At 34.4% G+C, this 72,089-nt stretch overlaps 5 protein-coding genes across 10 annotated transcripts in view; 3 read left to right on the top strand and 2 right to left on the bottom strand.

The window, feature by feature from the left end:
* The first annotated feature begins 5,109 nt into the window (after window positions 1-5,109).
* On the top strand, window positions 5,110-6,557 carry LOC147079942 (uncharacterized). The gene is made up of 2 exons (XM_085945954.1): window positions 5,110-5,300; window positions 5,387-6,557. Exons 1-2 carry the CDS (start codon window positions 5,110-5,112, stop codon window positions 6,555-6,557), a joined length of 1,362 nt encoding a protein of 453 aa, XP_085802080.1.
* A 1,823-nt stretch (window positions 6,558-8,380) lies between these two features.
* On the top strand, window positions 8,381-11,022 carry LOC147079941 (uncharacterized). Its single transcript, XM_085950076.1, has 5 exons — window positions 8,381-8,493; window positions 8,772-8,918; window positions 9,150-9,317; window positions 10,052-10,138; window positions 10,527-11,022. Exons 1-5 carry the CDS (start codon window positions 8,458-8,460, stop codon window positions 10,596-10,598), a joined length of 510 nt encoding a protein of 169 aa, XP_085806202.1. The 5' UTR covers window positions 8,381-8,457; the 3' UTR covers window positions 10,599-11,022.
* Window positions 11,023-11,039: 17 nt separating this feature from the next.
* LOC147079940 (uncharacterized) lies at window positions 11,040-16,210 on the bottom strand. The gene is made up of 3 exons (XM_085945944.1): window positions 16,185-16,210; window positions 12,003-13,318; window positions 11,040-11,786 (listed from the first exon to the last, which is right to left on the bottom strand). The coding sequence occupies exons 1-2, from the start codon at window positions 16,208-16,210 to the stop codon at window positions 12,850-12,852; spliced, it is 495 nt and encodes a 164-aa protein (XP_085802070.1). The 3' UTR covers window positions 11,040-11,786; window positions 12,003-12,849.
* A 3,541-nt stretch (window positions 16,211-19,751) lies between these two features.
* On the top strand, window positions 19,752-60,313 carry LOC147079939 (uncharacterized). Of its 4 annotated transcripts, none has more exons than XM_085946958.1 (18): window positions 19,752-19,830; window positions 20,072-20,111; window positions 28,332-28,501; window positions 31,013-31,144; window positions 31,255-31,396; window positions 32,561-32,730; window positions 33,915-34,083; window positions 35,319-35,628; window positions 40,277-40,457; window positions 41,995-42,153; window positions 44,885-45,051; window positions 46,384-46,505; window positions 50,972-51,024; window positions 52,077-52,174; window positions 53,973-54,122; window positions 55,927-56,051; window positions 57,392-57,533; window positions 58,639-60,313. In XM_085946958.1, the coding sequence occupies exons 3-17, from the start codon at window positions 28,334-28,336 to the stop codon at window positions 57,475-57,477; spliced, it is 2,232 nt and encodes a 743-aa protein (XP_085803084.1). In that variant the 5' UTR covers window positions 19,752-19,830; window positions 20,072-20,111; window positions 28,332-28,333; the 3' UTR covers window positions 57,478-57,533; window positions 58,639-60,313. The 4 variants fall into 4 exon arrangements, with proteins under 4 accessions (XP_085803084.1, XP_085803076.1, XP_085803068.1 ...); XM_085946950.1 differs by having other exon boundaries at window positions 58,636-60,313; XM_085946942.1 differs by lacking the exon at window positions 19,752-19,830 and having other exon boundaries at window positions 20,014-20,111.
* A 9,356-nt stretch (window positions 60,314-69,669) lies between these two features.
* cu (NADP/NADPH phosphatase nocturnin) overlaps window positions 69,670-72,089 on the bottom strand; it is a 16,150-nt gene continuing 13,730 nt past the window's right edge. For 2 of the 3 annotated variants that reach the window (XM_085947047.1, XM_085947059.1), the window contains exons 6-7: window positions 71,599-71,836; window positions 69,670-70,704 (exon numbers count right to left, since the gene is read on the bottom strand). In XM_085947047.1, coding sequence (XP_085803173.1) covers window positions 70,415-70,704; window positions 71,599-71,836 — 528 coding nt within the window. In that variant the 3' untranslated portion in view covers window positions 69,670-70,414. The remainder of the gene's footprint in view (window positions 70,705-71,598; window positions 71,837-72,089) is intronic. The other variant, XR_015070627.1, reaches the window with a different exon arrangement.

Genomic DNA, 72,089 nt, shown 5'->3' with positions numbered 1-72,089 from the left:
TTTTTTTGGCTTGTTCACCTAAACAAAAATAATTATTTTACAGATTTCTTGCGACCGGTGATACTTTCTACCCAATTGGCCATAGTTTTCGAGTTGGATTTTCAACAGTGAGTGCAATCGTGACACAAGTTTGTGAAGCTATATGCAGAAAATTAGAAAGTGAATATTTACCCCAACCTACAACAGAAACTTGGAAACAATCTGCTGAAGGGTTTAAGAATTTATGGCAATTTCCTAACTGTATCGGCAGTGTAGACGGTAAGCACGTCACCATCAAGTGTCCAGGCAAAACTGGCTCCAACTACTGGTGCTATTAAAATAAATTTTCAATCGTGCTTATGGCTATCGTTGGACCAGATTATAAATTCATATGCGTCGACATTGGTGGTTTTGGCAAGAACAGCGATGGAGGAATTTTCGAGACTTCCATCATCGGAAGACGATTTGAAGCAAATAAAATGAATGTTCCGGGACCTAAAAATCTCCCTGGACAGAATCAACCTTGCGAGCACGTCTTAATCGGAGATGAAACTTTCGGTCTGAAAACATATATAATGAGACCCTTCCCATATAGGCAATCGAGGACAGATCCTTTGAAAGAAAATTACAATTTAAAACTCTGCGGTGCAAGAAGAGTAGTTGAAAATGCCTTTGACCAATAGAAACAAAAGTATCCACCACAATTCTTATTTGAAAACGACATGTGTTTTACATAATTTTGTGCGAACAAAAAATTGCAATGATCGGTTTTTTGAATTTTTAGAGCCACCGGAGCCTGAGCTTAGAGCTTTTACTAATTTAAACAACGATCCAAGACGTGCAGCGAGATTAGCATTTTCTACTCGAGAAAAGTTTGTAAACTATTTTAATGAATGAATACTAAAATAATTACAGGTATAGCCAAAAAGCTCCTTAAATCTTAAGTTAAATTGAGATTAATCCTGTGCTGTTATGCTGCATTGCAGTGCCTTTAATAAAACTTACTGTCACTACATATTGAATATCATTCTCATATGGCATACCTATATCTAATAAATTCAACATAATATATCATATTTCAATAGGTACTCAATATGATTAATAGTTTGTGCACATAACGTCTATTTAAAACTGACAATAATTTGGAATCAATATTAAAATAGATTCATACTAGGTACCTAGCAGTAAAACAATTAATTTAACAATAATTAATAGTGTCTAAAATTGTGTCTGATATAATTGATGTAATATAATTCATGTATATTTTGTTATGGCTTACACGAAAACAAAATATGTCACATAACTATTACTTCAATATTTTTGCAGGATCATTCAATAAAAAATACTTGTGTAGGTTAAGAAAGTTTTATTAATTATTTTTGCACAGAATACAAGAAAATATTTATATAATAAGATTTATATTATAAGATATTGTAATAAAATGGACAAATATGAAAAAAAATTACAGCAGAATAAATTTTATATACCTAGGTAGAATTATTAGTCTTTGTCTGCCAGAAGAATTTTCAAAAGCATCCCCATCTCATTGTGATTTGACAATTATTCCTACCTTATAATTATATCATATTTTATAATTTGTCTATGTATATTTATTTTTATATACTTACATTTCTATTTTTGGCAAATATATTTCAATATTATGTAAATAGATATTTTGTTTTTTTTACCTACCTGTTGTGTTATTTATGGTCATAACCAATTATTTATTCCGAAATAAACTAATAACCGTAGTATTTTGGATACTCCTGTTAATTACTAGAATTACTGTTATAAAAATTAAAAACAAAATGAATTCACTAATGTACACTATTTGAAAATACCTCAGAAATATATCGACCTACTAGAAAATATCTTTACTATAATTAATACTAAAATATGACACTGAGCAGGATTTGAAACGTTTGTGCCGAAGGTACTGACATCCGAGAAAGGTTTGGTGCAGTAATCTGTATGGGCGATGTTGAAATATGGTGGCTAAATCGCATCGTTTAACACAACTTCACTAATTATTATCCAACATACAATACACAATTATTCCTAATATGATAAAGTTTATTTTGTGGGTACCTAACTTTTTATATATATACCTAATTTTGTTTTTGTTATGTTTTTGCCACCGCACTTGTAAAATGTATAGATTGATTTATTAAATTCCATACTAAAATGTACGTAAATTTATAATTATAATTTTACAGTAATTACATTTTTACCACTAAGAAAGTTGTTTTGATTCTATTCATTCCCCATGTCTATATTCACCCCAACGCTTAGGAAGAGAAATCACACAAAATTGGCTATTTCTTAATACCTTAAGGCGAAGTCTTCACTGAGCCTTTTTTAAAGAGGCACCTAGCGGAAAAATACGAAGCTTGCAATTTGAGACATTTTTTTGATAATTTACAATTTCAACTGTATTAATGAATAAATATGTATCTGAAAACATTAAAAATAAAAATATTTTTTATTTTAAGTTAAAGACAAACTTACAATTGTAAAAAATGTAATAAAATGTGAATTTGTTCTATCGGTCCGCACCCTATTATTACATATATTTTATGGTCATATTTATTATTAAAATTTAGTTTATTAAGTTTTCAAAGCATCACCTAATCGATTTTTGACAAATTCATAGTATTAATATTTTTTATATCTATTTTAAAAAACATCGATTTTTATAAAAAATATAAATGTGTATAACTTGAAATCCTTTTTATTTATATTAATATAAATATTTTATTTATATTGATAAAAATAATTGATTTGATATAAATAAAATGGATTTCAAGTTATACACATTTATATTTTTTATAAAAATCGATGTTTTTTAAAATAGATATAAAAAATATTAAAACTATGAATTTGTCAAAAATCGCTTAGGTGATGCTTTGAAAACTTAATAAACTAAATTTTAATAATAAATATGACCATAAAATATATGTAATAATAGGGTGCGGACCGATAGAACAAATTCACATTTTATTACATTTTTTACAATTGTAAGTTTGTCTTTGACTTAAAATAAAAAATATTTTTATTTTTAATGTTTTCAGATACATATTTATTCATTAATACAGTTGAAATTGTAAATTATCAAAAAAATGTCTCAAATTGCAAGCTTCGTATTTTTCCGCTAGGTGCCTCTTTAAAAAAGGCTCAGTGAAGACTTCGCCTTAAGGGTAGTTGAAAAATGTTTATTTAATTATTTAAAACTCTACTACTACTTAAAACTACTTTAGCTGAGTCATTTACCTTGACAGCTGTTTCGGCACATAAACTCATTTTCGGAACATTCAACAATAATTTGTGATTATAAAAGAGCTACAGGTCATGTAGCAAATTAAATACGCTTAGTTAAATAATAAATATGTACGAAATATTTTACAAAATATCTACACCACATACATCCATTGAATATGGTATATAAAATACAAATTCAAGTATCAAATAATTCTTGGATAAATAGATGTTTATGTAAGTATATGTTTTTTTAAATACTTACATGATACTATGTTGTATAACATTTATATTTTTGATTTTGATTACATACTTAAATGTACCTACATATATAATTATATATAATTTTCCAAAACTATATTAGTCTATGGTTTTCTGAAAGTTTACATTATTCGCTATTGACTCTGAAGTCACTTGAGATGTTGATCGTATTTTTTCCTTGTGTTCTTCTGTGCTGGCCCCTTTTTACCCCTTTTCTTCTCGATTATTCACCTCTCTGGTTGCTCATCTTGTTTTACCGGCTGGCATGACTGACGCTTGTATCGTGGCGTGCTTTGTCTTTGGTTATTCAATTGTTTGATTGTATTGCTTTGTTCGAAGCGAAAAAATTTTGTCAAACGTTTTAAGTGCAGTTAAATTGTGAAATTTGTGCAATAATGGAGCGTAATGAAGCCAACAACGTCGCAGAGGGACTAGCGATGGAGACCGACTCGAATGAGTCGGAATTGCTGTTGGACGATCCAGTGGGTGAATTGAGGGCAACAGTAATGTCTCTTGACAACAAGGTATCGCAGATTTTTTCAAGTTTGACCCAACAGGGTCTGCCTGCAGTGGTGCCTACTCCGCAGAGGCCGACGGTAAACATCGACTCTCTGGTAAGTTTTTTACGGCCACCCGCAAGGCCTGAAACAGCGGAAAAACCCAACAGGATTCTGTTGCCTGTATTTAGCGTCATAGTTCAGGAGCCTGCTTTTCCGACGCCAGACAAAGCTCGGGTAGCGGAACTTACCAGGCTCCAACTGTTCGACACAGATAATAGGGCGGGGGTTCGCTACGCTGAAGCCCAAAAACAATATTTGGCGGCCCCGTCTTTCGTTGAGTTGGGACTCAATGATGAATTACGCCCCTACGATCGTTCATCGCAAACGATACATCTAATGGAGCGTACGATCGCCGGCCTCCAAAATGGGATGCTCGCTCAAAAGGAGTGTATTGCGGACGCGTTACAGCGAGTGGTCGACTCTGTCAGTGACCACACCATCGGTACGGCTCTTTTTGAGACGGTCGTAAAGGAATTCGGGCCCTCTTCAGCACTAAACAAAGTGTCTGAGGACGTCACCCGAATCCTTTGTGGAAAACGGGCAGAGTCGGTTCAGACGCGGCGGAATAAAATCCTCTCCGGTATAAAAGACACCTTCACCCGAGAGGCTCTTAACAAGATCCCACCTAGCGCCGAACATATCTTCAATAAAGATAAACTGGCAGGGTTCCTAGAAAGAGGTGGGGGTCGGGAGAAGGTCTTCGATCAGACCACCAAAGTGGTTGACCAGGGCAGGGAGAGTCAACCTAGCACTTCGTCAGGTGGACGCAAGGACACCTTTCGGAGGCAGGGATACACGAGTAGGATACCAGACCAGGTTAGGGGTGGCTTGCCAAGAGGCCCACGCCCATCCAACCGAGGTTTTCCCAGAGATAACCGAGGTGGTGCGAGGGGCACTTACCTTAGACGCAGGTGACCGGGTCTCCCTCACCACGTTCAAAGGGGGACGCCTCCAGCATTTCCAGGAAATCTGGCAGGTCAAGGGTGCACCACCACCATTATTAAAAATAATAACGGGAACCCGTATTCCGTTTATAAAGAAACCCCCTCTAATAATGCCTTCCGTACAATTCCAGAAGGATTTCCAAACGCGACAATCGCCGGAGATCACTTCACAAATCACGGAACTGAAGAAATCGGGAGTATTGGAATTGGCAGAACCATCTCCGAGCTTCCTCTCAACCCTGTTCCTAGTAAGGAAGCAAGACCATTTCAAGGTCCCAACATTCCTGCAAAGGGAAGACTGGTTAGTAAAAATAGACCTAAGCCAAGCGTACCTACATGTACCAATAGCTATACAACATCGCCGATTTCTTCGGCTAGTTTACCAAGGAGAACTCCTTCAATTCCGTGCCTTCCGTTCGGACTATCGGCAGCACCAAGACTGTTTGCCTCATTAACAAACTGGATGGCCGAACACCTCCGGGGAAAGGGTATGAGAATCATCACTTACTTGGACGACTTTCTGATGGCAAATCAGTCCAGAGAAATTCTTCTGTCGCAACTGACTTATATGATAGATTTCATGCAGGCACTAGGCTGGATAATCAACAAGAAAAAATCTTGTCTGATTCCAAGCCAACAGCGGGAGTTCTTGGGTATCACGTGGGATACTCACAACAATCGGAAATATCTATCAACAGAGAAGTGCACATCACTTCGTCACCACCTGCAATTGCAGATCCAAAAAGGCAGTTGGTCGCTCAGGCAGGCCCAACGCCTCCTCGGGCGACTCAACTTTGCAACCTTCGTCACTCCACAGGGAAGGTTGCATTGCCGACGTCTACAACGTACGAGCGCTCAATTATCAAGGAGCCACCCTCACAAATCAACATCGATTCCACCACAAGCTCGAGAGGAGATCATGTGGTGGATTCGAGCGGTGGGCTCCTCAGGGAAGATTCACAGGGCAACCTACAATCATTTCCTCACCACAGACGCAGCCGATTCAGGCTGGGGAGCGCAGTTAGACGAGTGCCACCTATCAGGAACATGGACAAAACGCCAATCCACGTGGCACTCCAACCGAAAAGAGCTGTATGCAGTACTCTCAACCATACAACTCCGGGAGCAAACGCTCAGGGGATCAGAATTACTCCTACAAACCGACAACAAAACAGTGGTGGCCTACATCAACAACGAAGGGGGCACAAAGTCTGCAACCCTACTAAGTCTTTGCCGACAGATCCTGGAAATCGCCAACCAGGCCAGTATATCATTGACTGCACAATACCTTCCAGGAAAATACAACTGCGTGGCAGACCATCTCTCACGCAACAAAATTATCCCAGAATGGCACCTACTTATGGCGGCTACAGTTCCCCTATTTCAAAGATGGGGACTCCCAGACGTAGACCTGTTCGCGTCCAACACAGCCCATGTTGTCGCAACGTATGTCTCACGAAATCCGAACGATACCCTCGCACTGTTCCACGATGCCTTCAGTCGACAGTGGGACTTCAAACTAGCCTGGATATTCCCGCCACCGAATCTAATTCCATAAGTATTGGCACACCTGAACATGGCAAGGGGAAAATATTTACTAGTGGCCCCATGGTGGAAGAAGTGTTTTTGGAGCGCAGACCTACAGCAGAGATCACTGGAACCCCCCTACCCGATCCCGCACTTGGAGTCATTTCTAGTGGATACGGTGACAAACCATCCACCTCCACAAGTCTGGGACCTGTCGCTCCAGTTATGGATAATTTTGGGTGGGCAGAGTTAGTTTCTAGCTGGTCGGTAGAGGACAGATCACTTCTCACTTCCGGCTGGCGACCATCCACTTTGAAGACTTATAGACCTGCATGGGACAAATGGAAGACATGGTGCATGGACAACACGATAAGCTATAATACCCCTGAGCCTATTGAAGTGGCTAGATACCTGGGTCACTTATATAATAAGGAAGGTCTTTCATATAACACTATTCTTGTACATAAGTCAGCCATAGCTACTTTTTGCAAACCTATGATCAGTAAAGACATCAGCAGTAACATAGTAGTGCGTCATAATTATGTTAAAAGCCATATCCACCCGCAAGACTAGACCTACAAAACCACCAATTTGGGATCCAAGAATAATCGTGGCCTACCTCAAGAAAACAACACCACTAGTATACAACCTATATGAAGTTTCACGCAGAACAGCTATATTATTATTACTCGCATCGGGACGACGGGTTCATGACCTTACCCTACTCAGTGTAGCAGATAATGGCCTAGTCGATAATGGTGACCATATAATTCTATGGCCAGTGTTTGGTTCCAAGACAGACACATCAAGGCACCGCCAATCTGGATGGAAATTAAGCGCTTCCAGCTGCCAAAACATCGATCCAGTATTTTGGCTACGAAAACTTATCTGCGTTTCCAATGAGAGAAGAGAAGAGGGTGGTAATATTCCGGCATTATTTATCTCGTCACAAGGCCCCCCAAAACCGGCGACTCGAGCAGTCATTGGAAATTGGGTGAAGTCAGTACTCGCTGATGCAGGGGTACAGGAATCACCAGGCAGTACTTGATCAGCGGTCGCCTCTCTAAATTGGTTAGAGAACTACCCCATAGATGACATCCTGCAGAGAGGTAATTGGCGCCAAGAAGCTACTCTTAAAACATTTTACCAGAGACCGATAGACACACATACTTCTACAGCGGGGGAACAAAATATATTGACCTCTCTGTTCAGCCCGGTGCACTGAGCCTAAAAGCAAGGAGATGCTATACCTAATTCTCATGTTGGGTTCATCCACCTTATCTTGCAGGATCTATCTTGCTTTACCAGGTGATAACAAACAGATATCTCAAGGGACTTCAGAGTCAATAGCGAATAATGAAAGGAGTTTTACCTACCATTAAAACTCTTATTATTCTCGTTGACTCTGAAGTCCAGAGAACACCTACCTGGTTTCCTTGAGACATATCAAATTGAATAACCAAAGACAAAGCACGCCACGATACAAGCGTCAGTCATGCCAGCCGGTAAAACAAGATGAGCAACCAGAGAGGTGAATAATCGAGAAGAAAAGGGGCCAGCACAGAAGAACACAAGGCAAAAATACGATCAACATCTCAAGGGACTTCAGAGTCAACAAGAATAATAAGAGTTTTAATGGTAGGTAAAACTCCTTTCAATATTTTTAGGTAGGAGATAAAAAAAAATCTATCGGAAGAAGAAAACATATTTTAAATATAGAGTTTTATTATAATTTACTAATAATTATTCATAAATCATAGATATTCATAGTCTCGCAAATATTTTTGTTTATTACCACAATACTCTATCTTTTATCTATTGTTTGAAAATTGCAAATAAAGAACGTCAGACGTCAGTCTGACAATTGTTATCGTTGAAGTCGGTCGGTATTTGTCATTGTGCGGTGCGCTTTAAGATCTGAGTTATTAAATATGCCAAGAAGTAGAAATACCCCTGAATCGGAACGGGTAAGCGAAAAAACTTTTCTAATAATTCATTGCATACGTTCATTTTGATTCTTACATTAATACACAAGTATTTTTTTGACGTTTTTGTATTTTTCTAAGATTGTAAAAGACATTTCGAAGTAAATTAGTAAGATTATTTAGAATGTCATCTTCTGTAGCAGTGTTCCGTAACTTAGTTAGCGTAAATACTTGAAATATGAAATTCATATTTGAAATTGGTCTCCCGTTAAGTAAAAAATACCACGCATAACTAAATTTGTATTTTTCCTTATTTTCAGAGCATTGCCGATGAAGTGCAAGGACGGGGAAGAGCGCCGTCCAGAGACGTGGTGGTGCCGGCTGTGTTGGTGAATGACCAGCCCCACGCAGACGAGCCCCTCGCAGACGAGCCCCTCGCAGACCAGCACCTCCCAGAGTCGCCATCGGTACACAGCTATTTTGTATATGTTTTCTAATATATTTAAGTAGGTTTTTTAACAACATTAGGATTGTTGTTTATTAAACATTTTCTGCTCCATTTTTGGCACGATTTAATATCTATATTTTGTGACGGTGCTTGTGATTTTGTTTCTGTATAATATCATTCAAACTTAAACCGTATTATTGTAGTACTATAATTTTTTCACAGCTAAAAATGTATTTTTCTTTATTTTCAGAGCCCTGTGGCAGATATAATCCGTTTCTGGGAAGGATTAGGGGCCAGAGAGGTGGTGAGGCGACACCAACCGGCATCGCCAGAGATGGCTCAAGGGGAAGTACTGCCCCCCCCGCGGTATAATAATGTCCAAATACAACCCGAAGAGCCGCAGCCATTGGTGGCGAGGGTAAGCAATTTTTTAAAATTAAATATATTTAAGTAGTTTTTTTGAAGTTATACTTCTTTAGGCGTGTTTGGGAAAACAGATCAGAGTGTATTTTTGGCGTGTGACACGCCGACGTAACACATAATTTATTTTGTTTGTATGATAATTTATATTGCATTCGGGTTGCGTAATACTTTGAAATATTTATCGTTGTATTAGGCGGATTCAAATTTGTTTTTGTTGACTTTCCTAACGTTATTTTTATTCAAAATAAAATATTGAGCTGCCGTCTTGAAAGTTAAATCTGAATGAAAATGGTATCGATAAAAATTATCTATCACACGATAGCCGGGTATTTAATATCTATATTTTGATTAGATTTTGTCTCTGAATAACATTATTTAATTATTAAAGCCCCATCGCCATATTATTATCGTATGTGTAGTTTGCAATACTTTTCTATTATATATTGCCACATTTTTTAATAACTCTAGCACAGGCCGATGTACACATTCGTGTAAATAAATTGTACAATTGTCTGTATACTTTTACCTCTATACGAGTGCACTCACAGAAACACTGTAAGCATTGCTATCGACTTAAATATAATCTGGACAGTATTTTGCTCAATTTAATTAAAACAGCATTTAAACAGTGTGCATTTGTTTACAGGCAGGTGTGTGTCGGTCAATACTAAAAAACTGACTCTTAATTATTTGATAATATCACTTACAACATGCTTTTCTTTGTTACAGAGAAGGGGACGGCCGCGGCTAGTGCCAAATGGCGAGCCGAGGAGGCCTAGGAGAAGACGGGTTCGGCTAGCGCCGGAGTTCACGGGAGTAAGTTATTATTTTAATTGTTTTTGATAATCATTGAGTGCATGGTTGTAATGACTAACAAAAATATTTGATACCTAGCCAATTTACGAGTATAAATCTTCGATCAGCATTGTCTTGCGGAGATGTTTCTGCCGACATTTCTGATTATCTTGTCAAATATAGTGGCACACGAGTAATAATTGAACCCTTCTCTGGAAAAATAGCATTATCCTTATTCTTAATTTTGAGATATTAATGATTTAAACTATCATACTCCTAATGTCATCTGTTGTCGAGATTAGTCATCAATAATTAGGAATCAATAATTAATTGTGCGTTGTGCTGTTGTATACATTCTTTAGAGTTTTAAAGCAAAAAGTCTAATGTTTCTATTTCTTTTTTTTTTCAGGTATATGAAACCCGTGGGTGGGTAAAGTATAATCGGGCGGAGGTAATAATTATCTCCGACGACTCAGACTAAATTGTCCTGAACCTGCCAATACCATACCGTACTACGCTAATATGTAAGACGAGAATGAAGACTTTAAAGAATTTACAAGACTACTTAGTTATTATTATATTATTGTTAATGTTTAAAAAGTTATCAAACACTTGAATTTGTAATTTTAGGAGTTTTTTGATTAGCAATACTATTCTTGTCATAATTTAAGATATAATATTTAAAAACTTACAATTTACTACTGGGTACTTACTATTCACGTGATATTAATATAGTTTTATAGTCAATTTTGAATTACCTTGCCATTTAATATGTGATAAAATCTTGACTGTGGATAGTAGATAAATATATAGTATGAAACTTATTTGCTGTGATCGAATGTCTCGTTTTAGTAGACATTGATATTGTTGTTATATTAAAAAATTTAATAAACTTTTGCAATTATTTTCTGCCTTTTTATTTCACATTCCATTTCCCTTTTGATATACATATTCTTTAAATATCGACTGTCAATTGTGGCGTCTGATTATAAAAACCGATAATTTAATAACAGATATTCACGGTTCTTTGTTATCGTAATGAATTTTTGGGTCTCAGCTGTGTGTTCTTCCTTCTCTCTTGGGAATGGGCTCTGCAACGAGCCCAAAACGTCGGCAAAAGAAGGAGGATGAACACGCGGTGGAAACTCAAAAATCTATTATGATCAATAATAGTGGTAAATGATGTTTCTCTGCGTCAAGTGTAACTTATTGGTTTTAACATTTTTTCTTTCATTTTCAAACTAGGACAGTATGCCCATTTCTATTAACTGATGAAGGCCTTGTTGCAATAAATACATGATAAATTTATTTATATCATTTTAAATACTTGGTTTCTATAAATCGTTATTAAATGTTTTTCTCATAATGTGAATTTGCACTGTTTTGTTAGGTTTTAATCGTTATGACGTGTAACTTATCAGTTTTTGTTATTAGACGCCTGATTTCTTGATGAAAAAACATTGCAGTAATTGAAATAAAACACAATATTCGAACCATGCAATTTAACACAAACGAAACCGGTCATCATGATTATTAAATTATGGGAAATCAGTACCACATAATATTATTGTGATTTATTTTAATTACTAAGTATACAATATTCACCAAAATCTACACAAACACATCATTACATGACAAGAGTCCACAGAGCACTGAAGGCCGGTTCAAACTGGTCAAGTAATTTAGTAACTAAACTAAATTTAGTAAAATCATTAAATCGAGATGATCCATTTTTTCCGTTCGGTGACACGTTACACACTAATGTACTGTGTTCGGACACTTTTCATTAGTAAATAATTTAGTGGTAACTGAATCACTCGCTACTCGACTTAATTACTCGACCAGTCTGAACCAGCCTTGAGAGCCTATTTAAAAAGATTCAAACTGAGATGATGACTGCTCTCCATGTGTGAACACTTCTTAATTAGGGTGGCATGTCATTAACGATTGCCGATATTAAAAAGGGGTCTTAGAGCCTTTCATAAACCTCACGAAATACTAAATAACAAAATATCGAATACTGGCAGGCATGCACACACAGTTTCCTAGAGTCTGGAACAAAAGACTACAAACATGTTGTAAGTATCATCACTCAACCTTTGGCGGGTTTTGGCCTCCTTCAAAAACTTCCTCCATCCTGGACGATCACGCGCCGACACCTCTCCATTTGTGGTGGCCGTATTTTGCTTTTATTGATAAACATTATATTCGTCTTATAAATTGAAATAACATTTATTAACACTTTCAGCCCCGGCAGGTTTTTATAAAGTTTACCCCTATTCCCGGACAAATTTGAGTGAAATTGGTTTTTTCTAGTAAATGATATAATCTTGGTTTATTGGCTTATTTGTGGGAATATTTAAATAAAACTTTCAGGAACAATCAAAAACAGTTTAATAATTACGAATAGTGTGATATTTCTGCCAGCAGATGCCTTTGTGAAGAGGAACATCACACTCTTTACACAAGTACCGAGTCTCGCCTCTTTTTTTTAATCTTTGGCACATACCTTGCATAGCCTTGTTGGATATGCTTTTTCCGCGTCACTAGAATCGCCTGTAAGGTATGTCTGGACATGTCTCCAGATAATCTTACAGGCGAATCTAGCGTCACATGACGCCTCAGAGCCGGAGAAGACGAGACATCGGTACCAATAGACATTAAAGAAATTGAATACTCTACTAAAAAATCTTTAAATTCTAACTTACGACTAGGGTTACATTTTTTAATAATCAATGAACTGATTGAACGTCAACATTCACTTTTACACTTGGGTCAGCAGTAAACGGTCCAGGTGCTGGAGTGTAGTCTTCTGTTGACCACGGTTCAGTAACACTGGCACTAAACCTCGCATGTCCTCCTCGGCTGCCTCTGGGACGACCGCTTCTACTTCCTCTTCCACGCCGTCGACCCGCTCGACCTCTGGTTTCTGTCCGAAATGGGCCAGGGAGTAGGTCCTCGGACGTGTCGACTCCTGACACCATACTGGTTTCATCTAGCACCTCTGCAATGCGGTCAATGAAACCGTTGAAGTCGTCCTCAAAGTTGCTCGAGTGGCCGGCAGTGAAATGGGTGATGTCTGCGACATCGGTGGTGGCATCCAGTAGAACATCTGAATCAGAGTCATATAATAACTCGAATGCATAATCCTGCTCAGAGTCGTCTGTTCCAAAGGCCTCTATTTCAATGAGTGACAATAGGCTGGAATCAAAACAAAATTCCACATTAGTAAACAGAATTTAATTCTTGGGAAACATGTGGCTTTATCAAAATGTTCGATTATCTTATATAAATTATATTTTGCGTATAAATTATTACCTTGTGACGTATATAATGTGGCAAATCGGTTGGTTTGCATTAGTTGTAAACAACAAAAAAATCGCCATTAGTAAACGAATTTTGAATGTTGGGAAAACACGTGGAATTAACTAAATACTCGTTCAAACACATATAATTATATAGAATATTTATAATAATTCAATATTCTAGGCTTATAAAGTAATATATCGGCACATTATCAAGTACCTATTTGGCAAATAATGCGAACATTCAAACTTTGCATTCGGAAATTTTGACAGTAAAGTATCGTGTACGAATAAACACGTAAAATTAATTTAAATTGCTAGAAACCATCAATAAACATATAAAATATCATAGATACATTATTTATCTTACCTTATTCAATCTTTTTTTTGCTTATTTTTGTCTTCTGGAGGCAAATCGGTTGGTTTGGAACACCTATGAACAACAACGAAATCGCCATTAGTCAACAAATTTTGAATGTTGGAAAAATACGTGAAATCAACTAAATACTCGTTTAAACACATATAATTATATAGATTATTCATAATAATTCAATATTCTAAGCTTATAAAGTAATATATCGGCACATTATCAAGGGATTGGTAAATAATGAGAACATTCAAACTTTGCATTCGGAAATTTTGACAGTAAAGTTACGAGAATGAAGAAACATGTAAAATTAATTTATATTGCCAGAAACCATAAATATTTATATAAAATATCATAGATAAATTATTTCTCTTACCTTATTGAATCCCTTTATTGCTTATTACTGTAATTTTCGTCTTCAAAATCAGTACATAATTCGGTAAAGTCACACGAAAGAATGATCAAAAATGGCGTCTCATAATAATAAAATTGTGATTTTTATTTTAATAATATCACTGAAGGTAAAACAGATATCGATATTTTATCTATACCAGTCGGTACTGAATTTTATAATCTAACAGGATATGTCAAATGTTTTCGTTGAAAATACATAGATGTCACAGTAAACATATTTATTTAAAAACGCGCAACAAAACGAGGATCCTCGCGCGCGGTACTCAGCGTAATTATTGATATAACGAGGATTCTCGTTTGCGGTACCGAGCGTGTTAAGTTATTTCAATTTATCTCAAAATTGCATAAACCATTTTAGCCGCTTTTGAAAGTAAGCGCTTCATATCTGAGAAAGTTAGTTTTGCATCTTCTCCCTACTAATTTACTTTTTGGAGCACACTGTTGGTTTTTGATTCCAGTTCCTCGGTGTCTTTTTCTGTATCGTCAGCAAAGGCTTGTATGTGTGTGTTGTGTGGTAAGATTATTGTTAGTAGACTGTCAAAAGCAGTTTTTCTCAAAGTGGGAGATAACGCCCCCTTGTGGGCGCTGGAGGCTTTGAGGGGAGCAGTAGAAGGTTCAATGAAAATTAGAGGGCGTTAAGGAAATCTAGAGGGGCGACGGCAGAAAAATTTTATGGAATCTAAACGACACCACTTGAGATGCGATTTACTACTCGAATACTTGGAGTCCCGTATAGACGGTTAAATAGTGTCGCTTACGCATGTAATAATGTGGATGCAGCTTTATATCTCATGTAGGTACGTAGTCCATGGTTTTTCATACAAAAATTTTCGGTCGATCGCGGCGATCCCAACCCTATCCAAAGATTCATCCTTCACGTTAGATACGAGTAAGTTTTATATTCAAAGCCTTATTTTTAAAAATACTTCTAAATATGATTAAGTATGAGTTTTATTTCCTCTCATTGAAACATTTTTTGATCTCAGAAATAGGATATGAGTCACACCCTCTCTATCCTATCCATATAATAATGCATGCTTAAAAATTATATTTGCAATAACTGTTTTTAAGATACGCAACAGATGGTAATGTAAAAAGGTAAGTTGATTAATATGGGGGGCACTCTTAGACTATAGATACATCTAGGGGGCACTAGATTTTTTTACATCTCAATGTGGGCGGTGGTCAAAATAAGTTTGATAACCTGTGGTTTAAAGCAGTGCTCCGCAACCTTTTCTCACCCACGGCGCACCAAAGGTCTTCCCAGAATTCCGCGGCGCACCACACGTAAAACAATTTATACACCAAAACATGAACCCCACACCCTGAAGGGTGACCCCAGACCAGGATCTTTGGTGCCCCCCCCTACCTATCGCTAAGCTCAAAGAAAGTGTGATACTCTGAAAAAGCGTTTTTTCAAATGGTATTTATTGTATGTTTTGCGATTTTTTGTATTTATTAATACACCCACTTGAATTTTATGGTTTGTTGTCGGTTTAAGAATAATTTTATTATTTGTCAAGCATTGATATAATAATAATAAATTGTAACCTACAATCACATGTTTTAAAATATTAATACCAACATAGTAAACTACCTAGTAAGTATACTTTTTTTTTTACTGTTAGAGCAAATTTGTATTTATCTCACTTACCTGGTTGAACTGCCACGTCGGCCCCCCTGAGCCTGGGCCCATAGGCAAGAGTCCTGTCAACTCACTCTTTGTGTGGGCCATGCACCAAAATTAGATTAATTTATGTTTTTTTATTTGATCAATAATTTTATATACTTACAAACACTATACCGACAAGAACCGTATTTTATTTTGACATGAATTTTATCTCAGTAATATACGACCCAAATAGGTTGGGCGGTCTTTAATATACGACCATAATTATTATTATATTTCTGATACAACGTTTCACAGGAAGTGCATACGTACAAAATTCCGAACACGGCCAAAACCAACTAACATTCAAACAGGCCGTGCACAATCTTAGGACACATCGCGTTTCATGACAACGATAAGTTTTCAAATCTGTGATTGTTAATCGTTTTTGCTGTTACAATTTATTTTGCTGTAGCCCCCCACCAGTTTATAGGAATAATCAGGGCTTTTTTTTTTAAAAAAAAAGGTGCCGGAACTCACTTCATGTCAAGCTTTTTACTAAATAAAATTATATTCAAATGTCACTTAAATGAAATTTAAAGAAGCTATGCCACGAAGCGAACAAAAAAAGGTTGATTTTTACGATAATTTTTTATTTTAGTCAAAACAAAGCTACAGAAACAATAAAATACATACATTATATTTGAAATATATTGTACAAATAAGACTAAATAAGACTAACTTTAAAATATAATTGTAAATACATATGTAATGTATTTATTTATGAACTTGAATAAAAGTTTAGAGTGATTTCCAAAGTTTTTTCCAATTCTCGTCTGATACATCATCTCGATTCCTTTTCTTAGTGTTAGAGTCTAAGGCCGAATGTCTTCCTTTAAGTAACCACCTATCAACATATTTTGAAGGATCGACAAGTGTCAAGGGTGGTCCCACGAGTTTGATGAACAAGAGTGCCGAAACTGTTTTAGTGTTTAACGAAGCTCTTGTTGGGGTAATAATAAGATTCATTTGCGAAAACCCCCGTTCACATTCACTTGAAGAAATGGGAATAGAATTCAGAGCATATACCAAACGCAAGAGTTTTTCAGAATATGTCTTTTCGAGAATGTATTCGCGAAATCCACGAATCATTTCTCGTTCATCTAGTTGTAGCCTGATCGAAATGTTTCTAATTTCCATCTCTCCAAATGTCAACCGATTATCAATGTCTTCAGGCCAATATTTTTGGTCAAGTACGCGAGCCCAAAGTGCAAACTCAACATCTTTATTATCTAGCAGCCTTTTCATCAGAAGTAAAACTCCACGAAAATGCAGATTGCTTATAGCAGCTGCAGCACATTTATAATAGGGTCCAAAATTCTGTTTTCTTTCTTCAAAAACTTGAACGAGTTCATTTATTTTTCGATTTGCAATGTAAAGGTTCACATTGCGATTTTGTAGGTCCAAACTAAGTTCCGACAATTCTTGGAGAGCGTCGCACATCAATGCTAGATCCAATAAAAATGCTGTTGATGTTATTTTGTTCTTTAAGCCACTGTAAGTACACTTGTCATTTTTATCTCTTGTAGGGTCATTCATCGCTTCTTCAAAATGACGCACAAGGGATTCATAATTATTCCACACAGCCGAAACTGAACGAAAACTAGATGCCACCCATCGGGTACTTAAAACTCTTCCGATTTTCAGTACCTCAACGCCTAGTGATTCTGCACATAAATGCAACTCTCTATTATTTTTCGGCGACGCGTGGTATAAAACATAAAGTTTATCAATAAATGATTTGAATCTATTGATCCCTGAAATTTTTTTTACAACATCACTTACTGGTAATTCTAATCTGTGATTAGTACAATGCCAAACTATAATTGAAGGAAATTTTTCTGTCAGCAATTTTTTCACTCCATTTTTAGAACCTAACATCACAGCAGCGCCGTCGCATGCAACCGAAACTAAATATTTTTTTAAATATTCTTCTGTCATCCCATATAAATCAAGAGATTGGAGTAATGATTCAAATATTCCTTTTGCCGTTACGTCTTTAAGTTCAATCAAATCCAAAAACAAATTAATTGGTGAATTCATTCCAACACTTTCGACACAGCATCGAACATACACAATGAGGGTGGTTTTTTGGCTTATGGTGGTAGACTCATCAATTATTATCAAAGAAATTATATTTTTCGATTGAACAATTTCTTTGAAAACATTTTTTCTCATTTCATCACATATATGATTTACAATGTTAACACATGCGTTAGTGGAATGGAGAATATGACCCATTTCGATCCCATTTAGTTCTTGGAGATTAATTTCACTTTCAAACATATTGAATGATTGATTTTCCTTAGCTACTTTATATGCAGTTCGAAAAATGTTTGCTGTTATTACTTTTTCGCGAGATAACGATTTTAAAAAAGTATTTTCAATCTGCTTTTTTTTGGCTTCAGAAATGATTTTTAACGCTGCTTTGTGTGCAATAGATCCTCTGTGATCGAAATTTTTTTTTCGAAGTGACCCCAATTGTAGCTTCCTCTCTTTCCCAGAATACGTGATTTCATTATTGGCCCATTCTTTGGATATTTTCATTCCCATTGTCGTTTCAGTTCCAAGAGTTCCAACGTTTCTGCAAATTGTGCAGCCAAGTTTCATTTTGTGTACGTTCAACCATTCGTTTTTTGAGCAAAAATCGTTTTTTTGATCTAATGACCAGCAGTCTGGCCAATCGTTTTGAGTTCGACCTTGATCCCCGAGATCAGCTTGAGATGATTCAGGAACATCTACATGTACCGATATTTCCATATCTTCTGTCATCGTTTCTGTTTTGAGCTTTTTATTTGCGGAATCGGCGCCGCTGCCGGTGGTTGAGAAGTAACAGGAAATTTTTTTCATATTTAAACTTGGGGTTGCACTAAATAATATATAAAATAGTTGCACAACACGTAATCGTAACACAAACTGACTAAACAAACGTAAATAACAATATACGCAGATGGTGCCATGCGATAAACGTCAAACTGTCAAAATCATAATACGCAGCATACGTATGAAGCTAGTTACATACGCATGTTTGCTATTTAAACTATACGGTTACTTCACTAACACTAACACGCCAACATTCAAAATGGCTTCCACCTGTACCTTATTTTGTCATTTTAACGAATTATTATTGTAATTACTTAAGCGCAAATATTTTTTCGTTTAATTGATTTTGAAATAAAACCGTGAAAAAAGGTGCCGGAACGCCGTTCCACCGCGTTAAATGGAAAAAAAAGCCCTGGGAATAATGATTCTGATGACTTTGAGGACCGCTTATTGACACGCCTCAGACCTTACGAAACATCATGAATGTAGTTTCAGCAGGTAAATAAAAACTATCAACTTATTTAGGTTTCACTACGTCGTGTCAAATTAAAATTAAAAAATGCTAGGGCCACTCCTATGTTATGCTAAATTCAATTGAGCAGTCAAGGACCAATATATTTTTGGTAAATATGCCGCAGATGCTCGCATGAGATTTTATCATTTTCTTTTTAGACAAAACCAAACCTAACCTAACTAAACCTAATCTACCCCAACCTAATGATGCATTAAAATGTATGAAAATTTAAAATGTTAAATTAACAATTATTGGATCTAAAAGCGCCGATAGAAAAAGGTATGAATTTAAAATTTAATATAATTTTCTATATATATGGCATACCTAAACTGTTTTCGTTAAAAAAAACCATAAAGGCTCATGCGAACATTTGCGGCACAATTACCATATTTTTTGCCTGTTTAAGTATTAACAGCAGTAATAGTAGGTACCTACGGACAAAAAATAATTTAATGGATGCACATTATGCAAAACTGGTTTTGATACGAGAGTCCGGAAAAAAAGTATTATGTTGGTTAAGCTGTCATAAAGAAATTTCTTCTATTGCAAGACTGCTAGTAATTTTTAGTGATAGTTTTAAATACTTCTCTTTCAAAACATCATTAAATAATAATTTACCAAGTAAGTACTGCAATCTCATTGACAGGTTTAAATTTGTATGTATGCATATTATTAGGTACTTTGTATTTTCACCCATAAACTGATGTAATCAATCTGTTTCTAAGTTCTCTTGGCCGTCCAATGAAATCAAAGGCACATGTCTGTGGCTATTTTTACCCATTTGGTAAACTCGTCCATAACATCGTAGAGGAAAGACAGTCGTTTAACTCAGACTACTTCATTGGTATTTTGTTTTTTCTAGATTCTTTCAACTCAGCATCACGGCAGAAAATAATACGACAGTGAGTATTTTTATAAATGTTGCATTAATGATTTTACTTCATGCTATGTTTATTAATTATAGGTCATATCCAGATTTTAGGTCGTTATAATGATCTAATTTCACCGCAAACACAAAATATGTCACTTGAAAACAATGTATCCGTATGTATAGAATATAATACGGAATTCAATATTTTTTCTATTCTCTTCTCTAAAATTTTCTAATGGAAAATTTCGATGATTACGAACATATAAATGTAGATAATTTATTTTTCGAAAAAAAATAGATATCAATGGCGGATACATTAGCTGGTGATTAATTATTCTAAACATACATTATTATACGAATAAAACAATGAGGATTATCAAACGGATAATCAATGTAAAGTAACTGTAACGTACCTTCGTTACAGTTACAGTCCATCTTGTCTAAATGAAATTTAAACGAAAGCAAATTTCCGAGTAATAAAATTATCTAGTGCAACACGGTACATACATAATATATTATAATCTAGGTATATAGGTACATATTTGAATTATCATCTTATAAAACATTTAATTCAATAATCGTAGATCTATTTATTCATATTTTTCCAGATCGCTATCCAGTATTAAATGTTATTATTAAATTTATGGTAGGTACCTATCAGTGGCGAAGGGTGGAGGCAGGCTATTAAGATCCGCCATAAATAGAGCACAATAAAGTTTGTCAGTCATAGTACATATTTGATTTCATTGGAAAAGACTACAATTTACAGATGGTATTGGTTAGTTTGTAAAATTAATAATAGATAATAGTCAAAAATACTCGTCTATCTATAAAATATCTAAAATTAATTATGAAATTAAATCATAAGTACATTGCTTTGAATATTTTATACATCAAATAATATTTTGTAGGTACTTATCTATTATTTTTTGGTTTATGCAGGGCTTATGAATTTAAAAAAATGAACCAATGTGTAATATATATTTTTAACCTAACGAAAACAAATAAGTGTGAATGAAAAAGTGTGCACAATTTTGTCGTATCACCCAAACTATTATGGTTTGGTTAGGCAGGGTCTTCATATTGATTTTTAAAAACTAACCAACGCCTACTCTGAATTGTACACTAACAAATTTTAGTGTGCACTATTTATGGCGGATCTTCACAGCCTACCTCCACCCCTCGCTACTGGTACCTATACTGTAATAAAAAGCATTATTTATATTTAAAATAATTTACATTACATACTTCTAATTGATAATAATGTAGGTGAATTAAAACGTAATCTCATATCTGGCATTAGGTACTATTCAAGACATTCACCCATGGCCCCCACATCCCGAAGAGGGCCCCTGGGTCAGGATGTTTGGCGGCCCCCCTACCTATCACAAAGATTAAGGGCAATATGATCTACAGTAGTGTTCCCCAAATCGTATTCCGTATATTTATCTATATTTTTTAATAAATTCCCTTGAATTATTGATTTGTCGGCACTCATATCCAACTTTCCCTCTAATTTTTCTATTGTGTGTGCGGATCAACAACGCATCTGAGCAGTGGCGTAACTAGGGTTGGTATCACCCGGTTCGATCAATTTACACCCCCCCCCCCCACAAATACACACATACTCATTAAAACTTATATTTGTAAGGTATTTATTAATTTCAGTGATATTATATATTAATAACACTAAAAACGATAATTTTTGTAGTAAGTAATAATAATGAATGTGATGGTTTCGTGCATTCGAGCAAAACTAAAATCTTGCAAAGGAAACTTTCTTCATTATAGCACATCAAATTGTAGTGGACAACAACATATTTTTACAACGTTTTTCTTAGCTCGTATTCTTATTTGTCCGGTGGTTGTTTGTCCTGTACAAATCTTGCAATCGATTTTTAACTAACTTTCCGACTAGCTAGACATTTGAAACTTTTAGAATACATCAGAACACGATGCCAATGCATGTTTTAATATTTTTAGCCATGTTTAAGTAGAATTGATTTCATTTTCAGTTAATTCTGTTTTGTATGAAAAGTTATTTCGGAAGAAATCCGTAAAAAGTAAAACTATTATTGGTTGCTAAGTGGATCGTAGCAACTAAATTATTAATATTAATATATACGTGTGTTACTATGGAAATCAATATGACAAGTACATTTTTTTTGATCGTTTAAGCTAGTCAAGTCAAGTTTATATGATTCAACAGAAAATTTAAAAGCGTTGTAAGTATATAAAAAGTTCTTTTTATCTTGTAATTATTTAATGTTAATTTTGATGAAGTAGTACATAATATAGCGCCTTTTTTATAATATAACAAATTTTTGGTGTGTTTATCTCACAACTGGTCGAGCCGCCACGCCGGGCCCCCAGGCCGGAGCCCTGTCACCCCCCCCCCCCCCCTTGCATGCATTCATCCATGTCTCCCAAATAAAACAAAGCCGCTAGAGATGTAGAATCAATATCAAAGACTCATTGAACATGACGTATGTTGTATGTGGATACTAACAACCAGGGCTCGAAATGAACCAGAGCGCACCGGAGCTCCGTTCCGGTTCGTGAAATCGGTAAAGTTATCGCTCCGTCTCGTGGAAAAAATAATTTGACCGTCTGATCTAGATATACCATGTAACAAAAATCTAACACACGTATTTTTTTTAAATACACATAAAATTTGATAACAATGTTAATATCTTCAGACAATTGTCGAGCGCTCCGGTTCGTAAACTTTTCCATTTCGAGCGCTGCTAACAACCCACCAAATCTGAATTTCTCATGAGCCCTTGGAACTGGACAGCATTTAAAATCGCGGGCCCAGGGATTTGATAAAACAAGGGAAGTTTTATAAATTTACATTAATACCAAAAACATGCAAAAAATCACATTTTTAACGTTGTTGGTTGATAATTTAGTACCTACATGTATCTACTTATATATTAAATATCTAAGACGTGTAATACCATGATTGTTATGCGATTGGTGGTATTCCACTGAACTTGACGAGGTCGTATATCCAACGGGTTTTAGGCCATCACCACTTGGGTACCACTGTATGACGGTATTTATCCAGCGGTTGTCCACTTGCCGAACGACATTCCAGCCTATTGCCATTTCACCTTTTTAGCGACCTATATCACACCGCGTAGGTAGGTACTACTGTCTGCTTCCTTATCCATTTGTTTATTTTGTGTTCTTTTCGCGTTATGTCCAACATGCACATTTTCATAGGTAAGTACCACTTTGCGCTATTCGTAATTTATGGATTGCTCCTTACATTAATGTTTCATGTTTCACACGGATTTCACATAGATACTATATACCTAGGTACCTACTTAATTAAATTTTTAATAGATAGGTATATTTTTTGATACACTACTGACTACACCATGGCCCCCACAAGGGGGGGGCTGACAGGGCTCTAGCCTGGGGGCCCGGCGAGGCGAGTCGACCACATAAGTGAGATAAACACACATCACAAATTTGATTTAATAGTAAAAAAGTCGCCTGCGGCGCTATTTTCCTTCAGTAATTTTATTATTTAAAATTGTGTGGTTGTATGATACAATTTTTAACTGTGTATCAATACTGGACATCTCCATAATTCAAATGGATGTATTAAAATATACAATAAAACACTAAATATGTATACCCTTTATTTTTTCGGCGTACACCATTTGGAAAACGCTACTGTAGAGCTCCACACTGCCTTTATCCTTAGTGATAGGTAGGGGGGGGGGCGCCAAAGCTCCTAGCCTGGGTGCCCGCTTCACGATGTGGGGCCCATGCTCTACACTCTACACTCTACGGTATATTATGTTGTGCTTGGAAAAATATGATTTTTTTTCTGGTTTGATTTACATCAATTTCATATCAGCACCTGGTGTAGAAGCTGGTCTGCGCATATTCGTGAGATAAATGACACTTCAGTTATTTTTTAAAGCTTTGTATATTACATTGTGGTACACACACTATCTTTAAGGGAAATACAATTTATTTAAATCTAAGGTTAGATTATGCACGCGCAAACATTAAGGGCCCACATGTGCCACATACAGTGACGTCCCTAGACAAAATGCCGCCACATTTTTTTATACTTACAGTACTTTTTATCTTCCTTTCATGACTCCAATATCTAAGAAATGTGTTGTATGGATACATTACTAACAAGATATATTCCGTTAAATCTAATTTAAATGCCATATCTGATTCAATAGACAATATTGCGAGTCTACGATTTCAGATAGGTACATTTTAAAATACACCTGACAACTTCCAAAACTCGCGAGTGACTTGCAAACATATTTGATTAAATTTTAAATTAGGTTCTTAAGTATGTGGGTACCTACCTATAATTCAAATATTATTTGTAAATCTGCACGTGCTACTTCTGTTCACCAAAGACGTGACGTTCAAGGACAACAGAAGTACACTATACATCGCGAACCCGACAAAAAAATAAAGTTCTGTGAAACTTTTATAGTAATTGATACATTTTGTTTCCAACCAGTGAGCTGCATTTTTTAATGGAAAGATATTTCCATTATTACTAAGTTTTGGTAGCTATTTCTATATATAAACAATGATTCTTCTTGATTTGCCGCCCTTCGGGTAACTGCCGCCCCCAAGCGACGCTCAATCTGCCTACCCCCACGGGACGTCACTGGCCACATAGGTCAAAATAGAGATTTTTTTGTTATTTTCAGAGCATAAGCCTGGACAATCCTTAAACGTTGTAGAAAATCTATTTATATAATTTTGAAGCCTTATTATTTATATGTATTTACGTTAAACATTGCACTAAATTGATTAAATATTATTGTCAAATATTTACGCGTCTCCCTAATCTAAAATCTTTTCTGACTGTTATGTCAAGGTCCGTTCGTCATGCCCAACGGCTGGTCAACAAATTATTACTGTCCAAGATAGTCTTCCGAAACGAGTACTATAAATTCTATACCTTCCTATAAGAGATTGAGTGTAAAGGATATTGATATAGGTAGGCACGTAAATTATTGATGTATGTGCTCGTACATTTGTATAACATATTAATCGCGAATACATTTTTTGAATGTGACAACATTGATTGTAATTATAGAGAAATGTTTTGTCTATTTATAAAGTATGCTTGCTTCCCAAGACTATATTTAGATCTGGATATTATCCAAGAGTTATATTCCAGTATGCTTTCAAAGTCTTTCAATCACAAACAATATTTTTATAGAACTCGATCAATAATAGAGTAAGTATATTAAACAATTTCTATCTACTGTGCTCAATTCTTGTATATTTTAGCGCACATATTTTATTAATTTAATGATTTTTTTGTAAATATAACCACTTAGTTATGTTATAAGAATTTAGTGTCGTATTTAAAGATGGTCAATAGAAATTATTAAACGGACATTCATAATTTTTTTATAACTTTAATCTATACTTACTATAATTTCAAAAATATATTTGGATGTTTCTATGTTTGTACCGTCCTTCGGTTTTTCTTTATACAAACCCACATGCACAGTCGGATTTCGACAAAATTTGGAGAGTAGACGGAGGCCGACAAGCCGGAGCGCGTGGTTGGGCTCTCGAATTTCAGATTTAACCCGTTGCACCCGGGGACAGTTTTACGGTTTTTGCGGAAAATGGCGCCGCGTACAGGGCCCTGAAACGCGGAAGTTAATGCTGCAAGCCTCATTTTTTATTAAAAATGTCGCTAGAATGTGTATGTTAAAAATATATATTGGCGTTTATTTCAGCTCGATCGGAGGTCAAATGGCAAAGTTAGATGAAACTATCACTAACCGGTAGGTTGGGGCGGGGGACGCGTTACGCGTCGATCGGAATGCTTCACTCACGGACAATAATTATTATTGTATGTAGCGGCATCAGAGCCGGAGTTCGTGGTCGGGGTATCGAATTCCAGTTTTAACCCGTTGCACCCCGGGGACAGTTTTAAAATACTAAATTGAATAAGAATTTCTAATATTATATTTTTTTACTTTTTTTAAATTCAATTCTTTGCACTCTACGTGTACTCTTTGCACTCTACTCAACTCCCGGGCAGCGACGTAACAGCGAGTATTGTTATAAACGTTCCAGAAAACTTACTGGTTTATGGATGCACAATAGTAATGATTTAATCGTGGGACTTTAGTGAATTAAATGCAGTGCCGTTGCTAGAAATATTGGGCCCTAAGCAAAAATCATGCAAAGCACCCTTCAGTATCTCAAATTTGAGAGCTTTTTTAGTTCTCCTTTCATGGGTTTCTTCGGTTTTCCCGCCAAATTTTTTTCTGTTCCAAATCAAACATCGAGACCATTAAATGTCAGCTGAATGCAGAACTATTCTAACTCACATTTGAAATATTTTGGAGGAGAGTTTTTTAAAACAGTCTACTTCAGTTTTTTACTATTTATATAGACAGTGACGTCCCTAGACAAAATGCCGCCCCATTTTTTAAGTACATTAAGTACAGTATTTTTTATTATCCTTTCATGACTCCAATATCAGAATGGATAAATTATGTACGAAAAAAAAATATATCACTAAAACATACTTATTAAATTAAATTTATATATTACATTTTTTCCCCAAATGTGAGGATTTGTTTTGACGTTGGTAATAGGTACGGTACAGTGGCTTCTTATGTGTCATTTTTTTGATACATTAATTTGATCTGTCTTAAGGAACTAAGGGCGATTCGTGTAGCTTTTCTTCTTCACAAAACTTGGCAACATTTGTAATCATATTTTTTGCCTGAGTAAACTAAAGTAACTTTTCCTATGCCTCGAAGCGCATAAAAAAATAAACAAATAAAGTTGTAAAAAATAAAATTGTAAGAACATTATTTATATTCATTAAAGGTAGGTATATAGTGATTTCTGTAGCTCCCACATCCTGAAGCGGGTCCCCAGTCCAGAATATTTGGTGGGCCCCCTACCTATCACTAAGGTTTTGTTATTTATAGAATTATTAATGACCATGTCTTTGCTTTTTCGTACAAGGTGGTTGTTAGTAATTTTGAACAATCACAAACGCCCAGGCTTTGAAAAAATCACATAAATATTGTGTCCTCACAGGGATCGAACCCAGAACTCTCGAGTGGCAGGTCAGTGCTTTACACATTGCACCACGAGAGCCGCCTTCTATCACTAAGGTTAAAGGCAGTGTTACGTTCTATAGTAGCGTTTCAGTGTATTAACAAACATTGACCAAAAATGCAGTTACACACTCATATATTTTAAAATGTTAATACGCCTGAAGGAAATTAGTGCCGCAGGCGATTTTTTTACGAGTAGAACAAATTTGTGATGAGCCCTGTCAGCCTCCCCTTTATGGGGGCCATGGTGATTTTCAAAGTTCAGTCCAATTTTCGTCTGGAAAATCGTCTCGACTCCTTTTCTTCTCTATGATTAGACCAAATGTTTGAGTAACCACCGATCAACGTATTTTGAAGGATCGAAAAGTGTCAAAGGTGGTGGTCTGACGAGTTTGTTGAATGATGAACAAAAGCGCCGAAACTGTTTTGGTTTTTAACGAAGCTCTTATTGGGGTAATAATTAGATTCATTTGCAAAAATTCGCGTTCACACTCACTTGAAGAAATGGTACCTAAGAGAATTCAATGCATATATCAAACGCGATAGTTTTTCACGATATGTCTTTTCATATTATGAGATGATTCAGGAAAATTAGCTACTTGTAGGTACTATGTAAGCGTTAACATTTCGTCTAATAATTGCTGTTGAAAAATACCGCGAAAAAAGGTGCCAGAACGCCATTCGAACGCATTTACATGCAGTGACGTCCCAAGACAAAATCCCGCCCCATTTTTTATACATTATTTTTTATCATCTTTTCATGACACTAATAACTAAGAAATGTGTTACCACTAACAAAATATACACTTACCAATAAAACATACATAATTAAATTTAGATATAAAAAGCAAATTCACAAGAGTCTGAAGTTCTATTTGGTTGATACTTCTGACACATTTGGTTTGTACCTTTTAGCAACACACAGAATTATTATTTTCACATAATTTTTACTATACTATTATTGTACAACAGGTAATGAAAATAATTTTAGCTATATTATATACCAAATGATTTTCCTCGATTTGCCGCCCTTTGAGTAACTGCCGCCCTACCCTGTGCCTACCCCCACGGGACGTCACTGGTAACATGACAAAAAACCCAGTTAATATGTATTGAGTACATTTAACAACAGATGGATGTATTTTGCCTTTCAGAAATGAGTGATCAACACTTGGTATGTATCGTAAGAAACGAGGCGCTACTCCGAAAAATCATTATTGTCGAGCCTGATACTCCGGTTGAAGAGTTCTACAAAATGATCGCCGAAGAGTTTGCAATCGATCCAGGGGACTTCGATGTCTACTATCAAAAAAGCTCAGTAATGGTAGTATACCTTTATTTATGTTTTTATTTGTTAATCAAGGCATTGTTGTAACTTATGTACAGTCGAACTCGATTATTACGATCTCGTACATAGCAATATCTCGGATGTAAAGAGGAACATTCGTTGACATTTTGGTTTATGATTTTCTCCATACATTTATTCACTGTTATAACGAGCAACTTATCGGATATACCTAGCTAAAATACTGTTAATGTGTCGATCGTTTAAAAACATTTCGACCCTAAGCATTAAATCCGATCGGACATGATGCCGCCGGGGTCGGATTACGTTTATGACACTAGTTAAGTGTCTAGGTACCTACCTAATTGGTGTTTCCGCTGACATTAATGAAAAAGTATCTACGCATATGGTTGAAAAATCCAAGGTTTGTGAAGTCCGTGGGTACCTACCAGCGTTCATTACAATAAACAACTTATTTTGTAGTTTATGAATGCCATGCTTGTTTCGGGGATTTTTACGATGGTTTTCATATTTTTTATTTTCGACTTTTTGTGTTGTGACCGCTCATTTAAAAATACCTGTTCTCTGGTATAACGAATAACGCTTATAACGAGCAAATTCAGTCGGTCCCATCTTCCTCGTAATCACCGGGTTCGACTGTATTATTGTTATTATCATCATCCAGTAGTGGTGAAGGGTCGAGGTAGGCTGTTATGATCTGCCATAAATTTAATAATGCACACTAAACTTTGTCATTTTATTTTAATAAGACTACAATTTGTAAATGGTGTTGGTTAGTTTTTTAAATTCAATTAAACCCTACGAAACCAAGCCCTAATAGATAATAGTCAGAAAATACACGTCTATCTATAAAATATCTAAAATTATGCAATTAAATCATATTATATAACTTTGTATATTTTATAGATAGAATATTATTTTTGTCTAAGTACTACACTACAGTTTGGTTTAGGCTGTCCTTAATGAATTAAAAAAAAATGAACCAACAATATGTGCAATAGGTATGTATTTTTAATCCAACGAAAACAAATAAGTATGAATGAAAAAGTATGCACAATTTTGTCGTACGCCCAAAGGGTACTTAATAAAACTATTATAGTTTAGGCAGGATTTAATTGATTTTTTAAAAACAAACCAACACCATCTGTAAATTGTGATCTTAGTTCAATAAAAATAAATACGTATGACTGACAAAGTTTAATGTGCACTATTTATAGCGGATCTTAACAGCCTACATCCACCCTTCGCTACTGTCATCCAGAATATTCGCTGTCAACACACCGAAGAACCGCTTGACAAAAAACATTTAGTATATTTTGGAAAATGCTATATTTTAGATGTGATTTAAAAATATGGAGAGAACTCACATTGTGCAGATAACGACTTTCATGCACTTCAGAATAATTATGAAAAATAACAATAATAAAACTATTCAGTAGACAGGAGCACTTTGTAAACCTGACATGATTTTTGAAAAATGCCTCTTGTGATAATTATTGTTCAACTTCAATAAATGTTATTTGTTGGTTACACACATCATCAGTGGCGGCTCTACCTTAAGGGTTCATAGGGACCATCCCCACATCGTACCATGTCAAAAATACACGTCCTATATTTTTGTCATTGTCATAATAAATATACATACTTACTACATGATTAAATGAACTATATAATTTATTTTATCCGTCTAAACCCGTCACAATTTAAGTACAAATTAAGAAAGCTATGGCGTCTATTTTTCGATGACCGGGGTCACTCAGTCCCATCACGTCACCGTGGTATAAATCTCGTTCTACAAAGGATGTGAATGCATTAGCGTTAGTATACGCATACTGGGGAGTGAATCAAATAACCCCTAGGTAAGTAAAAAACGCTCCCTGTATGTTGTTGTTCAAAACTAATAAAGTCTATAAAAATTATTAATATTAATTATGTTAATATTTTTAAGTAAGTTTTTAGATGTGATTAAGTAACGACTCAGATAATCATATTATTTATTCTGAAATATTACACATTTCCTCATTAATGAAATCATATTATTATAAGTGGCTTGGTACATAATATGAGAAAGTAAGTAGGTATGTATATTTAATAATTAATGGCTAACCCCACCACCTAGATTGTCGTGGAGCCACTACTGCACATCATCATCAATACACATCGCCGCACAGTTGTTATATTATATTTATATTTATATGACATGTTAAAGTTAAACAATACCTAATAAATAACATTATTTTATTATAAACAATGATGATGTCAGTGGTTAAAGTGGCAGTCTTGAGAGTTACAATGGTTTCTTTAAAAGTCACACATAAAAAAGGCATGTGTTAATCATTTCAAGTTTATTTTATTTAAGTTAACAACATATGAAAAAATACAAATATCAGTAGATTTCTTGAATTTCGAAAATTCAGTATACCTATTGGTAAAAAATATCAGTAGAGGTTTCTCACCCACTGACTTTCCTTTTACATTGTAAATTTAATGTCAACTGTAAGACATTTTTAATGATGAATTATTTTCAAGGAACATCTGGACTCACCAATGGAGCACATGGGACAAATCGGAATGAATTCTGCATCTGATGCCAGAAATAACTTTGTGGTATTGGATTCCGTGAAAAAAAATAAGAAGAAAAGAGAATCCCGAAGGGACCATGTAAGTAACTTTTACACGCAACTGTTTATTTATTTATTTAAGTATATAGTTTTGGTGATTTAATGTGTATTTCTTCTTAACATGATGTGGCTTTCCTTATCTCTTGTCAGGATTTGAAGACAGCGGACGAGGATAAAATACCTCCTGAGAAAACGAATGGCGAAGAGGACCACTCATCTGACTCAACCCCCACTTCTTCCTATGACACTCTAGTCGAATCCGACTATAAATTCGTCGAGAAAGGCGTTCCAGGTAATATCTCATTGCGTTTGGTTAATAATATAATACATATTTTATTATTCCTTATTACTCGTTTCCTCAACTCGATGGAAGTTGGAGGAAGAACGTACGGTAAATATAAAAAAACGAAATAGGTGTAATGGAACGTTAATGCGCCGGCTAGACGGCAGCGTCTTGCCTGCACGGTATAAAAATACGGAACACTTTCACAGCGCTTTTCGGTTTGCGCGTACAGTTTTCCCGTCCATACACACGGGCTTCCCGATACAAACCAGTTTGCACAGGTAAACTCGTGGTTCACTTCAGTGAAGCAATTTATTGCTGTTGGCATAATAGGCGATGAGACAAAGATTGTAGTGTATTTTGTTAAAAAAAAACTTTTAGTCCAAAATATTCTTCTTCTTTTTCTTCTTTCACCCTGTCACGACCCAGCATTAGGGGCATAGGGCAAGCACAAGTTCGCGCCACTTCCCTCGGTCCATCGCCAACTCTCACGCCTCCAGCCAGCCAGACCTGCAGCGCAGATCGCTTTTGTAGCACTGCTGCAAGGTGAGAGAAGCCGGCCACGGCGACGGAACCCTTGAGGCTGTACTACAAGGGTACGAAACGTCGCACTCTCTGGCGGCATCCGGAACACATGTTCCAGCCATGCGTCTCTTCGTGATTACCTCAATCACAGAAGGCTGCTGTGCCCGCTCATGAACTCGAGTGTTTGTAATGCGGTCGTACCAATGTACAACTAAGATTCGGCGGAGACATCGATTCTCAAAGCTCAAAGCCCAGACCTTTGAAGCTTAGTAAGATGCCATGTCTCACAGCCATACAGGAGCACAGGGAGCATGCACGCATTGAACACGCAAAAAATCGAGTACTATATTATGAACTGAATTCATCAATCAGTATCTGGAGTACTATCTTCATAATTAGTCTGAGGTTCTTATAGATCCACCAGTATAAGTTGTCCGCTGAGTGACGGCGTCACATGTTAACATTTGACATATTATCATTCAATATTTTTTATGCTGTGTTGAGCTTACTTCTAAATTTTAACACCAGACGATTTATGATGGTATATCTATAGTAATTTTATCAGACAAATTTACCTGTATTCTTGCTCTAGTTTTTCTTAACGAGTTTTATTTTATATGCGAATAATAATCATATGCTTTATTTCAGGTTATGCCGGCATAAAAAATCAGGGAAGCACTTGCTACCTGAATTGTATAATTCAGGTGCTGTACTGGTGCCCGGAAATACGGAACACGGTCCTCGGATGGAAGCTGAATGAGCATGAGTCAGATAAAATGGTTCTAAAAGAATTTCAAAAACTATTCGTCCAGCTTTGGGTAAGTGTTTTCCCGTGAGTGGTAAAACTGTTCATTTCATTTCTCAATTGATACACACCAGTATCACTCTACCACTACTTATAATTAATTATTACCAACTAAAGTATAGTTAGTGAAATCTTTGCTATTTTTGCTGGCATTTTTGCGAAGCGCGACTATTAAAATTTCTCTTGTGAATGAACTGAGACGTGTTCGAAAATTAGAGACAGAGAGAGATTAACAAAATTCACGTTGTTGGCGCATAGTTTTCCATTAAAGAACGCGAAAGTCTCAAGAAATATTCAAATGAATCGTGTTAAAAACGGTCTGAAAGCAATTTTCGTTTGTTATTATTTTTCCCTGTTAACCATCGAGTGTCGACAAATTTAAATATAAGTTTGTCAAATCTGACTGAGTGAGAAACACTGGTGTAATTTATTTATAATAATATTGCTATGCTGTTTTTTTCAAGATTGCTAAATATGAACTATAAAAATATGTACTTACTTATTAATTTCTGAAATTTTGCAGCGTCCATTACCTTGCAGATTCTGTCAAAAATATATTTTTTGTAATTAATAAAATTTTGTTACGTCTGCTTCTAACTCTATATTACATACCATACTGCGCTAGGCGGGGTCCCGACAAAACCGCCCAGACATTGCCGCCAAAAGAATTTAGAATGCAATTTTTATTTTTACATCATATTATATTTTAGGTACACAAATAAAAAAAACATATGAATATAGATATAAAAAAATATAAGTTAAATTTCAATATTGTGTGCTAACCTTCTTAAATATTCTAAATTAAAAATACTACCATACAAAGGCATTAACTAAGTGTTGAAGCTGATGATTTTCAGTTATTACTCTACTAAAAGCTGCAACGGATTAAATCTCAAATTACATTGATCATCGTAAGTTTGTAAATTTCTATCGATATGCAATTCGAAAAACCAAAAAAGCACTTGTTTTATATAGTTTTCGATGTGCAATTCGAAAAACCAAAAAAGCACTTGTTTTATATAGTTTTGTATTTTTTGCGGGCGGTTTTGTCTAGGCGGATTTGTCCGGACAGTATTGACGAGCACTGGTACGGGCGCTTTTGGCTTGGCGGCAATGTCTGGGCGGTTTTAGAGTATTATTGCTGATCTTCAATTACTGTCAGCTGTGTCAGGGAGATTAATTAATTTGACTTTACAGCTTTCTGCGGTCAAGTCGCAAAGCACCAACCGTCTGACAAAGGCGTTGGGAATCAGGTCCGTTCACATGCAGGAGGACGCATACGAAAAGTTCAACTGGCTATTGGGTCACTTGGAGACAGGGCTGAATGAAATAAAGATAAAAGACACTGTCTCTCCTTTGTTCACGGGTAATATCATATTTTATTACATTTTGAGATACTTTACTCAATTTTTATGAGAGCATGTTAAAAATAATGTTTTCTACCAAGTCTAGAATTACCATAATATATTACGACTAAAAGAGCTATAAAACAGGGGCCAAAATACTGGAAGGGACAACGTAACCTGAAACAAACGAATTACAATAGGAAAAAGTAATTTTCATATTGCCACAAATTCAAAACGATACAATTGGTCAATGTCAATCAAAATCTAACAAATTATATATTTCAGACTCTAATTGATATTAGAGGAAGTGAACATAATCAATAGTATCTAATCACTTTGTTGATGTTAACTGTCAATTGTTTTTGAAAAGTCATTGTATTTAAACAAAATAAAGTATTATTCCACATAATTTAATAATGATCAGGACCCATTACGTCTGCTTCAATGGGACATTCTTAACTGATAACAATATATATAACAACATATACAATCTAAACAGCTATTTATTTACACAATACTAATAAGTTAATTGATATATTTTTTTAATAAAAAATTTAATTATTGTGCATGTCTGTGCATAGGTACATATTTTTTAGAATAATTAATAAGATTGTATATTTTGTATCAGTTGGGAATGTTCCATTGAACTAGATGAACTGGTCCTGATCATTATTCAATTACTTGGAATAATACTTTATTTTATTTAAATACAATGACTTTTCAAAAACCATTTTATATCAAATCGAGCTTCAATATTGGGACCATAACTAAAATAAAATTTGGTAAAAATAAAAAGGATTTTAAGTTATACACATTTATATTTTTATAAAAATCGATGTTTTTTAAAATAAATATAAAAACTATTAAAACGATGAATTAGTCAAAAATCTAAGCGACGAAAAATTGAAAACTTAATATACTTACTAAATTTTAATAATAAATATGACCATAAAATATAATGTAATAATAAGATGTGACCCTGCAACGAATTCAAATTTTATTACTTACATATTTTTACAATTGTAAGTTTATCTTCAAATTAAAAAAAAAAAAAATCTTTTTTTATGTTTTCAGATACATATTTATTAATTAATACAGTTAAAATTGTAAATTATCAAAAAAAAATCTCAAATTGCAAGCTTCGTATTTTTCCGCTAGGTTCTCTGCTGGCATGCGTCTCCCCCTTAAAGGGTGAACTCTGATAAACGATTCGCGATTTACTTTTTATACATTGTCTGTGGTGTTATTTAATTAGGTCAGCAGGAGAGTTTCTTGCAATGTCAAGAATGTGGAACAAAGACTTCGAAGGTAGAAGAATTCAATGGCGTGATGTTGCCTATACGAAACGGTGCCACACAAGATGACTTCATGAGCCTGCAGCAGGCCTTGAAGGCGTATTGCACGGTGGAAACTCTCACCGAGGATGACAAGTGTCTCTGTGCTACTTGCGGTGAATTACGCATTATGAGCAAGCAGCTGCTTTTCAAGAAGCTGCCAGACATTCTCAACGTGGTTCTCCTTCGTTTCCAATCAACAGGTGGCATCAACAGTAAACTACATCATCGGTGAGTTGCTATTAACAATTATATGTTAGGTACGTCTAAAGAATTATTGTTCTTCTACAATTGCCGTTGTCTATAGAAGGTTGGTGACTAAATTGCAGTACATCTTGCCATGTCGTATTAGATTACTAACGCCTTAGACCAGCGATTTCCAAACAGGGGAGCCGCAGATTATTGCAAAGAGAGGCGCGAGGGGGGTGATGAATTTGGATTGACTACTGTAGAAAAATAATGCGATACTTCGTTGAAACAAAAATTTCACAGTTTTCGCTCTTTTATCTAGGTCAATTTTCGAAGTGAAGAATGTAATATTTTTTCATGCAAAGCAATGCAAGTACTGCTCCTATTTATAACATCAAATTTATGCGAAACGGGATTTTCTGCATTAGCTGCAATGAAATCCAAATATCGAGCCCGTTTAGTAGAACACAAAGAGCTACAAGTAGCACCTAGATGTGATAAACGTTGTGCTAATAAACAAACACATCCATCATATTATTAAAAACCAATAATTAATTTAAATATAAATATATACCACATATTAAAAGATTGGTATTATTCTGTTAATCCTTTCTATGCCGCAATTAGTTAATTGATAGTAATTAACATAAGAATTGGTGTAATTAGGGCATCCAAAGACGCTTTGGGCACTTAACCGGTTAAAAACTTTTTAATTTTTTGTATTGAAATATTGTATTTGTTACCATTTAAAAATGGGTTTGTATTATTTTTTTTAAATAAAGGGTGGGGTGGCGATAAAATTAGATTTTTTTTAAAGGGGGGGCTTAGTAACATAAAGTTTAGAGATCACTGCCTTAGACATTAAAGTTGTGATCAAATTGAGATGCATGTCACGTCACTGTCACGCTGTCACGGCGACAAATTTAGTCTATGGTTTCTTCATTTTGCAGAATATTTTGAACGATCACCACCTCTCTAAATTCAATTACAGAGAGTGCCAACTCTAATGTATTAGTATTTTGAATTATTATTAATTATTTATGCTAATTTCAACTAATTTGAACAGTTTCTACGTGTGCGGATGTTAAAATTACTAGCAATATTATATCCATAGATAATATTTTGAACAGAACCCAACCTGCAGACCATAGATAATAGACAATATTCTTATATAAAATACATAGTGCCAACCACTAAAAACAAAAAACGTGATTTTGACATGATTCGAAAAAGTGTAGACATCTATAAAATGATAAAAACGTTCAAAACGTCATGCAGGTGTCGATGCAGTGTGGTACGACGTGAGGTGACCTCATTATTGTTTCGATGATTTCGGCAGATGTTGCCAACTGACAATGTTCGTTTAGAGGTTCAAAATGTGCTACGGGATGGGACCATCAGTCTGATAACATTTTAAAGACCAAGAAAAACGACATTACAAACTTTTTTCCCATAGCTGCAGCTTACTGTGACGTCACGTGATAGTCCGCGACATGCACCGTAATATATTTCACGCTAGCCACTTCCATAAGTTATGTAGCCAAGATAACCTCATCTTACCTACGTCTTTGTTACCATCTACCTATTCGATTAAGTATTGTACTAGGTACTAATTTCGGAAAAAATTGCAAAAGTATGCATTCATTCTACGTTAAGTTTTCATGATTCATTGGCTTGTTTTTAAGCATCCCTATGTGTTCAGCCCAGACATCGGATATCAATACAGGCACATCTCGAAAGCCTCCAATGCAGTGACGTCCCTAGACAAAATGCCGCCCCTAGGCAGCGTCAAAATGCCGCCCCATTTTTTTTATCATCCTTTCATTACTCCAATATCTAAGAAATGTGTTGTATGAAGCATGGCTCCCGTATCCTGAAGCGGGCCCCCAGGCTAGGATCTTTGGCAGCCCCCCTACCTATCGCTAAGGATAAAGGCAGTGTGACGCTCTACAGTAATGTTTTCCAAATGGTGTACGCGTTAAAATTGATGTGTATATTTAGTGTTTTTTGTATATTTTAATACACCCATTTGAATTATGGAGTTTTTAAGTATCGCTACACAATTTTAAATTGTATCGTACAACCACATAATTATAAATAATAATAATATTGAAGAAAATAGCGCCGCAGGCGAATTTTTTGCTATTAGAGCGAATTTGAGATATGTGTTTATTTCACTTATCGAGCCCGGGACCCAGGCTAGAGCCCTGTCAGCCCCCTCTTGTGGGGGGCATGGTATGGATGGATACATTACTAACAAAATATATACCTACCACTAAGCTGAATCATAAAAAATTAAACTTAGATATTAATAAATAAATTATCAAATAAATATAATATTAGTTAAACACTTACCCAAATCACCAGAGTCTGAGATGCCATTTGGTTGATACCTATGTCTGACACATTTGGTCTGTACCATTTAGTAATACCTACGCAGACGTAATATTTTTACACCATTTTTTCTATGCCATTATTGTACCCTACAATATGTAAACACAATAATTTTCCTCGTTATTTTTTTAATATAAACCTAATTTTAATCATAAATATACTATTAATTAATAGTCTCAACACTCAACCGTTGATGATTGAAATAAAATACCCAAATCCACACTATTATCAACACAAAATATGTTTACAAAAAATGACTTAAAGAAGATATTGTTATTCACAGCACGATAAATACGATATAATCTAGATAGGTACCTACTAGTGTACATTTTTATTACAATTAGCTGGTACTTAATATAGTATGCACGAATACTAATTGATTATGACTTTGACTTGTTATGACAAATGTCAATGGATTAATAATCATTATGAATATCTATTTTGCAATAGACATCCAGCAACTTTTAAATCTCGGGAGTGACTAGCAAAATTATTTGGATAAATTAAAAAATACGGAGGTATGTACCTACCTATAAATCTCTACCATAATGTTCCTTGTTTCGTCACCAACGTTGAAATCTATATAGGTAGTATTATTTTGTTTCAATACCTACCTACGTCGCTTGTTCGGCGCCAGCTATGGCGCGACGGCTTTTGCGCGTATACCTACATAATATCACTGTTATGAAAGGAACTCTTTAATCTGAGCAAATGACATTATATTATTATATTATTTATGAGTATTATGACTGATTTATTATGGTTTTTTGGTGTTTTACATTTATCATTTATAATGTGTCTACGTAGCAAGAGTAGTAAAAATATTTTTTATTGTCATTTGTATACGAAACCGAGCAGTCAAAAATAAAACAAAAATTCCTCGCGAAGCGTGGTGACATCATACTAAAATATAGTAAGTACTGGATAAAAAAAACATCCGGAAAAAAACATCTCCAACGCTCTGGTTATAATATAACTAATATAGGTAGCTATTTCTATATAATACCAAATAATTCTACTCGATTTGCCGCCCTTCGAGTATCTGCCGCCCCCAAGCGACGCTCAATCTGCCTACCCCCACGGGACGTCACTGCTCCAATGTTTTATGGTTTTTTTTTTAATGCCAAGGTTTTGACTCGACTTGAAGTCCCCAATCGACCTCCACCGAGTGTTTAGACTAGTGTTTTGAATGAAGAGGAAACGTTTCATTTTGTCAAGCATATTTCGTGCTATCTTAATTCTGATCTTGATTGCATGTAGAGCTTGTGATTTCTGAAGAATTCTCGAGAATTTTTTTTTAAGATCTCCGGGAAAAAAATAAATATTCTGAAATTTCATGGTTGTTTTTTATCGTAGTAGATTTTTGGGTTTCCTTCTTTCCTCGACATTTTGAGCTCGTTGCAGAGGCCATTATCAAGAGATGATATGTTTTATGATGAAATGTAGGATGTAGGTATGTGAATGTAAAGTATATACTAGTAAAGGATGCCCGAAAACATATATAGGCTAAACTTCTAGAATGGTATAGAAGCGTGTGACTTGTGAGTGAACACGAGAGGGCATACCAACGTAAACACTACACGATGTCAGCAATTGCCGACATTCGATGGATACAAGACACAAGTTTGACTTTGAAACCAAGATATTGGGTCGGAATAAAGGATATTTCGCACGATTGGTAAAGGAGGCCATCGAAATCCATAGAAACGCTGAAAATATTAATAGGGTTGATGGATTACGGTTAAAAACGTCATGGCTTCCGGCACTATCAGCAAAATCCAATATTCGAGCCGGTATCTCTGGTCGTAACGATTCACACATTACTCTGAGCAACATTTGCTCTTAGCTAATCATTAAATTTGCTCTTAGCTAAACATTCATATACCTACACTACATTTCTTCATCATAAAACATTATAATCCCTTGACAATTGCCTCTGCAACGAGCCCGAAACGTCGAGGAAAGAAGGAAGAAGGACACATGGTGGAAACCCAAAAATCTACTACGATAAAATATGATGAATATTTCACGAATTTACAAGAATCTTAACAATAATTTATCAATAAATGTCTTGAAACTTCATAAAATAATATTCTCGAAAAACGAAAATAAATTATTTTTATAATTTTTCGAACACATCTAATTGTATAGTCTGTGGTCCAGTCTTCATGTAGACGTAAACATATTATTATGTATCTATTTCAATGTACACTTTGGATCATTTGTTTTGATAATAATCATTGTTGTCTTTTTTTTAAATTGGGTTTGGGTCTGAATTGGGTTTAAATTGTTTTAGGGTCGAATATCCAAAGAAAATTCTGATGAACGAATTTCTATCAGCAGAGCAAGAAGAAGAGTGGTATACTCTGCACTCCGCTATAATTCACTCCGGTTCAGCTGATGCTGGCCATTATCTATGCATCGTCAAGGATACTGATGATAAATTTACCCGCATTAATGATCAGAAAGTAGAATGGGTGAGTTGTTTTGGAATTACATTATAACAATATCTGGGTGTATTTTTTAAACGTGGCGTTCGGCTATTTATGCAAACATACATGCGCTTAGCGATCTTCATTATGTTATAGCGTATATCTATGGCGAATAAAAAGTGAAGATAAGTCTAAATCACTATTTCTCAGGAATGCCCAAATAAATTTGAGTTGTGGATCATTTTACTCTAGAGACACCTACGATGGCTGCGCGGCTTAAGCGTCAGCCTATAGCGTCGCGGGTCCCAGGTTCGAATCCTGGGTCTGACAAGTACACATATTGTTTTTCAATTTGTGTATGAGTCAGAGTATGGACCTAATAGGTTGAGCAAGTGGCTGACATCCATTTCTTGTAAAAACAAAATCTGTTAATACAATCTCCCACTCTGTGGAGGCTCATATGATCGTATTAGGGTCGGACATGGTCAGGATGAGACTAACTAGAGGAAACAATGAGAAAGAATACGCGATGATGACCCCTAAATCTAATACGATACCTATTCTACTCAATTTTTGAGACTTATCTCATATTATTTTTCGCACACATACATACATATCTGTGTACGCATAAAATTTGATTATAAATCGAGTCAATTCATTTTGTGAAATAAGTAAATCACCCATCCTCCCCTCAATCCAAAAGCACTTTCTTTCCGTGTCCGGAAACTTGTACGTATGCAGTTCGCCGTATCGCACTTCACCGTGAAATGTTGTATCGAAAATATATGGCCATATATTAAAGACTGTCCAACCTCTTTGGGTAGTAAAGTACTATAACTAAAACATAAAATTCATGTCTAAATAAAACACCATTCTTGTTGATATGCTGAAGTTACACGAAGCCAGCAGCAAACAATTTTTAAAAATAGCCGAAATACTGGATTATTTGTTAGGTTAGGTTTTCATTCATCAATTCATTTGTTAGGTTAGCTATCAAAATTGAGTTAATGTTCATATTGAATCTAATAAAATTGGAGACCGTATAGTATACGGTCATCTCTTTCCGATAAGAAAGCTCACGGCGAACTGTGCCACAGTGAAATATTTTACGTACCGAGTAAACCGACAAGAAGCGTGTTTTATTTAGAGATGAATTTGATGTCATTACTCTACGACCCAAAGAGGTTGGACAGTCTTTAATATACGGCCATATATTTCCGATACACCATTTCATGGTGAAGTGTGATATGGCGAACTGCGTACGTACAAGTTTTCGGACACGATTTGTCTGATTATGTGTCAATTTTATAAAAATTCTCTATTCTATAATATTATATAGGTAATCAACATGGATTTCAAAAGATAATAGTTATTATCGTTGAAACATATCCACTGGCAACGTAATGTCGCTGGTCTATTGTAATCCTAAAAATCCATTCACTATTTGTGTTAAGGTACATTATCTATAGTGCGAATTAATCTGGTAAATGCGATAGGTAAATGTGAAAGGTTTTGACATATATCATTTTTATAATTAACTATGTATTTTTTTTTAATATGGTAATATTTATCTTCCTATCAGCTTTCTGAAGAAGACTTCGAGTCGACCTTCGGAGGATATGGTCCAAATGGTACCAGACTCTGTACAAAGAGTGCATACATTTTGACCTATCGGCGAAGTGAAAGCGCGAACTTGGCCAGAATTCCTATGTCCATCGATGTTGTCACCAGTGAAGTCAGGGTAATTGATTGCATTTGATAAAAATATCATTAGATGTCGTCAGTCGGAGAAAAGTCTTCAAACTGGTATCCCATCATTCAGTCACAAGTAGTAAGGTACCAGTGGTAGTTGACGCACTTGTATTTTTTAGGAAATGTCACAGAAAAACTACTTTGCCACAAGATTGAGCATAATTTTTCATTAGATTTTCCAATAACTGATAGTCAATTATGCTTACGACAACCGACGATGCCATTCGAACAGCTTTCACTACTTCAAAATAACCCTCGCGATTAATGTCATCAGATTTTTTCTTTTAATTGCAGGAAGTTTTTATAGTGCCTGCTTTCCTTTGCTTTTCATAACATAATTAGATTGAATGCTAGACACTCACTTTTTTGTTTTTGTTTTTGTTTTTTAAATGTATATTGATTTATAATATTAATACTATCGACCTAAGGTACTTGATGGAATTTGAATTTAAATTCTAATGGATTTAAGTTTTGTACTATTCCATTTGAGTCGTTTTTTGCGACCCGGGTTTCGCCGTTCGGCATCTTCAGGCACTGTGTACACCAGCGATTTCCAAACTGGGAGGCGCGCCTCCCCAGGGAGTGTTGCAAAGGGAGGCGAGAAAAGTTTAACACAGATAATGCAGCCACAGGCTTTCAGTTTGCAAGTGCATAGTTTATAAAATGGCCGCCAGTTATAAACTACACAAAAAACAGTCATATAAAAGGTTGTTTGCAAACCTGTCAGAAGATAATATGGAGACTAATTTTATTATAAGCACCTCAATTCTATACTATTGTGATGCACGCTGGCTATCTCGTGAAGAAATGATATAAAAGGGTCAATATTAAAATTTGAGGCAAATTTGTTTTGGAACGATAACTTTGTTGTTAAACTTGTCAATTTGGTTGAAATTTTAAAAAAATTGAGTGAATAAATAAAATCAAGGACTACTAGTGCATTTACTGATTTAAAAAGACGAAGTAAGGCATTCATAAAAAATTGGAGCTTTGGAAATCAAAAATACCATATCCAAATAACGAGCCTGTTTAGTAGAAAATTGCACTTTGTGCTAATAAACAAACACATCCATAGCATGAATAAAAAAGTAATTTAAAAATGAATATAATATAGTCAAACCTTGTTTATTTTTATAATTACGTCTTTTTTCATTTTTTGTATTAGTACATTTTTGACTATTTAAAAAGGTTTCTGTTTTATTTAATGAAATAAAAGGGGGAGGGAGGCGCCAAGATTAGAATTTTTTTAAATGGAGGCGTAGTAACACAAAGTTTGGAAACCACTGGTGTACACTCACTAAACGGAAAATAAACACTGACCACGAATACTATTAACTCTTACTTATATAACAAATCAATACAATAAAGTAGTCACAATAAAAAAATTATAACAAACAAATTATGAATTGTTGAAGTGTAAAAAACCCCCTATGTTATCAATAATCAATCATACACTCGATAATTAGTGTATAATAAATCGTCAAACCTAATAATAGATCATTAGTAATTAATTATATGTAAACAATAAAAATACTTCACTCAAGAGGTGTAAAATCGTCCATTCTGGGAACAATGACAACGCATTGGGAATTAATGGAGTTCTAATGAGATATTATATATGGTCAGTTTTTATTTGCCTTTCGGTGAGTGTACACAGTGCCTGAAGATGCCGAAAGGTGAAACCCGGGTTGCCAAAAACAACTCAAATGGAATTGTACAAAACTTAAATCCACTAGAATGTATATTGATTTATCATTTTTTTTATTTTATATGTATTTATATGTGTATCTCTCAGCTCGAACAAGTCGGACATTACGTGTATCTTGGACAGCGAATATATATAGATGGAGGAATTTCTGAAGAAATTATCCGGAGATCAAAACTGGGATGGAGTGCATTTGGACGTCTGAATAAAATTTTCAAGAGCGACCTTCCACTACCCCTGAAGCGTAAAGTGTTTAACCAATGTATTCTTCCAGTACTAACGTATGGGTGGAAAACATGGACCTTAAATTCAAACGAGGTTCAAAAAATAAGAGTAACGAAACGCAGTATGGAAAAATGCATGTTGAGCATAACGCACAGGGATCGAAAAATAAATAAATGGGTAAGGGAGCAAACGAAAGTGTTGGACATAATACAAAGTGTAAAACCTTGAAGTGGAGATGGGCAAGCCACATCGCTCGAAGAATAGATCATCGCTGGACAAATCTCATCATCCAGTGGTATCCAAGATATATTAAAATAGCTCAAGAGTGACCAAGAGCCTGCTGGATTGATGAGATAATCAAATTTAGCGGAAGTACGTAACAATGAAAGACTAAGGACCGAAAAGACTGGAGGTAGCGACGAAAGGCCTTCATTCAGTAGTGGATATAAAGATGACGATGTGTATCTATAGTATTATGTTTTCGTCTCACGCGCATGGAGGTAGTGCATTGTACAAAGACTTTTCTGGAACATGGCATGCTGAACTAATTTAATTTATAAGCTACGTACATTTAACATCTTGGATGCGGCCCAATTTCTAGGGTTGGGTGACCTCGATTGAAAGTGCTTACCTATAATTATTATTTTATAGACTAATGAAGATTACGATTGGATCGATCATCTTGTCATCTGATCATTTGACAAATAAATTCGATTAATATTACAAGACTATTGTCAATATTATTTTATTGCAGAAAAAGAAATACACAATGTATTCATTTTATTTACAGGAGTGTTTCAAGGAATATTTGGGAGAAGATTTTGGTGTTCCTGTCGCCTATAAATATAGCAAGGGTATAATCTACCACACAGTTAAAACCAACAAACTGGCAACTCTTACCGACCTTCTGATCGCCGCCCAAGACAGCTTCTGCGTTTGCAATAGTAGAATATTGAGGTAGGTAGTCATCATTATTTTTAGTATCTATTCATTATAATTATTTCTTCTATCTGCTATTTTTTTATGGCTTCTTCTTTCTTAGTTGTATCAGGTTTTTAATGATTACATGGTGTCGCTTCAGAAGTTAGCAGAGTCAAAAATATTTTACACAGTTTGTCGGACCAGTTTACCATTTTGTATTGGTCCAGGGTTGTCCACTTAGCGGACGACATATTGTCTTTAGACAATTGCCATGTCAGTCTTTTGTGAACATTGCATTGCGATTGCATACCTATCTACTCTAGTGTAGGGGTTCTCAACTGGTTTCTGTTCACGACACATAACGGATACAACATGATGTCTACTCCTGCACCTTATGAAGCATTCGTACAAAAATATGAAAATATACAAAAATTATATTGATAAAGATTATGAAATTATGTATATAGTAGCATCTATCGACGAAAAAGATAACTAAAACTCGCAGTCGATAATACAGCTCACTGTAGAAAAGATTTACTGAGTTAACATTGTAAAATTCGTCGTATCACAGTCAATCAATAAACATCAATTAATAACAGTTCTGTGTATTAAATTATTAATTCGCACTCCTGCGAAGGTTTCTGAATTAGTACAACCATCTTCTTCTATTCGTTTGCGTTCCTATACCAAATTTGGAAAATCCATGCATATCAAATGGACAGCTGTATGTGACCTGCTCACGTGTTGGAAAACCCGGAATACCTGTGTACACACCAGACGGGAAAACAAAAATATTATGTATCCAAAAGCACTTCAATAAATAGAATTAAAACACAAACAACACTTTCTTTCTTTGAGTGACATTGTAACGCATGCCAGGTACTCGCTAGTTAATTTATAAAGAAAGAAACTGAAAAAATGGGACAGGTAGGTATGTGCACCAACGATTTACGCATTGATGAAACTGTCGAACGTGGATTTCGTAGCGGTTCGATGTATGTGTGCGTTCCATACCATACGCGTCACTTGTGTGTGCTTGTGTGAGTGCAGTCGGTCGGCGATGACAACGTTCATACATGTGCTCTCATTTGAAAGCGTTTCCCATTCAGGTGTAAAATTTTGTGTCTGAACACAGAATTTCAACGTGGCCATTCACTCAATTGTCCATGCACGGGGTTGCATTACAATACTATGGTTACAACTTCCCGATTGTTGACCGTACGATAATTAACTGTTCATGCGCACTAGGCTTTAGGGTTGCATGTCCCGCAGGCCGGCCCTGTATATTATTATATTACGGAACATACATAATTTGAAAAGACCACAGCTGTATAAAGTTTAGTATATTATTATATTCGTCGTTTTCAGGTTGGTGTGGATCAACCCGACCGATGAAGAGTGCCTTGAGATTGACGCCCAGCTGACGCTCATCGATGACATCATCAAACATGCTCCATTTGGAAAAATAGCCTTCCTGCTTTATGTAGAAGGTTTACTCCTCATTTATGACTAATTAACGTGACAATAATTTTTTAAATGGCGCATGAATGCTGCCTTGCAAGGGCGAATCGGTTAATTTTTCGGTTGTTGTCGTGTGTTTTTCCTCTGTCAAGAAAAGAAGGGGAAGAGTACGCAGTGACTACTAATAGAATAAATGGGCATTTTCGCCAAAGTTTGTACATGTTTGAAATTTGGGTAATATTATTTTTTCACTCAAATTAACCATTTTTATATAGCTAGCAGATTCCTTGTTCTATTGCTGAATTGGTGATAGCAATTTTTCAGCAAAATATTGATTAATACAATATTTATATCATTTTTATTATGAAATTGGGCATAATAAGTTTCCGTTCCGTGACTACGAAACTTAGCTTTTAAAACATGAATGAAACACTTTTTATCACTTAAAAGAGCTCTATTAGATTAAAAAAACCATACACTTCAAAATAAAACTACAAATAGTCAAAAAATATTATTGAATTTTAATTCTTGGGCACATTTCGTTCCCCTCCGTTACCCTATGTCTATAATGGCAGAGCATTTTTCCTTTAGTATTTGAAAAAACCAATCAATGTTCGTTCTGCTATTTTTTTAAAGACAATAATCACTTTTACTAAATTTTATTGGAAAAATAAATAAGTTTCGTTATTTAATAATCAAATGAAAAATAGTTAACGTTCAACTTTTTTGGGGACATTTTCGGAATGGAACGAAATGGTAACGGAGTGTAATTTGTAAAGCTTAAGTTACATGTTACCATAAAAACAAATTTTTGTTTTATGAAATTTATTTGAATTTTTTGATAGACAGATAAATATTCAACGTGCGTCAAAATAACAAAACAAATCAAACTTAATCACTAAAATAGACATATTTTATAATAAATTTCACAATACTTGTAAAATAAGGTAGGTAATAATTTTGACACACTATACATTACCATAACTTTATTTGGCATTTATATTATTTGTAACTCAGATAAAAAATATTTTTAAGCAAATTAACAATATATGAAAAAAAAAATCAGCAAGGGATTCAGACGCGAGTTCCTAGCGCGGCACGGAGTATATAACTTTTACGAAAATAATTATAGTCAAACTCGGTTATTACGATCTCTGACATAGCGAGATCTCGGATGTAATAACGAAACATTTGTTGACAATTGGTTTATGATTTTCGCCATACATTTAATTCTTTCACTGTTATAACGAGCAACTTATCGGATATACCGAGCTAAAATACTGTTAATGTGTCGACCGTTTTAAAACATTTCGACCCTAAGCAATAAAATCCGATTGGACAGGATGCCGCCGGGGTCGGATTACGTTTATGACACTAGTAAAGTGTCTAAGTACCTACCTTATTGGTGTTTCACCGACAATAATAAAAAAGTATCCACGCATATGGTTGAAAAATCCAAGGTTTGTGAAGTCCGTAGGTACCTACCAGCGTTAATTACAATAAACAACTTCTTTTGTAGTTTATGAATGCCATGCTCGTTTCGGGGATTTTTACGATGGTTTCCAAATTTTTTATTTTCGGCTTTTTGTGTAATGTGACATGCTCATTTAAAAATACCTATTCTCTGATATAACGAGTAACGCTTATAACAAGCAAATTCAGTCGGTCCCATCTTCCTCGTAATAACCAAGTTCGACTTTATGTTGTCTTGAAATTTAATTGTATTCATCAACATAAAATGTAGCTATACAGGTTGATTGTAATCAAGACGTACTTTTCTGACATTTCGTGAATACCTACAGTTCTAGGTATTAAATCTAATCGAGAGTACACATTTCTGTTAAACGTGACAAAAAAATACTTTTTCATACATTTTTATAAATTTCTATGCCTAAAATGTATGGAGAAGTTTTAAAATTTTGGTGGCGTATAACAGAAAGAGTATGACAGAGCCAGTGCCTGTCTCGCAATTATTTCAGTCTGGTGTTTTTTCTTTTCCTTCTGTTGTTTTTTTTTATCTCCATACTTTTATGTGCGCTATTTTTGCGTATTCAGACATATCACATACTTTTTTAATCTTTATTATATTATTATATTATAGTCAGGTTATTTTTTATATTTTTTAATGAAAATATTTTTGTTTTTCATACGAACAGACAAAATAATTTTTTTTATAATCTATGAAGAACTAAACACACACTGTAAACCCAACTTTATGCATGCCATTTCGTTACTTTTACATTCCACATATACGTTACCACCAATATAGTTTCGGAGTGGAAGTAACGGATTCTGTTTCAGAAGTGTTTGAAGCCAAAATTTAGCTTAGTTTTATTGTTAAACCTGCGATATGTTTTATTATATCTGTAGTATGAAAGATAAGCTCCATATGTGTAGTATGTGAAATAGAAATATGTGTTTTCTTACCTTATAAATCGTGGTAACAGTAGTGGAACTTCTTAAATGACCAACCCAGAAAGCAACCTGTTCCGATAGCGATACCGACACACACCAACAATTTAAAGTGTACATGGCGATCAGTGTTATACAAAAATGTTGCTACATTAAAAAAAAACATATTTATAGTGAAAATTTTTCGCCTTCATGCTAAAATCGTGGTAACGGAATGTGGAGTTCCACTTTTTCAAATATCCTGGGACACACTTTAAACGTGATTTTTTTTCAATATTGGTACAAATTTACGAAAAAACTATATATTTTCCAAAAATATATAATGTAAGCTGTTGAAAACACTACGAATTTAATTTTACACACTCAAAATTAATGACGAAATCAGACTTTGTTTATTTGAATTTATGGGTGGGACATGGTAAAAACGCACTACCTTTCGATCTAAATAATCAATTAAAAATATATACAGGTCAGATAGTTGTATTTAACTGATTGAATAGAGTAAATTAATAAATTTGCATGTTAAAAGTACATAACTTTCCAACATTTTATAATATAATAACTATGAAAAAATCAATCAAAGTCATGGGACATGCCAAAAACGCAATGTACAAACTTTGGCGAAAATGCCCAAATACTACTAATAGAATGAGTAGTAATAGAATCCATTCATTACAAATCAACAATATACTTATTACTTTTCTTATTTTTCTGTACATGGCAGTGATTCTCACCCTTTTTTGATTCGTAGAATACTTGGAGTATTTTGGAAAATTTCAGGGTACCCTTACCCGAGTAACACTGATGAGAAAAATCACGGAATCTATTATTAAAAGTGCCTTCGAATACACGATTCATCTTAATAAACATATTTCCATACAACCACAATCTCTCCTCTCAATGTATTTACATATGTTACACCGAATGTGCGAAATTGACTATTACATGAAATGGCCAAAATTTTGGCTAATTCATGTAACAGTCAAGCCTGTTGCCTTATTCATGAATTAGGTAAATTTTCTGCTGGGTACATGAATTCGCCAGGGTATGGAATTCTTGAACTGTCAACATGACAGAAGAAAAAGTAAATTTAATACGGATGGTTTTATTAGTTATAATTGGACATAATATAATATTATTATTATTAGGTTAGGTTAGGTTAGGTTAGGTTAGGTTAGGTTTGGTTTTGTAATTCTGAATTAAAGTATTCAACTGAATGTCGATTTTGAGGTTAGCTATCAAGTGTCAACAAACTATCACAAACATTCAATCGACCAAGCACGAATCAAATCACGAAAATACTTTTCAATAAAATTCTTCCGTTATCATATTATAGTTCTAGATTTCTTTGCGCATAGTAAATAGATATGAAAGTCATTGCAGTTACATATTGATTGGTATATTTTTATATTATAATCAATGACATTTGTTTAGTTTGATTAGTTGCAAAAAATACCACCGGAGCGCGATCATCTATTTTGACCATAGATAATATAATATGTACATTTTGACCAATGCACGAGCATTTTGATACATTTAGTTCAGTTGCAAAAAATACCACCGTAGCGCTACTATCTAATTTGTCCAAGACATGAACTAGACAGAAAAATTACTGCCGAATTCACGCACTCTCCAGATATTTTGTCTAATTCATGAATAAGGTAACGGGCTTGCATTTTTCATGATTTAGGCCATATTTTGCCCATTTCATGTAATATTCAATTTCGCACAATCGGCGTAACACATACATACATGACAATAAAATACACTTTGCATTACATTGTAGAGTCTGTCTTCTATAAGCTGGCATGCCGGTTTACCCCCCGCTTTAGCATCCATCTCGTTCCCTCCCATTGAAAACTTGCAACAGTGGCAACGCGATGGCACAATGCTTTCTGTGTGACGTGTATGCCAGTTTATAGAATACAGACTATGTACAGTAACAAATCAAGAATTTGTTACTATACTGACTATTGAGAGCTTTGTTTATTCTCTTTCTACATATTACTGACCCCTATTAAATCATGTAGTCTCAATACTAACTAAAGTTAATAATAATTAAAATATATATTTACAATTCTAGGAGATCCGTTACGGGAAGCTGCGACCCAAGAGGCGGAAAATCTGAAGAAAAACGTGAGCTATAATTATTATGGTCACAGAAGAAATGGTAAAATAGAATTATGAAATTAAAATTACATCGAAGGTGTACATCATCTTTGCTGTCTGCTATCCACTGCAACATAAACACACCATGCGAATCTATTCTAAATACAAAACTGCTTTCGGCTGCTACGGCAACTATCTAGGGTAGGTTTGTATCGGAGTATTAGCACTTATTGTAATAATCAAAATAAGTTAGTTGTAATTGTTACAATAAGTGCTATGTTTTAACAGCACCTCTCAGCTATGCTGAATTTTAAAACGAAATTGACAGTTTTGACTGTTTAGACGGCTAACTTATTGTTATTGTTACAGTAAGTGCTAATACTACCCTAACTACTACCTAAAAACCTACCCTAGATAGCTGCAGTAACAGCCGAAAGCAGTCTTGTGTATAGAATAGATGCGCAAATCTTTCTTTCTCCTCTCCGCTATCATCCATATAAATCCGAAGGCAAACGTTATAAAGTGGTAAAAAAAGTTTGGTCCATTTGTTGTCCAGCATCGACACAACTTGGAACCTACTTAACTGTCATCAATATTAATAATATTATTTTGCCATTTCTTCTGAGACTACCATAAAATACCTCACTTTATATTATGTGTGCTTTAAGGCCATGCATTAGTTGAGGCACGGTCTAAAAAGATCGTTGCTAGGCGATGCGCGGACTGCGGGTTGCGGGTGCAAATGACACCTGTCAAACGTAATATTATTTTTCATATAAATCAAACATACGTTCATTTTATGTTCTATTTATTGTTCTATTAGTAACAATAATAATATATTCATTGACATGTTTTCTTTTTAAAGTAAATGGGTAACGTTTTTAGTCATCTTTACACGATTTTAGAATTAATTGACCCGTCGCCATCACGCAGCAAAGTGACGTGCTTCTGGCTCGAGATTCTCTCAGTGAATGGCAGCGAGTCCAAAATTTCGTCGCGCCTACAGTTGGAAATTATTTGGCGTTTCACTGATGCGTCACCTTAACAACTATGTTTGACATTAACTAAACCCATTTCAGGTTGTGATCGATCAACCGCTCATTTTGAATCATCAAACCCTCGCTACCAAGTCACCACATCTTGAATTCATGGGCGAGAATTACTTTGATGGAGAAAGGTATGTGGCTTATTTACAAGATGTGAAAAGTTATAACTATGGCACCATATAAGGGATGTAGTAAATCGATTTTGATATAACGTGACTATTAATAACATAAAGCTTAATACGAATACATACTTTGCTGGTCGCCAGCCCATAGAAACATAACATGATCTGGGATTGTCGGGAAACAATGGTTTTTTGACTGATTTTACCCGGTTGATTACAAATATGCCGGTTGCTTGATGAAGACTTCCTTCATATTAGAGTATAGCACTCAATGATAGCCAAATAATATATCGTGTCCTTAATTTATTTTTCTTCCCTTATCAAAAACCTACATTTGTCATTTATTTCGAAACATATGGAATTAAACAAAAATGTAATAGCCAAGATATATTATTATATTATAGCATAGATTGACACAAATAAAAAACCTTGAAAAGAAAAATAATAATAGAAGAATTTTCAATGGGAGCTTGGCTCTCGAATTTGATTAATAGTGAAAAAAGTTCAATGTGCAGCTTAAATAAGTTAAAAAGGTCTCAAAAAAATCAATTGTCTCATTGGTACATTTTAAAGGCGGTAAATTTTTTTAAAACCACTGCTTTACCATGGAACAGATTAATAAGATATAAATACAAAGCCAGCCGCCATAGACCTAGATTTAGAAGTCAAATTTCGTTTATGACTTAAAGACATACAATTCCTCTGGAATGTCCTTAAATATTACCAATATTTAATGTACATTTCTGTTAGGTACGTGACGAAATTTAATGCATATGAACGTAACTTTTAATAATAAGATATTCTTTTTATTAAAAGTTTAAGTTTATTTCACATTTCTTCATACTCGAGAATAAATTAACCCTTGTTACTACCAAACTCAGACAGTATACACAGTCTGTTATTCCCGATTTTACAATAAATTCTTATTATAATGGATGTTTATGGGTAGATCATGGCCCCACATTCTGAAACGGGCGCCCAGGCTAAGATGTTTGGTGGGCCCCCCTACCTATTAAAAGGTAAAGGCAGTGTGCTGCGTTGCAGTAATGTTTTCGAAATGGTGTACGCGGTAAAATTAACGTGTATTTTTAGCGATTGTTTGTATTTTTAATATGTACATCGATTTGGATTATGGAGTTGTTGAGTATCGGCAAACAGTTAAAAATTGTATCGTACAACCAAATATTTTTAATTACTAATATCATTTAAGTAAAATTGCGCCATAGGTGACTTTTTTACCATTAGAGCAAATTTGTGATCTGTGTTTATCTCACTTATCTGGTCGACTCCTCATCCCTTCCTGAGCCCAGGCCCCCAGGCTAGAGCCCTGTCAGCCCCCCTCTCGTGGGGGCCATGGGGTAGATAGATGGGCAGGGACACTCTGATTTTATGAATCTAGGAATTTCTGTATATTTTTTGAATAAATTATTGTTTTTTACTATAAAATACCAACATGCTACCTGCAATCAATATTCATTAAAAACGGAATAATAATATATTCAACCTTCTTTTTTACACATTAAATAAGAGATATTACAACAGGCTAACATCTTTGTAATATAAATCAAGGTACCATAGTATTATTATAAAGTTTTGCAAAGATAGTAGCCATTTTCTGACGTAATTGTTCGCAAGAAGGACAGTTGGATTTAAACATTTACCCGAAAATTGGAAGTGCATTCGATTCCCATTGTGTTCAGTTTTTTAATAGTTACGTTGTACAAAATGTAAAGGTTAGGTTATATCATAAAAAAATATTTTGTATTTTAATTGTTAATGTTAATTAAAAATATTTTTGTTTTTGCAGTGTATTTGAAAATAAACTATACGTGACAGTCCATCTATTGAACAACGAAAATAACAGAGTTATGAATTCTACATGCGCCTTTCCGAGAGCGAAATTAGAACATATCAAAAGTGCCCTTTTGGAAACCCCCGTAGCGATCAAAACTGCAAAGTAAGTGGCTAGTGAAATTATTGATAGATTGTATGATTGATGATTTTATTGTAGATTAACATTTTACATTCATATTGAAGCTAAATTTAAAAAAACTTCTAAGTAAATGTCAACGACATAAACATAATATAGTCATTTAATAGAGAATCCGATAAGATATTTCCACACCGTGGTCCACATTCTCCGTCTCGGAGCAGAAGTAATGACGAATAGTGACATCTTTTGCCAATGAAAATTTCTACTTTAAATTAGAAGTCATGCCACCCCTTTCTATCTTTATCTCATTTCTATTGTATGTAAATTTATATACTTATTAACTAATACTAACACTTATATACCCATCCGGGGATTACATGGAAACTGGCTTCTGATGGCCTTATAACAAGGTGTTGGCCGCTACTTATTATGCCCCCTTCATGATGACGCAAGTTAGGAAAATATTGGCGACTTTTGATTCATGTTGTAATACCGACACTGTGTCAATAGACGGAAAATATTTACTGACCAACACGTATGTCGCCCTCTTCACAATAGGGAGCGCCACGTGACCACAAACATTTGCCTGATTTGGGCCATTGTGAATTCCAGTATTACATTACTTATAAGACATATTAACACATTCGCGAACATGACGTCTATAAACGTCATAATTTGTGAGATGTGATATGACAGGACGTCTATTGACGTCCTGTACTGTAGAACGGAATACGACACGACGTTTATAGAAGTCGTATTTTGGATTAAAACAATATGTTCCCTGCTACTTGTATCACGGTGCGAACATTTTATTATTAGACAATATCTACATACTAAACTCATTTCTATATATCTAAATAGAAAATTTTAAAAATAAATATGTCATATCACTAACATGTATTAGCTAACATGTGTCCACGAATGTGTTAATATTATGTTGTATTTAAATGGCTAATATAGGCATACATTGTAAAACAAACATTTTACTTGGGCCCAAATTCTGAGAATGCAAGTCCAGGTACCGGGCCACACTCCATAACCTAGTGGGACTGGTAATAGGTGTTGATGCTTGGGGCAGTTTGATTCGGTCTCTCATTGGAAATGTTGAACTAACGTTAACGCTTCTCTAGTTAAATTAATCTACTTGAATTTTGTAAACTGTACATTGTCTATCGTAACAGATTTTTGGGTTTCCACCGTGTGTACTTCTTCCTTCTTTTCTCGACGTTTCGGGCTCATTGCAGAGGCTATTATCAAGAGATGATATGGGTTATGATGAAGTGTAGTGTAGGTGTATGAATGCAAACGTCGCTCTAATAATGCCAAAAGGAATCCGATTACCTCAGAGCATACGTTGCTGAGAGTAATGTGTCAATCTTTACGACCAGAGATACCGGATCAAATATTGGATTTTTCTGAGAGTGCCGGACAATGACGTTTTTAACCGTAACAAATCATCCCTATTAATACTTTCATGGTTTCTATGGATTTCAATGGCCTCCTTTAACAATCGTGCGAAATATCCTTTATTCCGACCCAGTATCTTGGTTTTGAAGTCAAATTTGTGTCCTGTATCTATTGTCTGTAATAGTCATTTGTGAAATATAAGATGTTCTCTACCCAAGTTGTTATTTATTGAACTCCAGCTGTGATATTACATAGGTATAAACTGTAATTTATATTTTAATTCTTGTTTAATGGTAGAATAGCCAGCACAGCAGACAAAAAAGTCTCCCATCAATGAAATCTACCATTAAAGGTTGTATCTTTTAAGCAGTACATGGCATGCCATTAAAGCCAGAATTTCATTAATGGTTTTTATTTTCAGTACCCTGAATGACAAAGTCTATGAAATAAATAGAGTGCTTCTTTGGAATCAATTCCGAGCTATGAAAAACATAGAAACAATGCAGCGAAACTTTATCGAAGAAACTCACAGCGTTACAGGAAAATGTAAGTGAATATCTAATCTCTGTTACTTATTCAGGACCAGATTTACTATAGGCTAGAATTGCTCCAAATTGGTAAAGCTGCATTTAGACCAAGCGAGCAAATGTTTGTTCTTCCCTCACTCCAGCGAAATTCTTTTGACGTAAAGCCTTTTTGTTGAGCAAGCATAAAAATTTCGTTGGAGTGGGGGAAGAACATACGCTAGCTCGCTTGGTCTAAATGCAGCTTAAGGGGCCCGACACTGACAAATGCATTGAAAACATTGTGAATAGGCAGATAAAGCAGCTGTACCTCCTTGATGGCAAAGTCTGAGAGGTCGACAAAAGTAGAAATCTACTTTCAATGAAAATTATTCTGTTATGGGCAACAAACAGATTACAAAAAAAAAATTCAATAAGATGAAATGTTTACTAAGAACAAATTTGTATAGCAGAAGTTCAGAGGTTATATCTAGGGAATCCAATCCCGGGATCCCGGACAATTTTCGATACCTATGAATCCCGGGATTAGTAAACATAATCCCAAAACCTTCGGGATTGATTTTTTTGTCAATCACAATCAATTAGTATGTGTACAAAAGTATGTTAGTGTAGTGTATGTACCTGCACATGTCACATGTCCCATAGAGAATCGCCGGATGCTCACAGATAATAAATAACCATTTTTTGTTGTCATACGCAATCGTAAGAACATCAGAAAAATAATAAATTCATTCATTTAACCAGTTAGACGCCACTGACGTTCTGACACGCGAACGGTGTCTAACCACCAGTGCTACATGCAGGCAGGCACTTGTTTCTACGTTGAATTTTATCTTTTCTTAAATAAATTTAAAAAACTGTTTTACTTTCACATTATTATCTATATTACAATATTATTTACTTCATTAAACCCATGTATTTCCAAGATTGAACATACAAAATATTAACATTAAATGTCTTAAATAGTATAAATTATATTGACATTTTTGACAGATTTTATCAATGCTATTTGTATAAATGAAAAAAAATAATGTGAACTATCGAAAATAACGCTAATCCTGGGATCAGTCCCGAGATCCCGGGATCGCAAATTGTAATCCCGAAATCCTGGGATCAAAATTTTTACTTGGGATTGGATTCCCTAGTTATGACTGGCAAAAGTCATCAGCAAAAACATTCACAGTTGAAAGACATACATACAGCAAAAGAGCAAGAAGACTGTTAAAAATACTTCATCTTTTTTAAAAGATGTTGTTTTGCCGTCATCTCCCACAGCGCAGATTGAATTACTATAAACAATGTAATTAAGTTAATTTGCGCTATTTCTATTCCTGCTGTAATAATTGTGAATTTTATTTTCAGTGGACTTGGATAATGTGAACGATGCTTTGCACAATCGCCTGCCACATTTAGTCTGGTGGATTATCCAGAGAAGTCAGAATTGCTAAAGTAATGCCCCTAAAGCTACATCATCCAAAATATCCAACGATTACCTGTTATCTATGTAAGTTAACTGTTTTAAAATGACTATATCTCCAGAACCTGTGGTTACATGTAAATTATTGTACGTAAAACATTTCACCGTGGCACAGTTCGTTGTGAGCTTTCTTATCGGAAAGAGATGACTGTATACTATACGGTCTCCAATTTTATTAGATTCAATTTGAACATTAATTCAATTTTCATAGCTGATTTTGGCAAAATTCATGAATTCAAGAATGAAAATCTAACCTAACCTAACAAATAAACTAGTATAAAGGCTATTTTCAAAATTTGTTTGCTGCTGACTTCCTGTTAAATGTAAACCGACAAGAACTATGTTTTATTTAGACATGAATTTTATGTCAGCAGTCAGCACTATACGACCCAAAGAGGTTGGACAGTCGTTAACATACGGCCATATATTTCCGATACAACATTTCACGGTGTAGTGTAATACGGCGTACTGCATACCTACAAGTTTCCGGACACGATAACCTGTAACTAAAACAGTGCTGACATTAAAAACGTTGACAATCTCTATCTCGCTGAACGCTGAAGTACTGACGATGAAGTTGAAAGGTGGTATTGTTCTGTAGCGGTATCTAATTTATCGTGTGTGTTCAATGACTGTGGGCAAACCGGGATATGTCTTAGTAGGCCAACGAGTCCCAAATGCATATTTTTATTGAAATTCTGAAACAACCCATAAGTAATATATAGCTTTCAAATATGTTATCACACAAATTTTCAACTCTTGAATGAAACTGTACATAATAATCTGTAGCACCTTGCGGTACTGTACTTATTACATTTTTATCGTCCTCTGAACCATTCGCTCAGCAATTCGGTGCACGACCTTGACAGATAAATACGTATTATCAATTATTTCCTATAGAAATCCAATAATCCGGCATTTCCGACAATCCGGCATAGGTGAAAAGATATGGGTGCCGAATTACCGAGCGCCTACTGTACTATTAAAAATAAACCAGCCATTTACGTTTGAAACATAAAAATGTCATTTATGATAATTTTTAATTATGGACATATTAAAAAAGACAACTTAATCTTTTGGCTCCAGAAATATTGACATAAGGATTTAATTGACTATCTTTCTTTTTCAGCAGTGCTGTTTGCGAGTGACATCTTTCCAGTCGTTTTATAGTTTTTACCTTTTATATTATTATGAGTCCAGTTTACCTTATATTTCCTGAACTACTTATTATTTTTTATATCTATTATAACACCTAGCAACGGTGTGAAAACATTTATTTTCTTAAGAAGAGCATTTCTAGTCGATAATGATTTGTGATTTTTGTTAGTGAGCATTTTCAATGCATTTAAAATTTCTAATTATCAATTATTTATTGTGAAAATATTTGACGACTGCGGCTAAATCCTAGCCTTCATTTCCCCTCTGTGTATTTTATATTTACTAGTGGCCACCAACTCTTTTCCCTCGGGAATTGCAAAATACACTGTTCCATCTGATGGATATAATTAAACAGAAAAACAGGACAATCTAATAAAATAATATAAATCATATACCTAATATAGATTGCTATGACTAGAAGGTATGTTTTAATACATTAGATTGTTAATCTATCGAAACTGTCTTTATTTTCAAGTATTTGCATATATTACCTACCCAGTGTTTTTTTCTTATATTACCACAGTATACAAGTCTTGACGAAATAGATATACCTATGGCACAAACAAAATTTTCACAGGAGAGGGGGTTTTCAACATGTTACAGCGCTATATACATAATGCCACCACTATTATAGGTAGTTATAGGAGATACTTCTCCAGTTAATTAAAAAGGTAAGGCACCTAGTCAATTGAAAAAATAGGCAAAACTGCCTAGGCTTTACACCCTATTAATTAATCATTTGGTTCATAGGTATTATCTTCAACTTGAGTGCATACATATATTGTTGACTAAATAGTATATATATATACAAAGTTCGAGGTATAAAATAGCCAGTTTTATAACAATAATATTATATACCTACTCTTTAATGTAATTTACAATCAATAAAACAGCAATGTAGTAATAATTATATTTTTATAACTAAAGATCAAAGTAAATTCCGAATATTCTTCACATCTGTGTTCTTGTGGGTATATTGCTATTGTTCTTTGCTTTTCGTATCGGAAACTATTGGTAGATGCTCCAGTGCATTCAATATTATCTACTTCCAACATTGGTTTGAACAATGTTTTTTTATCAACATTTTTAACATAGAACGTATATTTACAGACTGTCTTTCATATTCTTTAAACTTTTCTATGCCTCACGTTGAATGTAGAGAGAAGCTCTTACTACAATCGCTGTAATACCGATAATTTGTGGCTTAATATTTCAAAATTATTCAAACAGATGTCATTGTGTGTTTAATTTTTTAGACTATGCAAATCAATCGACAGTGGATAGTAATTTGAGTTTAATGTCGGATGAGATAACTCGTGAAATTTGTATGTGCGGCTTGTCGCTCACGGCCTTATATAGTGAGAAAATTCGCTGAAGGCATAGAACCGGTTAACAATCAAGAGGATTTGAGGTGCTTATAGCGTATACCACGTTATATCGTGGTTAGCATCATCTACTTATTAGTTCTTATGATCCTCCTTATAATCTCATGGTTCACATTGTTATTCCAAATGTAGACAAACTCGAAACTCGTAATCTGTCTCGATGTATTAATAAGTAAGATGTACCTACTTAATCTCAAAATATGAAATTAATACTATCATAAAATGTGAATACTTATTTGTAAGGTGTTGGTTGTGTATATTTTGAAACAAAAAAAGAAGAAAAAAACAAGTTAGTACCTACATATAAATAAATCTGTAATAAGAGTTCAGTCATCAGAAACTAATGATACTTACTTCTGATATACATAATATTATGGAAGTATTATTAGTTGGTATTGTTCGGCAAAATGAAGCCGTGTTTCTTGTGTATAACGCACAGTAGAACCTCAATTTTATTTTTATTAACTTAACCATGAAACGTTATAGCAGTGGCGAAGACTCCATACTAGGCGATTATTTAAAGCCTAAGAAAAATAGATCTCCAAGTAGTATGTAATTTAATAAATAAAAAATGTGCGGAAACCATCTATCGTCAGAATTTAGAATAAATAAAAAATAAGTGACAAGCGCTATCTGTTTTCTATTGAATAAAATTATCGATTCATCGATGACTTGGCCGCTTTGATAAAAAGATGCATCTGACTTGGCCGTTTATGATATTCAAAGCATATTTTAAGTTGATTTTAATGGTCACATGTAAATTGTACGTAAAACATTTCACGGTGGCACAGTTCGCCGTGAGCTTTCTATCAGAAAGAGATGACCGTATACTTATTAGATTTACTCCAATTTTATTAGATTCAATATGAACATTAATTCAATTTTCATAGCTGATTTTGGCAAAATTCATGAATTCTAAAATGTAAACCTAACCTAACAAATAATTTAGTATATCGGCTATTTTCAAAATTTGTTTGCTGCTGGCTTCCTGTAAATCGACAAGAACCGTGTTTTATTTAGACATGAATTTTATGTCAGTACTGTACGACCCAGAGGTTGGACGGTCTATAATATACGGCCCCATATTTCCGATACAACATTTCACGGTGAAGCGTGATACGGCGAACTGCATACGTACAAGATTCCGGACACAGATTTAATACGCTTTTACTTGTAATTTGATACTGAAATATATATTGAATTGTGGGCATTAAACTTCCTTGCAGGAATCAATCAAAAAGTGGACATCGGCCAAAACATAACTTCGCCATGATTGATAATGAACTCCTCATATTATTTAAAAAATAAATAATAATTTCATCTCGTGATTTTTTTTTATAAGTTAGTTCAGTCATAGACTAACATAATTTATTCAGTCAGTTATGTCAATTGAGTATTTTATATCTAGTTTTACGGATGAAGTTATGTATTTTACATTTATGACTGTTTAGGAAAATACATAATCTAAACTCATTGCTCAATTTAATATCGTCAGTGAGCTTTTGAAATGTCATCGATTTAGTGTGTACCTATTCATCAATAGTCATATCGGATTATCTTCTTATTTCCCGTAAGTATACCTGTATATCTGACAAGTGTACTTACTCGACAGCCTACCTCTTTCAAAAAGTCACCCTTCGCCACTGCGTTATACCATCATGTTACAGTTAACCATATTTCCTACTAAATTGACTAAAAATAATTACTAATAGCTTTACATGCTCGCAGTTTTTGAATGAATGGAGTCATTCAAACCAATAATTACCAGCGACGTGTACAAAAAATATTTGATTCAGCCATATAAATTATATCTTACTCTAACGCATGTTAGCATTGGAGAAATAAGCGTGCCGAAAGCTTTCTCATTCGCACTTATAGTTTGTTTTTGTTCAAGGCCTTGAAGGAACATGTTTTAATATAGTGTGGTTAAAACTCAATGAATGATCAGGATTTAATTTACCACTAATATAAATCATTATAATATTATGTATTTGTCTGTAGCGTAGGGTGGAGGTAGGCTGTTAAGATCCGACATAAATAGTGCACATTAAACATTGCTAGTCATACGTATTTGTTTTTATTGAACTAATAATACAATTTACAGATGGTGTTAGTTAGTTTTAAAAATTCATTTAAATCCTACCTAAATCATCCCATAATGGTTTTAGTATACTTTGGGCGATCCGACAAAATTGAGCACATTTTTCATTCTTACTTATTTGTTTTCGTTGGATTAAGAATACAAAATATGTATAATGTTTGTTCATTTTGTAAATTCATTAAGCTCCGACTAAACCAAATTATACGAGGGTGGGTCAATAATTCCTTAGAAAAAAGCATTAAAACAGTTTTTATTTTTGTATTTTTTTTTTATTTCTCAACATAATCTCCTTGGAGCTCAATACACTTTGTTAGACGTTTCTCAATTTTTTTTAAACCGTCAGAAAAATAAGTTTTCGGAAGGTCCTCAAAATAAGCATTTGTCCGATCGATGACTTCTTCATTTGAAAAAAAACGTTGTCCACTTAGCCATTTTTTTAAGTTTGGGAAAAGGAAAAAGTCACTGGGGGCTAAATCTGGCGAATACGGTGGGTGGTCGACCAATTCGAACTTCAATTCTTCAATTTTAGCCATTGATCGTAAACATGTGTGAACACGGGCATTGTCCTGATGAAAGAGGATTTTTTTCCTGTTTAAATGAGGCCGTTTTTCTTCAATTTTGTTTTTTAGCTGGTCCAATAAAGATGCATAATAATCCCCTGTTATTGTTTTTCCTTTTTCCAAATAGTCAACGAAAATAATTCCACGTGCATCCCAAAATACAGTAGCCATAACCTTACCAGCTGATTTTACGGTTTTCGCCTTCTTTGGACATGGTTCGCCTTTCGCAATCCACTGCTTTGACTGTTCTTTCGTCTCGGGAGTATAGTGGTGTATCCATGTTTCATCTACAGTCACAAAGCGACGAAAACATTCATCCCGATTGCGTTGCATGAGCGACAACAGGCCTTTAGAGGCCACCACCCTATTGCGTTTATTGTCGACTGTGAGCAAACGCGGCACCCATCTTGCAGAAATTTTTTTCATGCCCAATTTGTCATGTAAAATAGAAATGACGCTACTTTTTGAGATCCCTGTAACCTCAATTATCTCACTCAACTTTAATCTTCGGTCACTTAACACCATATCGTGGATTTTATTGATCATTTCTGGTGTAGTCACCTCTACAGGACGTCCTGAGCGTGGTTCATCCTTTGTTGATGTACGACCACGTTTAAATTCATTTAACCAGTTATAAATAGTTGCAAGTGAAGGAGCAGATATGCCGTGAACTAAATCCAACTCATTTTTTATTTCCTTTGCTGTTAACCCTTTTATATTAAAATGTTTAATAACAGCTCTAAACTCAATTTTCTCCATTTTTTGTAAACAAGCAAATTTTTTTTTTAAATGTACGAGAAACACACAACAACCCGACCAATCTGATTGAAACTTCGCAGCATACTGAATCGGTAGTGCCGCTGCATGAAAACAAACCGCTTACAGTACTAGTCGCGCCACCTGTCGGCTTTTCTAAGGACTTATTGACCCACCCTCGTAATAGATAAACAATATTATTATACCTATAAAATATCCAAAGTTATGTATGATTTAATTGCATATTTTCATATTTTTTATAGTTAGGTTTTGCAGGGTTTAATTGAATTTTAAAAACTAACCAATACTGTCTGTAAATTGTAGTCTTATTTCAATAAAAACAAATACGTATGACTGACAAAGTTTAGTGTGCACTATTTATGGCTGATCTTAACTGCCTACCTCCACCCTTCGTCACTGGTTTTTGATCTTTTTTAATACATATATTATATTCTACTTATAATGGAGAGATGTTTCTATTTGAATCATTGGATTGTTATATAAAAAAAAAATGTAAAATCTGCAAAAGTACTTATATCACAGAATTCATTTATTACACAGTATTTCATAGTATAATATTGTATCACAATAAAATGACGAAACATGCAAAGGTGTTATGACTTATTTAACAAAGTGTCCTCTTTTCTCATAATATTGTGGTCTCAAGAATTTCATAATTCAATTTCAAGTGATACTTACCATTATAACCCGTTTACACGTGCATGGATTTATTGTTGACAGTAAGTATTATCACGGCCATTACAAGAAAATGTATGCGTAAACATGTATTATCCTGTGGTTGACAAGATTGCATGCATGAATCAAAAAAGTTTGGAAGCTTCTGAATTTTCATGCGACAGTAGGGTTTTTTCCGATCTGCACCTGCGCAGTAGAACGATAGTGGCGAACCTGCCGGCAAAAAAATGAACTATGAACGAATTTTCAGGTTGACCGATTTTCACTACCTGTCAAATAGTACGAAATAGTACCATAAAATGACAACATCGCATCTCACTCACTCTTAAAGAATGAATTGGAGAGACAGTCAGCACTTTTACGGGTAAACAGTTATTGTCACGATAGTTTAAAATACTCATTATTGCTGCCAGTAGATCCATGCATGTGTACAGGTGCTATTATATTATTGTGTTGAGCAAACACCCAGGCTTTGAGAAAAACAGATAAATATTGTGTCCTGACTGGGAATTGAACCCAAAACTCTCGGGTGGAAGGCAAGCGCCTTACGCACTGCACCACGAGAGCCACCGGGGGGGGGGTTATTACCTTTATAAAATATATGGTTCGAATTTTTAGTTGCAACGTGTTGATTACTCATCTCCATAAATTGATGTGTTAAAAAATCATTAATACAATGAATTTCATTTGACCTCGAACACCATTTAGAAAACGCCACTATAGAGCATCAGATTCATCATTTAACCTTAGCTATATAGTAGGGAGGGCCAAGTCAGGGAAACACATGTCAATACTACCATAAACGGCAGCGTTATAATTTACACCATGTATCAAAGGTTCACAATCAGCAAATTAACTGTCAAGCAATGAAAATATTTATTGGTAATAATTTATTTTATTAATAGGTACTAATTTACAATGGAGTTACAATAATACATAAGCACCAAAAATTATGTGTATTTATTTACCTTTTAGCACAATAGTGGTTTTCTTTACATAAAATAGGCAATAAAAATATAATTATTATATTGAAATTTACTTAACAAAATATGTATAAGAATATTACAATATCAAATTATTTCTATAAAACTGTTATTCGACAATCACAAATAAAAATAACTAGGTACACAATAATAGCATTTCACCGATCTTGTAAACAATTTTATTTTCAGGTATAATTAGTGGATCCAATTAAGTATTCATTCATCATCTTCAGAGGTAAAATATATATATTTTGCAGTGTTATATTATTCAAATACCTACTATTGATAGTTTAAGGTTTTAAAATACATTGTGATTTTTATATTCCTGCCGATGCTTCATAGGTACTGTATATTGTATTGACGGGTGAGTTGGGGCAGAGTAATCAATGCAAGGACTTGAATACATGAAATATTGGGGGTTATTATTAATTCTCTTGAGTACAGTTGTTGAGATCAGTATTGTGTTACAGCTCCGAGACGTGTACACAGAAACTGCAGGTTCATGAGAGCAAAATCTTGTCTTCATCCCGAACTGTGGTGCCAGAAAAGATGACCATCAAACAAATGTTGGTTATACAAGATCCATCATGGATTAAGGTTTAGAATGTTGGGCTCTATCAAAAAATGATGAGTGATCTATTGTCTGTTTGCGGAGCCAAGAATATAACAATTTATGGAAGAAATGTAACCTCCAAAAATTCTAATGAAAACAAACCCGGTATGAATAAAAGTTTGAAAATTCTAGTTTAGATATCTTTAATGCGTTTATAGAGACGTCGCTATACTGGGTCTTCAAAACTGGAGAACTACAACACAGGATTCAAGTTACGACGATGAGATGGATGTTAAGATGTTATGTTTATGATATAAAAGTCACACTATAGTATATATTTATACATTATATTTTTTCGGAAGGTTTTATAGAATGAGGAAATTCTGTCATTCTGCGCCTGTCTATTACTCTTGGTTTTCCTTCTCTGTGCCGTAAGATACAATCTTATAGTTATTATGGATTGTAATACTATTGAGCTATCAATATAAATTTATGGCTATCTTACATGACTATTTCTCATTCTGTGGGGTAATTTTTTGAGATCCTGTATGATTTCTCACTCACGCTGCACCCAGCCACCATTCACAGGTTTTGAGTCACAGTTTTTTATTGTGTATATTCTTATTTTTAAAATGTCAGTTAAGGATTATGGATTTTGTTGAGCAGAAGACAACCTCAAATCCACCAAACGTTACATGAGAACATCGAATATAGTATAATAAAATAAACCTTTATTTCTCCACTATTCTATTGATATCTGTGTCATTTTTTGGTGGCTCAAAAAACCAACTAAATTTTTATATTTGTGTGAATTAACTATTCTTAAACGTACGTATTCACAACATAAAACCTTTACTAACCTAACAGACACCCTGGAGAGCTACAAAACATAGTAAAAAATGACTTAAGTATAAGAAAATCTTGTGCTTGGATAAGAATACATACAATTAATAAACAGTATCTTCCAAGCTTTTAATCATTAGAATTATTTAACTCATTTAATTCATTCAGATCATTCTATTTTTTTTTTTTTTTTTTAAATACTATTTATAAAATTGACAGTATAGTGTGGTGTTTTACTCATTATAAATATGGCAACAAAAATATTTGAGCAAATACCTTGCATAAGTTCATGGTAACTCAACGGGTTAATTGACAATATTATTTAAATTTGATTCACATGAAGCGCCTAGTTTCAAATCAATCTAAAACAGTTTTTGAAAATGTTTGATTTAGATATGTTTTCAGATTGATATTTTTGTTACCTATATGATGACCAAAGATTGAACTTTAAAAAACGCCAAAAACTGTCAATACGTATGATCAAAAATTAGGGTAAATTTCAAAATCCTCTAAAATGGTTGGGTGTGCTTTTCAAATACCCCTAAAATAGAAAGCTAAAATACTCTTTAGAATGTAACGAATTAAAAAATAAATACATTAAGTTCACAGATTTAATAGATATGAATTTTTCTCAAAATTACCTAAAAATCGTTTTTCTCAGAACTACCTAAATTCGTTTTAGGGGCTTTTGAAACTAGGCGCTTCATATTTCAATTTAATAATGGTTCACTAGTAAATAATGAATGAAGCAGTGATTCCTTAATATTGCTTATACAATATTATTACAAATTATGGTTGCATAATATGACGTTATTAATTTTGATTGGCAGATTGTGAATAATCGAGATACACATAAATATACATTTTTAATTGAACAGGCGAGACACAAGAAAGTGACATTAATTATTATAATATTGTACAATATGTTAGACTGATAGTGTGATCTGAAGATTATCTAGACAGATCAAATCAAGAATGCGATAAGATCTTGATTGATGATTCAGATGAGTCCAGGGACAATTGGAAGAAAATCATGTGCAGAATTGGAATTGCTTATGATGCCGTCACAATTATTATGTGGCAACGGCAGAGGAAATGTTCTACAGAAATACTTTGTAACTCACACTGCAGATTTGTAAATAAATGCAGTTTGTTAAATAACTAGCAGAAAATAAAAAAAAAAAAAAATAATCAGATAATAGTCAATCAGAAGTTTCTTTAGTAAGAAGACAGCTGAAATATTGTATGTATCTCTGTGCATTGAATGATTGTATTAATAATAAAATAAGTACATACAGAATGGCCAATAGCAGAGAATGTTTTTTATAATGGACGAGTATTGTATTTTCAATTGCAATTATAAATTAAACTAAACTTTTCAATTGAAATGTAAATATTTTTGAATTCTCAATTAGTAATACAGCATCTAAAGGTCTATACTATTAATGTGGAAGGCACATATTCAATTTTTTAGTCGGGTCTAAGACAATTCGGCACCGGGACAACTGGGCGCCACGCAATCTAATGAAATTCGAAAATAGACGTTCATGAATATATATTTAATATTATTATTTATATAAATTATTATTTAATAATTGGTGAGAATTTCAATATGCACACGTAATAATAATTTAATTGTTCATATGTTTAAGTTTCAATGAGAAGAGAGTTCTTTTACTTTAATATAAAGCCTCAGGCATGATAATTCTCAATCCGCAATAAAAAACATTATGTTTAGAGCAAAATTGATTAAAACTACTAAGTAGGAGATAGAAACTGATTAAAATTCCTCGTCTACTGTCTGTATAAAATTGTAATGAACGTCTATTTATTTCATTCGACAGTGCGGTGACCAATTGTCCTGGCGCCTAGTTGTCCAAAGTTTGTAAAAAGTGAACAGTGGTGATAAAATGTAAATATGAAGGTTATGTAATATTTAGATATCTTTAAATTGCATTGTATGAAATCTGACAAAAAAGGATGAAACCAATTCAGAGTTTTTTAGAGCTTTTCACTACTTATTCATAAAGAGCTAGAATTTTTATGAAGCGTATTATTATTTTGCATAAACGATGACGTTCGACAGAGCCCTAATATGACCCATACCAGGCTATCATTTACACAGGACGTATGTTTGATCGCTGAATTGTTTTTTGTGGTTGTAGAGACAAAACTATAAGGAAATTGACAAAAACAATTGTAATGATGTCTCCACCCATTCATTGAGTGGAAATGCTGATTAAAACATTAAATAACATACACATTCGCGGACACAACGTCTACAGACGTCGTATTTTATGAGATGTGATATGACAGTACGTCCATAGACGTCCTGTGTTGTGTAACGGACGTTTATAGAAGTCGTATTTTGGATTGAAACAATATGTTCCCTGCTACTTGTATCACGGTGTGAACATATTTCCATTAGATAATGTCGTATCTTAGACTTAACTCATTTCTATAAATCGAAATCGAAAATTTAAAAAATTAAATTTTTAATATGTGTCATATCACTAACATGTATTAGCTAACATGTGTCCGCGTAATGTGAATTATTGTAAAAAAAATATATTGCTCATTTTAATGTTACTTATTAAAATTCCCATCATCGAGATAACATTATCTTTTACGGACTGTTTTATATTAATCCCAAGTACTCTTGTAGTATAAACCTAATGAGTTTGTTTAACATGGTAGAATTCCATTTTCCAAAAAGGATAATATGTACATAATATTTTATATATAATATTAATTTCTGCAGACTGGTTTATTATTCAATAGCTATTTTGGTTGTCGTACCATTATCAAGACTACTGGCTATTATGATAGATTTGATCAGAGGTTGCCAATGCGATGCTTGAGGGTACCCGAGTGGTCGCAAAACAACGCGTCCGCCACTAAGTTTGTATAATACTAACTCATCCCATATTATAAAATCTTGTAAACTCTGAAAAAAAGCCATATTTTTTACACTGTTCTTATTAAATTAGTTTTATGTATAGTAAAAAAAAGTTTCTAACTGCGTAATTATGTTTATATACATTCATTTAACATATTTTAAAGTTTTTAAGCATTCAGAAGAATAATTTATCTTTATTATTGAATGTCATTAGCGATTTTTAAATTTTGTAATGCGTCCTTCCAACTGCGCTAGTGATCAATAGGCAGAGCGTATGATTTCAGCGCAGCAAGCTTACTGTGAATTTACCGCGACAGATATTGATGTGATGCAGAGACGTTGTAGATGTTGACAGTTATAAATTAAGCATTTTCGTGTGACACCTCTACATTATAATTATTATTTGATGTATGTCCGGCCAATAAATATATTCTTGATAAAGATTGCTAGTCTAAGGTCTTGATAATGGTGTAATAACAGAAAAATGATCAATTAATAAACCAATTTCTAGAATTTAATATAATCTGTATTATCCTTTTTGTGCTAGTTGTAATATTTAAATTCAGCAGCCCTATGTTGTAACTCGTGACATGAAGTCACCCGGCGACATGATGTCATATGACATCATTGTGACGTACTACCGGAGTGAGTTTTCGAGAAATTAACGCTACTCTGATACTGGTGATAATCATTGTCCCCATACACAAATAAGTGTATCGGCATAATAATATCTATGGTGGGCCATGCGCATTGCGTGGCTTGCCTCGATGCGTGTATTGAGCATACGTCACAATTACGTCATGTCACAAGTTACAATATAGGGCTGCAGAGCAGACTCTTTATCACTGATAACTTGCTTGAATTATTTGAATGAAAGTGAACAATCACATTGTGCATAGGTACATGTTCATTATACCTCAAATATCTTTGAACAGAATATAATCAGGTAACAATGGGTTAATTCTCGTGTATCTTCATGAGGTCATCAGGCCAAAATCACAGACTAGCGAGAAATGATCGGAGGGGTATATGTAAGAGGGCACTCTGCCCTGGCCGATGTCGTCCCCAGTCGGCAACTTCAGCACTTTATTCACGGACAACTGATTTTTCGAATAAAAAATGTAGTCAATGGTGTGGCATATCTCTCCTTCTTCTCTGACCTTCCACGTGGTGTACGGAACTTCGTTGGCCGCAGACGACTCTGGATCACTTGCGTTTGTCATGCGATTTTGCAGAGAAAACGTTGCATATGCTGACCCCAATTCTGTGGAAATTAATTTGTATTTTATTTTTAGTTTAAAAATAACAGACATTGTCGTCATCAGCCTGGATCAATTCACTACCGGATAAAGGCCTAGACTATCCTCATAATTCTGTGTTGCGTTGCCATAAAATTTCACAGAATTTAACTATTTCATTCTCCTTTCAAACTTTCTTTCCTCTGAATGACTTAATTTTGTCCAGCGAATGTTGAATTGTTACCTGTTCATTTCCATTTGAGTCAAATAAATAATGTTCACACAATCACTAAGAATGTGTTAACATAACACATGCTGTGAAAGTTATTATTGTCATTTATAATTCAGTTATCTATACGTGGGGTGTTCGCCAAATACAGACATAATAATATGTATCTACAATACAATATTTGTGGTGACATTGTTTGTGTTTCAAGAGGAAAATTAATTTCTTTCTTATTTCAAATTAGAACAATATGCCCTTTTATTAGCCTTAAGCCACAGACAATTGACACCACAGTTGACCATCTGATTCTGGATATTCGACTGCTTGTTATTGGTAATTTTTTTTCTTTTGTTATTGCTAAATATTGAATTTTAATATTTGATAAAAAAGTTGTAGCAGTTTTAGTATAGTCTTATCTGGCTGTCGGTCCATTTTTTTTCCTTTTAAAATCTACCTTCAATGCGTTAATAGCAATAAAAATAACAAAAATAAAATCGGTACCTATATCAACATATTATACCTGTAAAGAAAAAAATCATACACTTGCTAATTTTGGAAACCATCATAATATTATATTGCATGAAGTTACATAGAGAATAATAAAAAAATGTAGAGTTTCTGTTAACCATTATTTGGATTTTGAAAATAAAACACCTCACGTTTTGCAAGTGATTCATGTAATTGCTACACATACCTAAGTTTTTATTTCCTAGAACTGTCTTATAGACGGGTTCATTGGGTTCGGCATTAAAGTCTCCACAGAGGATAACAGGTCGTTGGTCACACTTGTTAATAAGGAAGTTCAAGAGATCCTTGCCCTGCTCATTCCGCAGCTTGGACAGCAAGGCGCTGCTTCGAGCCTTCAGGTGAGTTGTGGCTACACAAATCTCCTTACCTGTTGCCAAACAACGGAGCATGGCTACCACTGCAACCTGAAAAAAGAAAGTCATATAAGTGACACAAAACTCTGAATCAGGTTTATACATATTACAGTCGAACTCGGTTATTACGATCACGGACATAGCGAGATCTCGGATGTAATGAGTAAACATTCGTTGACATTTTAGTTTATGATTTTCTCCATACATATATTCACTTTTATAACGAGCTACTTATCGGATATACCGAGCAAAAATACTAATTAAGTGTGTATGTACCTAATTGTTGTTTTCGCCGACAACATTG

The sequence above is a fragment of the Rhyacophila brunnea genome, unplaced genomic scaffold, assembly GCF_057557595.1.
Source record: "Rhyacophila brunnea isolate RB1 unplaced genomic scaffold, BYU_Rbru_1.0 scaffold_1, whole genome shotgun sequence".
NCBI lineage: Eukaryota > Metazoa > Arthropoda > Insecta > Trichoptera > Rhyacophilidae > Rhyacophila > Rhyacophila brunnea.
This window is presented reverse-complemented; position numbering and strand designations above follow the sequence as displayed.

What these genes read in the sequence shown, in the direction of transcription:
- LOC147079942 (XM_085945954.1), top strand. Translation starts at nt 5,110, where the DNA reads ATGCCTTCCGTACAATTCCAGAAGGATTTCCAAACGCGACAATCGCCG. An exon ending in TTCCTGCAAAGGGAAGACTG is followed by an intron (nt 5,301 to 5,386) that starts GTTAGTAAAAAT and finishes TAGTTTACCAAG; the next exon opens with GAGAACTCCTTCAATTCCGT.
- LOC147079940 (XM_085945944.1), bottom strand. Translation starts at nt 16,210, where the DNA reads ATGTGTCCTAAGATTGTGCACGGCCT. An exon ending in CCTAAGATTGTGCACGGCCT is followed by an intron (nt 13,319 to 16,184) that starts GTTTGAATGTTA and finishes TTTTGATTCCAG; the next exon opens with CCTATTGTCACTCATTGAAA.
- LOC147079941 (XM_085950076.1), top strand. Translation starts at nt 8,458, where the DNA reads ATGCCAAGAAGTAGAAATACCCCTGAATCGGAACGG. An exon ending in ACCTCCCAGAGTCGCCATCG is followed by an intron (nt 8,919 to 9,149) that starts GTACACAGCTAT and finishes CTTTATTTTCAG; the next exon opens with AGCCCTGTGGCAGATATAAT. An exon ending in CGCAGCCATTGGTGGCGAGG is followed by an intron (nt 9,318 to 10,051) that starts GTAAGCAATTTT and finishes TCTTTGTTACAG; the next exon opens with AGAAGGGGACGGCCGCGGCT.
- LOC147079939 (XM_085946958.1), top strand. Translation starts at nt 28,334, where the DNA reads ATGAGTGATCAACACTTGGTATGTATCGTAAGAAACGAGGCGCTACTC. An exon ending in ATCAAAAAAGCTCAGTAATG is followed by an intron (nt 28,502 to 31,012) that starts GTAGTATACCTT and finishes ATTATTTTCAAG; the next exon opens with GAACATCTGGACTCACCAAT. An exon ending in GTAGCGATCAAAACTGCAAA is followed by an intron (nt 54,123 to 55,926) that starts GTAAGTGGCTAG and finishes TTTTATTTTCAG; the next exon opens with TACCCTGAATGACAAAGTCT.